This window comes from Paroedura picta, chromosome 4 (assembly GCF_049243985.1).
Source record: "Paroedura picta isolate Pp20150507F chromosome 4, Ppicta_v3.0, whole genome shotgun sequence".
Classification (NCBI taxonomy): Eukaryota; Metazoa; Chordata; class Lepidosauria; order Squamata; family Gekkonidae; genus Paroedura; species Paroedura picta.
The window spans coordinates 52,562,833-52,634,921 of NC_135372.1; the positions used below are offsets into that span (position 1 = coordinate 52,562,833).

At 42.1% G+C, this 72,089-nt stretch overlaps 1 long non-coding RNA gene across 1 annotated transcript; it reads left to right on the forward strand.

Moving 5' to 3' along the window:
* Positions 1–12,995: 12,995 nt before the first annotated feature.
* Positions 12,996–28,660, forward strand: LOC143836784 (uncharacterized). Its single transcript, XR_013230732.1, has 3 exons — positions 12,996–13,102; positions 22,715–22,851; positions 27,882–28,660. It is a non-coding gene; the product is annotated as an uncharacterized LOC143836784 (long non-coding RNA).
* Positions 28,661–72,089: the final 43,429 nt, after the last annotated feature.

The window sequence follows — 72,089 nt, forward strand, 5'->3', positions numbered from 1 at the left end:
AAGAGAATTCCTGTTCACAATGCTACTTTCAAGTTGGAATAAAAACCAGTTGGAAATGGAGGTGTTCTCCCACGGTAAACCTTTTTGCAGTCTAGTTCAGAGAGAAGAGCTGCAACTAAGAATGTCCATGTTTGCTAGGATGATAATTTTACATGTCTGTGCTACGTTTTGAGTAAAAACAACCACCACCCAGTGTGATGTACTGGTCTGAGTGGCAGACCAGGAGCTGAAAGATTAGGTCCAAATCTCCATTCAGCTGTGAAGCTCATTGGATGACATGAATCCAGTAATCTCTTCTCAGCTTAATTACCTCACACAGTTGCTGTGGAAGTAATTTGGAAGAAGGGAGAACCATGTATGCTACCTAAGCTCCATGGATGATAAAAATTAGACAGAAAAATGGGTGCAAAGACAGACAGACAGACAGACAGACAGACCAATGGATACAAAAAGAGCTTCAGAACTGCTATGTATCTCTTTCTAGTAATTGCATTTTGATATTGATGCCCTTTCTGTCCATATCCACCATCCTAATGCCTATAAAATAAAAATGACAAAATAAATAAAAATGACCTAGTGGTAGAGGGGAGGGAGCATGAGACACAGCAGATGAAGAAAATACACAGCAAGAAAGTTTGTTTTAGAGTAAACTATTTTTACTTCTGTGCACAACCTGCATCAGAATACATTTCTTGCACCCAATAAGGTCAACAGAGGATGGGAAACTAGCTCCCCTGTCATACTGATGTTGAATTGCCAGTGCTTCATGCATGAAAATGTATATATAAGAACATCATTTCTACCCAACTGCATACCTTTGGGAATTCACTAACAAAGAAATGAGTGGTGTTATACTGATGGGGAAATGCCATTTCTTTCTCCGGAAGGATTAAAGAATAGCATAAACAGAGATTTTAAAATGCCAATTAGGAATATATTTCACATTTACTAGAGAGAGTGGTTTGGTAAATCAAATGCTGGTCATGAGTCTTACATCTAAATTGTATAATGTTGCCCTGACAATTATATTAACATTTCTTGTGCTATTAGCAGAATTGAATAGAAACTCTCAAGGGTCTAGTCAGACAGTGGTTTCTGAGTTTCTGTAGGGAAATGGGTCTTTCACTTTGGGGAAGATCCCCCCCCCCCCCCCGCTAGACCTTGCTAGCTAAGAATCAATGCTTGTTTAGGCACATTTAAAATCAGCTTGGGAACTAGGAAAGGAATAAATGGATTGTGTATCTACCTACTGCTTATTCGGTTGAGCTGTATCCCCCAAATGTTTTTAATCCATTCTTTTCCTTGCTCTTCAGTAAAAGTGTTGGTTAAGAAATGGCTCAAGTTTTCAAGGAATAAATGTCCTGTAGTCAGATAAAAATGTCTGAGCAACATTGATTTTCAGGAAATTGAACTCTGACATCTCCTGGTCGAGTTGTTTGCCCTTTACTTGTTGAAACAATGTAAGTAGGGGGCCTGCTGCGGAGCGGAGGAGGAAATAAAACCTAAGAGCTTTTACTGCGGCTTCCATAGTGTGTTCAGTCTCCCGATGGTGTTAAGTCGTCTTGTTTTTATAAAATAAACACGTTTCTTATCCCTGTTTCTGCATCTCAATTAGGCATCATGTGCTGGGAGGGGGGGAAATGGGGGGACAGGAGTATAAGCACCTGTAGTGGTTTCACATATCCAAATGACCAGGTTTTACCTCTTCTAGCTCTTTTCTCAGCCAACACACTGTGCATTAAATGAAGTCCTGCAAGGAGTCAGTACATGTTAAAAGGAGTTTTCACAGCCCCTTATGGGTCGCTGCTCATGGATTCCGCTGGCTTGGTGGATCTCAAATCGAGTAAGGATGGGGGATAATTCTCAGAGTTGTGAAATGTCCCTAAATGTCCCCTATACAGAGAGTGTTGATAACCACACATTTTGACCACTGACAGATTTAGAGGGGCATATTTGCCTGACTTATCTCTGCTTTATATTCATCAAAATATTGATCTGATTCAAATGGGTAGTTGTGTTGGTCTGAAGTAGCACAAGAAAATCAAAGTCCAGTAGCACCTTTAAAACCAATAAAGATTTATTCAGGGTGTGATCAATTCAGGGTACTGTGATATTCAGGGTACTGTTCAACTTGAACTCATTGGCCCTCATTGTCAGAGTACAATTTGATTTGATTGGCTCTCACTGGCAGAGTGCTCCTATTGGTGGTATACCCCCCCAGGGAGGGCCAATCAGGTAGTGGGTGAGTAGTTAGTTTGGATTTTATATCATACACACACACACAAGACATATACTTGCACATTTTTCCTCTACAAAAGCAGCACCCAGATTGCCCACAATGCTTCCCTTGCATTAGATTGAACCCTGTTGAATAAATCTTTGTTGGTCTTAAAGGTGCTACTGGACTCTGATTTTATTAAACTATTGATCTGTTTGGCTTAACACTGTTGACTATGATTATCAGTGTTGAAATATGAACTGATGAAACTCCCTCAAATGGCCCTATTCTGACTGATAATGACTTCCTGGGACTCAGCCAAAGAAGGATGCCTGGAGTCCCTTTTAACTGGAGATCGTAGGGACATATGGCCTTACTCCACATAAAGCATGTGCTCTGCACTAAAATACATTTCTCAGCTATCGAGTTAAGTGTAGGGCTGGATCAAGCTATCTTACTGTCCCAGGCAGTATCACCACCACTAGTCCTGGATCTGACCCAAAGCAATGTGTTTGGGGCGGTGATACATCCACCATTGGGGAGTTCAGGTTTGTTTTAACCCATTGTGTGGAGAAATCCAAATTATCCACAATGCCAGAGAATTCTCTGTAAATTACCATTTTAATGTATGAAATCCAGCATCCACACACCGGGGGCAGATTTTTATACAGATCAAATAATGTACTCCAATTAGGTCATTACCTAATTAACCACTCTGATAAAATTGTCCAAACAGCTCAGGGGTCTGTGCTTATCGCTTTAGTCTTTTCCATATTCAGGCACCTGGTCTTCCTTCCTTATCTGGGCCAGCTTCCAGGGACTTCCTCCTGCATCAGGCAACCTGCCAAGGCAACTTGAAGATATCTTAGTCTGTACAAAATTCATTCCCTATTCCCTAAAATCAGGATGCTTTACAAGAGGGGAAACCAGTATGACCAGAGGCAAAGGCATGTATAGGCCAAGGCCTTTACCTTGTCCTGAACTACTACCAGAAGGGAGGAAATTGAGCTCTGGCAACATATCCGTGCTAGGGTTGCACGCTCTGGCATGCTTCAGCTGCTTTGCTGAACACCAAAGCTAGAGGCGGCCAGGGCCACAGTGCAGAGAGGTGGGGCAATGGCAGAGTGCCATCCTGCGCCTGCACTCAGGTGCAGAGCTCTGCACCCCCGTGCAGGTGCTGGCTGGGGCACCGCTGCCACCCCTCCCTCTGTGCCGCGGTGCTGGCCTCCTTGGGCTTTGGTGCTCACCAAAGTGGTCGGAGCATGCCAGAGCGCAACCCTAATTAATGCCTTCCTAATTGTGCTACCCAAAGTGGCTTTTGGGTCATTCATCAGACTGGAATGCAGTTCTAGCTTCAGAAATGCAAACTTCTCTTATTCTTCCCTTTTAATACATGGCTCTCCCTCCCTCCCTCCCTCAGTTCAACTGGTCTCAAATAACTTCCTTCTTTTCACATCTGTGGAGGCATGCCATTAATGCCATTCCCTAGGCCCATCTCAACCGCGTACTGCTCTACTATTGACCCTAGAACTGAATGCATAACCTAATTCCTACAGCTTTGTGGGAATTATCAACTGTCTCTCAAAAGATAACTCTAAGTCTTTGCCTCTTCCTAAGCTTTTAGCATGCATTAGTCAAGGATATGTCGAGCATCTTCTGTGACACACCATATTTAGTGCATCCAGTGGTGATGATACTCGTGTTCTCTTTAAACTGTATTTCAGACATGTTTTCTATTCATTATAATGCTCCTGTAGTGGAAGATATTCTTTGAGCTTTCAATTCTGGATGACCTTTAATTTTTGTGAGCAGGAGCGCCTGAGTAATGACAGTTCCAATAACCCTTTCTCTCCTGGAGATCATGATATATTTCTAGTGTTATCTCCCAGGGCTCATTGATACACATTAAATGTATTTTAAAAAATAAGGCTGGATTACAAAAAATGGAAGAAAAGGGGGAAAAAAGAATGAATAAACATTTCAGCCTAATGTCAATAAACCAGACACCTTGAGAATGGCTAGGCAAAAGACATGCATCTTTTCAAGTTACCTCTGTTTTTTTATACTAAAGGCTAAATAGAATGGTGCTGACATATTTTAAACATTATTAAAAATATTGCATGATGAAGCTATTGAGATTGCCATACTATTAAATGTCAATCAGCTATTATTTAACAACTTTTCTTAACACCACAGCTTTACAGCTAAACCTACATAGAGCTAGAATCTTTTTGAGGGATTCTGTTCAAATTTCAGAACCTTTTCAAATGGCTGCAGATGATCTTAAAACTTTGAAAAAATCTTGCTTTTTATCATGTGCTTAAAACAAATTTTTATTACAAACTAGAGGCAAAGCTCATTGTATCCAGGAATACAACGTGCACTAGGATGCATCTCTGCTCTGTGACCTTCCTGTGGGCTGGGTAAAAGCTCCTGCCCACCCTTGGACTCTTGAGGCCCTGCCTCCAAACCTCAAGGAAAATTCCTTACCCAGGGGTCACCAACCTCCAGCTGTGGCCTGGAAATCTCCTGGAATTGGACTATGGAGATCAGCTCCCCAGGTAAAAATGGCTGTTTTGGAGGAGGCACTCTACAACAACAAGTCATCTCCAGACTCTTGGAGATTAAAGGGCTTGCTTGGGAGGGGGGAACTCAGTGGCAGTGAGGTTGCAGGATGGGAGAGGCTGGGAAATGGAGATTTTCTGAAATAGCAGGTCATTTCCGGGCTTTGGATCCCATAGATGTGCAGGGATGCTAGGCTCCAGATTGGAAACAAAGAGAAATGCTGGGTGGCAGTAACTGCTAATAACAGTAAACAATAATAAACTTATTAATAAATAATAAACTTTTCATAGTTTCTTCCTCCAATGAAAATAATTAATTGATACCAACATTTGCTAGAGGAACTGAAAACCTATCAGTCAGTACATTCTTCAGTTGAGTTCAATATCAGAGTAAATCAAAAATAGTTGTATGCTACAACTACGAAAGCATTGGTTGGTAAAAAACTTACAGAGGGTTACTCAATAACTGCCTCTTATGTCAGCTTTTCTCAGCTTTTGTGCCATTGAGAAACCCCAGAAATATTCTTCAGGCCTTGAGAAACCCCAGAAATGGGATCTCCAGGTTCTAGCTGGAGGCTAGCATCCCCACCACTGGCCAAGGTGGGATCTGGAGAAACCCCAGATTGAACACTCCTCTCCAGACTGCAGATATCAGATCCCCTGGAGGAAAAGGGTGCTTGGAATGGGAACAGAGGTCTGTATTGCACTTCCCCCGATACACACACACACACAGAACACAAAAGACAAAAGAATTCCTCCCATCTCAAATTGCAAACAGTAACCACAGAATCACCTCTCCATGTAGGAAAACCTGAGTTTCTTCCTCTCTGGGTTGCTCTGAGAAGCTATTGGCCAGAAGTTCCATATTTAAAGGGAAAGAATCCCCGAACAGTCAATGAGCAAGTAAAAAAAAACTTGCACCACCCTCCTGCAACAGCTTCTTCTTCCTGTGCTCTAGTTACATCTCATTAAGCCATCTTTTTTATAGTCCACTTTATTCACTGAGTGGATTACAAATATAATAGGACCATTCTCTAGTGGGGTAGTTTGGAGATCCTCTGTCCCCGGTGTGGTGCAGTGGTTAGAGCAGTAGCTTCTACTCTGGTGAGCCGGGTTTGAATCCTCACTCCTCTACCTGCAGCCAGCTGGGTGATCTTGGGATTGTGCCAGCCCTTATAGTGTTATTCTGACTCAGCAGTCCTGGCAGAGCTCTCTCAGCCTCACCTGACTCATTGTGTTTCTATTGTGAGGAAAGGAAGAGAAGGAGATTATAAGCCACTTTGAGACTCCTTCAGGAAGTGAAAAGTGGGAACAAAACAAGTCTTCTTCTCCTGTTGTCAGCTGCCCCTCTAAGCATCAGCCAGAGAGAGAGAAAAAACAAAACACAGTGTTGGCTGTAGTGCCATGTCATTTGGGTTAAATACATGGAAGTATTATGGAGTAGCTCTAGGAATTCCCATAAAACCATAGAGTTTTCAGTGCATTGAAAGTGCATTATTCTGTGAGTGTGAAAACAGCTAATGTGTGAATTGAGGCCAATCCATCTGTGTGCAAAAAATATTTTTAAAAAATCTGGATGAAGGGGAAATGCCAATACATCTTAAACTGAAATGAAGTAGAGAATAAGGCTTATCATACTCATAGTACAAAAACAAACCTCTGTGTTTACTCATTTTTCTTATTTTTAAAGAACACAAAGAAAAAGCCAATGCTATCAGAAACCTTCCATTAACATGAGGACTGTGAGGGCATCAAAGTGACTGCAAGAGAGTCACTGTTGCAATTTATTTCTCCCCTTTGCTTTCTCAAGGAAAAAAAAGTCTATTTTCAATCAGTAGATTGGCTGGTCCTAAAGTACTCTGCAAAGTACCTTTGATGTAAAAGACACTCCTTCCTGTTTCTCTTGCTGTTACTGCTATTATATGTTTTCTATTTCAAAACCAAGGTGACAGATACCTCAGAAATCCCTTAGAGAAAGAGGAAAACTAATGAAGTGCTCTTATTTATTGTCTCTGACAGTTCTGATTCTGACGTAAAGGAAAAAAACCAAAGAGTGTCTAAAAGCATCTGAGGAGGTGTGGTGAGAGGTTTTAATGTATGCACAAAGTTGTTAGAGCTACAAACTTTAATTAATTAAAACTTGCATTGATTAATTGGTAAGGGCCAGTTTTAATTTATGAGTCTGTGACTGAAGGGCACATATATTAGTTTCTTGAAGCTATTTGTTTCATGTTTGTTACTGCAGTAAGGAACAACAACAAAAATTAAAGGTGTTCTTCCCATCTGACAGGAAGTAGAACTTCTATATTAATTCAAGTGGGTATCTGTGTTGGTCTGAACAAAATTTGAGTCCAGTGGCACCTTTAAGGCCAACATAGATTTATTCAAGGCATGAGTTTTCCTGTCTGAGGAAGTGTGTATGCACATGAAAGCTTATACCTTGAATAAATCTCTGTTGGTTTTAAAGGTGCCATTGGACTCAAATTTTGTTGTTTTTATATTAATTATAAGCCAACTGACCAAGGCAAATCCAAGGGATTTTGGTGGGCTTAGGTGAATCAGAATTTTGCCCCTCTTCTTTTGTATTATTGTATATTAAACAACATTATCATTGGAGTCAATGTCTGCATTTAGAATACAGGTTTAAAATGCCTTAGCCTGACATGAGGCAAGACTAGTTGGACGCTATTAAGTTTAGGCCTTACAGCTGAGTTTGCCCCTACTACAAATACTCTCTCTATGTCCTTGTTGATGTAGAACACATCATCTGGTGCAACCCCTGGGATGGAAACGGGTAAGGACATGAAATCCATAATTCCACCCCAGGGAGCATGCCAGAAGACACAGGAGGTGGCCAATGGAGGAAGCCAAGGGCATGGTCATGGTGCTGTTGGAGGCCAAGGTAGCACCCATGAAGCCACTGGGAGCTGGACCGCAACCCACATGACTGCTGTGGACCAAGGCATTGCTCCTGAAGCTGCTGGGGGCTGATCCACCACCTGTGTGACCACTGCAGGTTGAGGCACTGTTTCTGAAGCTCCAAGAGGCCAGCCTGCCACCCACACAGCCACCATGGGCACCAGGGCCCTCCTACCACAAACAGTAAGGGGGGGGGGGCAAAGGTGCCTGTGCACATGAGTGTGTGTATTTGTCTGTATGTCAGTCTGAAAGGGAGGGGGAGGGACCAGGGTGGAGGTCAGGGAAATTAGAGGGAAGGAGGGAGAAGGGAGGTGGAGGTGGAGGTGGGCGGGAAGGAGTCTGCTTGTGTGTGTGTGTGTGGAGCAGCCCTGGAGCAGGTATGTGTTCCACATACCTATGAAAGGCAGACTTTCACTACTTTTATTCTGCCGTCCTTCTATCCTCTTATTGTTTCCCTTCCTTCTCTCCAATCTGCCTGGTTGGGCGCAGTGGTAGCATCTCTCTCCCTGTCTCTTGCTCTCTCCATTGGTTGAATTCAAACACTGCAACAATAGATTCAGGATCACTGAGGGATAACGCTTCCTGGACTTCTTTTCTTGGGAGTCTGCTTGCTGCAGTGGCCTAATTGTACCTGGTGGAGAAAGGGAAGTAAAAGACACGCACAGAAAAGTATCTTGTTCTCATGATCCTGCAAATTTGGTCTTTTTCAGGTATTTCCTTGGCACATATAAGAGTGTACTCTAGACAGAATGCCCTTGATATGCATGATTGTGATATCATGTGAATAGGCCAATGCACAGGTTTTCTATCCACATATAGCTATACTCCAAGCAAATAGGAACCCAGGGTTGTTCTTCAGTTAGACCAATGCTACACACACATGAAAATCCATGCATTACCTTATGCACACGAAATAGTGACTGCCCATACTTATGGCTCTATAAGCAGCACATGTTCCTCTTGGTGGAGTCCTGGTGTGCCTGGATATGAAGGGTGATGTGGTGGTATTCTACACTTGAGTCAAGCACTGAAGTACTGAAAGTCTTAGTTGTTGAAGGTTGTTGCTACAGAGGCCCCTTTAAGAATCAGAGTTGCTTCTCCAGGCTAATATAATGCTCACTCTGCTGTGTCACTGCTGGAATTATTCCGCAGTTGCTTTCACATATTTCACTCCCTGCTCTTTGATCAGAGAAGTCCAGAGAGGGCAATTATGATTGCTCATTAAGAACTCCATTGCTCTAGCCCCTCTTAATGTTAAGCACGGCCTGGCATGGCTGAGGCAGACTAGCAGGCTTCTACTAAAGCACAAGAGCAGACTAGGCAGCCTTAGGGTCATACAGCACCGATAAAGAGCAAGCAGGTCATGAACAAATTTTTTAAAAATATTCAAACTTTTAGACTGGCTGGTTAAACCGCTTGGTTATCACCACCACTGTTTCAACAACTACCATTCACATCAATACTACTATTATTATTACCTGAAATCTTGAAAAGAGGATTTTTTTCAACTTCTCCTTTCTCTCTCTCTTTCTGATGGGATCTTTACAATAATGCCGATCCCATTTCTATCTTCCATCTTTGGCTATAAATTGAAGGTGGTCATGTCTGATTTTTCCACAGCTCTCATATCGCTCATTGAGGTCCATGAGAACTGAAGGCTCCAACACCTTTGAATGCCAGGCCTGTGGTGGCTAGCACCACCTATATGGCTTCCTTTCAATCGTGCCTCATTCACTTGAGAAATGAGTCTGCTTGGTGTAGTGATTAAGAGTGGCAGCCTCTAATCTGGTGAGCCTGGTTTGATTCCCCGTTCCTCCACATGAAGCCAGATGGGTGACCTTGGGCTCATCACAGTCTTGTTAGAGCTGTTCTCACTGAGCAGTCCTGACAGAACTCTCTCAGCCCCACAGGGTGTCTGTTGTGAGGAGAGGAAGGGAAGGTGGTTGGAAACTGCTTTGGGACACCTTTAGTAGTGAAAAGCAGAGTATATAAGACTGCTTTTCTTTGTCTTCATCTTTGTCTTCTTCTGGAGGGATGAAGCACAGGATGTTGCCTCTCTGGCAGTATTCCATTATTGGTGGCCACTGTGGCTCTGTGCAAAAGCGACCTTCATTGCTTGCACTTCTGGTATTTTGAGCACAACGGCGTTGTTACAGTAATCATTAATTTCATCCTCTGGAGTGCACTTCACGTGAAGGATTTCCAAGTGAATGTAGGCAGGCTGTGTTTCTGTAATGACTTTGAAGATGCATCACAAAAATAGACACACGAGGAAGAAAACAAGAAGCTTCTCTCTGCGGCTTGCAAAACACAGCTCAAAGCTGCTTTGTGCCCTTAGTCCTTGGTACTTTGGAATGCCGCAGACAGGGGTGGGACCTCAGATGGTTGCCTGTGGAGGAAAATAAATCTTTCAGTGGCTGGAATCGTATGAGAAGAGATTAATGACAAGTAAATGTACAGCTGATTTGAAGCACATGGGCAAAGTCATTGGAATAAAGTGGCAGGAATAACTTCAAGAATTCATCTTGGGGAATTTTGTGTGCAAGCTCACTGAGGTGGGGGAAATTCTAGGGGCAGCCACTACATGAGCCCAGTGAACATGACATAATTATACATAGACAATATGTACAGAGGGTGGTGTAGAATGCTGTCATTCTACACCTGTGCATTCCTTCTCTGTGCATTCCAAACAGATGTCAGCATAGAACCTGTGGATGTATGAGCTGTACACATGTACGCTATCGCCACACAGTTAGAAACCCTAAAAGAAGAGTTTGGGTCCATTTCTTTATGAAAACAGTGGGTTTAGAGGTGTATCAAGGGTGTGGCAGCTGGGGCACAAGCTCTAGTCACCTCATGGAGGGACACTGGAGGGAGAAGCACATGCCTTGCCAACCACTTGTCGGGGCCTGGCCTGCTGCATGCAGGAACCCCCCCCCCCAACCTTCATCACTGAAACAGTCTCCTGTGGCCACCTGTAACGGAGGCTGTCTCTAAAAGTCTCAACTGGATGAGCACATTCTCTACAGCCAGGTGATGCTGCATGAATGGCAACCGACTGACCAGGGCAGGCAGGCAGCTTAAACCCACTCAGTTGCTGCATCCACAGTGCCAGTCCACTGGTTCCATTGTAAGGTGCCAAAGCCAGGTGTCTTTATCTCCCACCCTGACTGCTGTCTCTCCCAGTGCAGGGACTGTGCTTCCAATGTCCCCCACCTACCTGGCTCATCTCTTGGGGGTTCTGGGCCACGCCAGGTGCTTCTACCAGTATATAGGAGAAGGGCTGCAGGGTTTGGCACCTTGCCTCCCTGATCTCTGTCTCCTGCCAAGTCCTCTCTGATCACCCTGGGGCCCCTACAGTCCACCCCCCCCCTTCCCAAGGCATGCTGGACCATCAGGGACTCTACTCACATAGAGTGCTATGCCCACCAACACCAGGCCCAGGCCCTCCAAGCCTCCTTAGCCTCTGGAGCCTTCTGTGAGGAAGCACTCATTAGGGCCAATGTGCCCACCATGGGTCACTTGATGGCTCTGTCTCTGACCAGCATCTGTATGAGGGTATCCCATGGCCAGGGCTGCCAGGCTAGGCTGCTCTGACTCCAAGGCAGTCATCTGGCCCCTAAACTGATGCCCAATGAAAAGTTGGTAGGATGTCAGCCGATGGGGTGGGCCGGGGCACAGGTAGGCTAACTGGGATGCCAAAAGTACCTAAGTGGGCTGAAGCCTATATTTTGTCCTATGCATGCAAACAATGATTCTGTTTGTGTGACACTTCCACTGAAGGTTCCATCCAACTATAGGGTTGCCCCATGCTGTTAGTGTTCACTAATCCCCTGAAGCAGGATTTCAGCAAGTGCAGCATGCTGCAGCAGGAAAGGGAAGTTACAGAATCATAGAATGAGAAGGGGTCTTATATAGATTATCTAGTCCAAATCTCTGTTCAGTGCAGGCAAAATCTAAAGCTACACATTGGTTGATTTTTCTCATCATAATTAAAGATCCTTGTCAGCCAACAAGAATGTCCTCATCCAGCAGAGGCAGGGTTAAAAACTAGTTTTCTTCAGTCTAAATACTTGATGACTGTGGATATTAACAGCACATGTCCCCATGCTGAAAGCACTGCAGAAAACTTAGCAATCATGGAGTATGAATCAAGTGAAACAGAGAGGTAGCAAAGTTTACAAATGATAAATTATTTAAAGGATACAAAACCTTAAGCTGAATGCAGAGTGCTTTCCTGTAGCTATTCACTGCTGTGAGATGTCACCTGAATCTTCTAATTTGCTGCCATGGTTACACATTGGCTAATCATTCCTTTACTTAGCAGATAAAGGAACATTAGCCAGTAAAGGTGCATTAAGAAAAAAAAAGTGTGTGCAAAAAAAAATGTATTTTTTAGTTTTCATCTTATTGGACCTAGAAAATATTGATACTTCCTGTATTCCTGTTTACTAAATACTAGGACATTTCCACACCCATTGAATGTAGTGAAATGCTTACCTTACATAGTCATTATATTCTAGCCCCTCCATATGACATTGCCAGCATCCAGCATCTGGGCAGTAACTGGCCGGCTACATGCTCCTTTTTAAAGCGCTAGTTGGGGAATCGCATAAAATGAATTCCCCAACCTATTTAGCTCCGGCAACAAGCAGAGGGAAGTTTTGGATGCTAAAATGCGCTAAAGGAACCTGCCTTGTCCCGCACCCTCCCTCTCTCTTGTTCCAGGGACAGGAACATTTTTTTAAAGGTCTAACATCCTGGAGCAATGAATATGAAGATAAGTGTACAGGCAATGCCAGAAATAATTTCTTCCCCCCCCCCAAAGTTGTAACACAAAGCATGCCTCTCTAAAGTCCCCCCAAAATCAGATTAATTTTTAAAAGTTAAATGCATAGGTGTTTAAACGGAGAACTATGAATTCAGATTGAGCCTCTTGTGGCGCAGAGTGGTAAGGCAGCCGCCTGAAAGCTTTGCCCATGAGGTTGGGAGTTCGATCCCAGCAGCCGGCTCAAGGTTGACTCAGCCTTCGATCCTTCCGAGGTCGGTAAAATGAGTACCCAGCTTGCTGCTGGGGGGTAAACGGTAATGACTGGGGAAGGCACTGGCAAACCACCCCGTATTGAGTCTGCCATGAAAACGCTGGAGGGCGTCACCCCAAGGGTCAGACATGACTCGGTGCTTGCACAGGGGATACCTTTACCTTTATCTTTACCTATGAATTCAGAAAAATAGTGGGCATTGTGGGACCTTTAAAAGATGGAGAAAGGCTGCCTGGATTGATTGACAGGTGGAAGAGAGTCACATGTAAAGTGTGTTGCTTGCTTCCGCCATTTCCAGCAGCACTTGTGGAGGGCGAGAAACACGAAAAGGCAGCAGATGACAGTAAGACAGCAAAAAGGTGAGGAGGGACTGGGAAGCAGGATAATATTTAGTGCTATGCCATTCAGCTGGCGTAACGCTGTTTTTTCTGATGTATGGAAATGCCCTCAGTATGGAATCCAGGGCCCATTCCGCACACATAGGATAATGCACTTTCAATGTACTTTGGCAACTGGATTTTCCTGTGCGGAACAGGAAAAACTTATTCTAAAGTGCATTGAAAGTGCATTATCTATTGTGTGCAGACTAGGCCCTGATTTGGGTTTTCTCTCTCCAAATTTTGGGGTCCATTATTCCCTATGGGGCGACTTTCTGTGTGGCTGGTAGGAAAGTTTGTTAAAGATACAGGCACCAGAATTGTAGCAGAGCTGCTGGAACCCCAAAATTTCAAGTAGATTAGACAAAGGGTGCAGTTCTATGAACCCCTGAAAGGCCCCCAGCCTTCCTCCATTATTTCCTATGTGTGTGTGTGGGATCCAGCCTCATACAAACCTCATCCTGAATTCAAAGACATTGAAGAACGCATTAAATGCATTTACAATTGCATGCTCCCTTGGGTTGCTATACAGTTGCAGAAAAATGCTAAATTTGTCACTTGAAAGGATGATACAGAAAATGGACTTCTGAGGTACAAATTACCCTAGGTGAATGCATAAGAATCCTTCTCTTGGCAAACAGGCATCACTAGGGTTATGCACGGTGAGGCATTGGCTGCGGCACCCTGGAGCGGCCGATTTGGACACCGCCGCGCACAATCCTAATCATCAACTTACTAGAATTTCCTTCAGCAAGAGCCAGCTTGGTGTAGTGGTTAGGAGCACTGGTCTCTAGTCTGGGGAGCTGCTCCCCCACATGTAGCCAGTTGGGTGACCTTGGGCTTGTCACAGCACTGATAAAGCTGCTCTGACCAAACATTAATATCAGGGCTCTCTCAGCCTCACCTGCCTCACAGCATGGCTGTTGTGGGTAGAGGAAAGGGAAGGCAATTGTAAGTCGCTTTGAGACTCCTGGTAGAAAAAAGTGGCATATAAGAACCAGTTCCTCCTCCTCCTCCTCCTCCTCCTCCTCCTTTGCTTTAGATTGCCTTGCAGGTGTATGAGAGTCACTTTTGTATCAGCAGCTCCATCATGGCTGTGAGAATATATCAATGATTTTACCATGTGAGGAAGGCCTGATCACATTTTTTTTTCTGATAAAAAGATACCTTCCAGCACATTTCCACACCTATCAGCAGATGTGGTGCAGCAATTTGAACATTATGCCAACCATGTTGGTGCTGCTTACGGGGAAGTGGTCCCTACTCAGTCTAGAGAATGTCTAAAGGACATTCCATTTAGTACTCATTGTAAGTTTATTCCGCTCTTAACCATTTCAATATTAAGAGCTTTCAAAATATATTGAGAACATTTTAATGCAAATGGTAAAGTGCCATTACTTAAGAAACGTTAATGCAAATACCCAGCTCACTTATCTTCATGAGCCTTCCTGCTGCACTCAATGAATGAGGCTGCTGTTAACACTTCAACAATATCCTGGTGTTTAAAAAAAAAAACCTCATCTCTTTAATTCAACAGGATTTATTTGAAGGAAATATTACTATACTCTTAGGTTTTTAATTACACAAGTCGCCCGCATTATAAAGAAATTTTAAAGGTAACTCACACACTGATTCCGCATAGAGATGTAAAACTCACACCACCTCGTGCTTGCAAATGCTTGGTTGGATTTCCTGCATCTTCCTGCCACCTTGTCATGGCTTTTTGCCTCCTGATCAGGCGGCAAGGGAAAACAATGCAAACTTCTACCCCAGCTCCTCAGCTTGTCAATCACTACAAGCCACCAATCCCTGCACAGTGGTTGTATTGGGGACTCAAACTTCCTTCCCCCCCTGAGCCCAGAAATTAATTTCTTTTAAAAAGTGCACTTCTGCTTTGCTATGTAGAAATGCCACAACAAAGAAACATTCCCTCCTCATTTTGGGATTCTTTATGTAATGGTCTCTATTTATGTTTGGGTAGATTTGTGATAGGCTGGCCATGGTAACTGGAACCCAATGAATGATTGTGTGTTCACAGTAATGTTTAAAACCAAAGAGCACGGACACCTAGCTGATTGGGAGAGGGCTGCTTCATTACACACACAAACCTTCTTTCCTTGTTCATATCCCACCACCAGAAAATGCAAATGGGAATGTGTTTTGGCTGCCTGATCCCAAAATGATGGTGCACAGTGAAGAGAACATTTTATTTTTACATGGGGAATGTAGTTTTGTGGTCTTGCAGCAACGTGGACCATGCCATTTTTAAAAAATCACAATCAAGAAATGGAGAGCAGAGGACGGGTGCAAAGTCAGGCAAAATGGTCCCAAGACTGTCCTGCATTTCTCCTCTACACAGGCTTGTCCCTGTTTGCTCCCCGGATCGCTGCGTGGCAAGAAGTGGCAAATCGAGTTTTGGCGATTTCCCTCATCACGGAGCAAACTTATGCCAGCCTCTTGAGAGGCCTGGGTTGCTGCCAACATCATGTGGAAGCATGACTAAAACCCAAGAGCAATGAAAGGCTGTCCTGGAGCCAAATTCCGCATGCAGAATCGATCACAGACATTTCTTTTATTCAACTTTCTGGTGGTACTGCCACAAATGAAAATTGTCCACATGGGTGGCAAAATGCAGTCTTTTTGCTCAAAAACATTCATCTTAAACATGTATATGTTATATATCTTATATATATAATTTTCAGGTGTAGAGCTTTGAAAGAGATGGAGGCATTGGTTTGACTTATCAAAGGGGAATCTACTCAACTTTAGAGAGGCGTTACTCTTCGCCCAAAACATGATTTCTAGGATTTTTCATTCTGTTCGTTTCCCTTGGATTTCCTGATCGCTTTGGACAGAGCAGCACGTCTAAATTGGCATTGTATTCTAGCGTTAGCTTTAGCTTTTGCAACAGGCCATACAGGTCCAAACAGGCCATACTGGGCCATCCAGGTCCAAAAATCCAAGGGATTTCCTACATTTTAAACTTCTCAAAGTTGCAGAACCCACAAATGACTACTATCATAACAGACATGGCTGGACCAAGGATTTGGGGAGCCCTAGGCTAGGACAACAAAGCCCATTTGGACCATAGGGAAGTGCTGCCATCCCTACCACCTTCCCCTGGTTGCACTATGGGGAGGCAGGAAGATTACATCCACACTCCTAACCCCAAGCTGTGCTGAAAAGCCTTCTCGCTCCCCAACAATGTGTCATGGTTTCACCTGACCTCTTTGTCCAATGTGTTGCAGCAGGAAGCCATTGTCCACCTCTTCATCCTGCCCTGTGGTCAGGCAAGGTGGAACAGGACTGGCAGGAGCAACTCCCCATCCCTGCCTGGCCTCAATAGAGGGTATGAAGGAGAGGGCAGGCTCTCCACTGGTCACCCACTGGGACAGGGACACCTCCCAATGGAGATCTCTATGCCATGGTCATCAAGTGGAGAGCAACCATGCTGGTTGGTGCTTCTTTGTCTCTGGTGACACTAGGTGATTGCCTAGGGCTGCCTAGTGAATGAGGTGGCCCTGCATTAGCATGGAAACATCTTGTGAGGTTTGTGCATCTAGTCCTGAGTACCAGAAAATCTGTCTGCATGAAGGAAAGAATGAATGTGTAAATCAATTTCTTGTAACTCCTACACTAAGCTGCTGATACCAGGTATGTCCTTCATACTTCTGTATATAAGATCATCTGTAACATGAGCTCTGAAGGTCCTATTCTTCTCTGCACAGCACACAGTTTCCACATTAGGGAAAGGCTCACTGAAGATGCCTTTCCCCAGATTCTTGGAATTGTTACATGATATAATTGTCCCGCACCACAACCTATTGGCCTCCAGAGAACTTCAACATGGATGTAGCTTAGTCCAATGGGGTCCTGTTCTTTTTTGGCTCAGCAATCCCCTATGTACACATGAAGGAGTTGTTTAGATGCTGGCCTATGATAATAAAACCAACAGTGAGCCAGCCCCTAAGAGAATAACACAAGCAATCCCAGAATGGTCTTGATTCTAAAAATAAAGCATTCATTTCCTGTTTGCTGGATTTATGGTGTAGAGGAGTAACGAAACTATAAATGTCAAGTGTGATCAGTTTCCAGCCCTTTCCCCCAGAGGTACATTGACATGTTTTATTTTTCCAGATTATCATACAATTATTAGCTGTTTGAACTATTTCTGTTTTGAGTGCGGTTACCTCTTGGCCTCTGCTGGCTAACAATCTGTCTTCTTGCTTTCCAGGAGAATTTCCCCCAACATCTAACGTATTTAGTATTTATCAGCAGCTTTCCTCTGCAAATATATAATATGAAATATGACAGGACACCATGATCTATACAAATCATTTGCCCAACTCTTTTAGCTAACACAAGGTTATGATAAAATGTTAATCATAGTGTTGTATCATAAAAACCAACATATACTGTGAGGGGATGATATCTCTGTATTCATCTGGAGCATAAAATGCAGTTCTGATTGATGAAAACCAGTCTGGGACTGTGGTTAGAGAATTGAACTAGGAATGAAATGACCAGAGCCCTGATTAGGGATGGTCATGAACCGAACCACAATCCAAAATTCATCATTAATTTTGCCTGTTCTTGGTTCGCAAAGAGAAATTTGCGACAGTTTTACTGTCACTATCTTCCATGAAAGCACTTCATGGTGGTTTCTGGAGATTCCTGACTAGAGCAGAAAGCAGGAGTTTAAAGGGACCCAGAATTACTTTAAAACCCTGCTTTCTGTTCCCCATGGAAACTTAAAAAACAGCTGAGTAGTGGGGAGGCATTTTAAAGTTTAAAATGATTTCACAAGATAGCTTAAAACAGCTGAGCAGTGGAGAGAAAGCTGCTTATTACCTCAGCTTTTTTTTTTTTTTGGCTTTCTGTGAATCCTGTTTAAAGGGTGTGGTTTTGCAAGACCTGTTTAAAGAGATCAATTGGGCCAGCTCATGAACCAACCTCCTGTTTCAGTTCATGGTTCGGTTCATAGTCTGGCATAAACCAGAGACCAACACAAACCGCAGAACAACATGGGACTACTTTTAGGCATTCAGCCCCCCATATTTCAGCATGCTCTTGTGAAGGCATATGCAGTTATATAAAATCTAAAACATGAGGTTTTTTGCACCAGGAACAATAGGAGTTCACAAAACAGCCTCTCTACTTTTCCTCTGTAGCTTCTGTGCTTTTGAAAAAATTATTCACCCACAGAAACAGGGGCTTGGTCTCATGCTGGCGTTCCACAGGTGACTTTTTTCTCACAACTGCCAAAACACCCCAAACTGGGTTTGAGTTCTCCCTCATAAACAAGATTAGGGGTGTTGGTGGCTACCATGGGAGGTGAAAGAAAACTGGTCTGTGAGTGAAAATAACTATGGTGATGTCTGTGTGGATTCAAGCCAATGTCCCCAAGCCAATGGGAAATGCAGCTGGAGAGAAATCCTTTTGCATTTTCTCATGGAGGCAAATTAGACAGGAATCACTTTGCATGACTGCATAGACTCTTCCATGAGTTCTTCTTTTATCAAGGTAGTATTCACATACCAATGGGGAGGATTTCTGCCACTTTTCATGATTTGCCTCAAGAAGGATGTCATACCCACATAACCTGTACCCCCAGCTTCAGCACCAGAGGGCCCTAACCCAGATGCGTTGACTGACCCAGATATGCTCCTGGAGTTGCCGGGAGATACAGCCATTGATCCCCAGAGCCAGGCTGATACCCACCCTTACTATTTCAACCCCCAGGACAAAATACTCATCAGTCTGGAAGACTTGCTGGAGGAACAGCACCAGTGGCCACAGTCCAAGGCCCTAGAAAGCCCTGAGCGGCAGCATCAGAGGAGTTGATCTACCATGACAGCTGTCAGTCAATCAGCATGCTTGCTAGCTCACTGTCAGAGTAGTTGGGACCCAGCAGTACCGGCTTCCTCTAACAAGGATTAGCTCCAGCTGCAGGGGTTAGGGCTTCTCTACCTGGTTCTGGCTATTTCAGAAGAACCTTGAGGGAAGGTCCTTTGTGGGGGAAACAAGTGCATTACCCTACTCATCTTCCCATACGACTCCTGTTTGAGTTCTGCTCCTTGCATCCCCAGTTCCAGACTCTCAGCTCAGCTGTGACTACGTTCCCCTCGGCTCAACTCTGACTACGTTCCTGGTTCGAGACCCTCAGCTTGGCTTTGACTACACTCCGAGTTCCAGACTCTTGGCTCAGCTTCAACTATGCCCCAGCTCCTGACCTTTGGCTTGGCTACTGATTCAGCTCCTGAATCTGTTTTGGTTTTTGATTCTATTCTTGGCCTAGCTCGGCTTGACTCCCTTACCCTCCCCACTTGCTGTGAAAGAGTTCCCTTGACTCCTGACCTCTCAGACTGGACTCTGGTCTCTGGCTAGCCCACTGTCTTGGCACAACCACCTGGCCAAGTAGGTGCAGCCCAGCAGGGTAGCTCAAAGAGTTTCTCCTTTAAATACAAACCACATCCTCGCAAGTCTTATGAAATAGCCCTCACTTCTGTCAACATTTCTACTGAGCTTTTTAATTCCAATACCAACTTCATCAAAGGAAAAGTTTCTCCAGTTACTCCTTGTATTTTAAAACTTGAACATATTAATTGCAACTCTATGTATATAAATGTATGTTTTTTGTGTATTGCTCTTCAATGAAAGATAGCCCCTTAACCAAATATAGCAAATGTCAAAAATGTACTACAAATCTAAAATTAAAAACTTGCTCTTTCAAAAAGCAAAACTAAGCTAAACACAAACAGATTGTACAGCTCACTTAACAGGACAATCCTGAAAGAACCCAAGAAATGAGGCATTTTCAAGTGGTTCTGCAAGGTATAGAGTGAGAAGAATAAACAAGCCTGTAGAGTCTTGTTCTGCAACATGGGAGGGGGCAGCTGCAAGTCCCTGTAGAGTGTAAAATAAGGTATATATTGTGTTGGACCCAGTACAATTACTAGAAAGGGGGTCTAACTAAAGAAGAAGACATGACTTCTGGATATAGAGGTGCAAAATGAGACCTCTAAATTTCCAGCTTAAAATCATAGCCAAATATCGCTATTGCTGCTTTCTCAATTAATATCAACAATTTCAAATATACAGGGGTGGAGAAACATGGCTTCTTGAGCAGTTCACTATTATGTGAACTCTGGAACCAGACAGGGGTCTATTTGCAGCTGCAATCGGCAGAAAGGGGCGAGGTGCGCAAACCTCCCCAATTTTCTACTCAAGAAGTTCTTGGGAACTCGTGGGGCTAATACTGATCCTTAGGGAGATTTATCTCCCTGGATAACAAGCTCTGTGTGTTCAGAGCCATGAAGAAGCCATTCACCATCTTTGAACTTTTCTGTCTTTTCATATTTTTTTTTTAAGACTATTTTTGTTCTATTACTCCCTGAGCTGCTTGGAAGAGTCTTCAGAATTCTCATGGAGCTTAATCTCTGGCTACAAACACCTAGAAGAAGAAGAAGAAGAAGAAGAAGAAGAAGAAGAAGAAGAAGAAGAGTTGGTTCTTATATGCCGCTTTTCCCTACCCGAAGGAGGCTCAAAGCGGCTTACAGTCGCCTTCCCTTTCCTCTCCCCACAACAGACACCCTGTGGGGTGGGTGAGGCTGAGAGAGCCCTGATATCACTGCCCGGACAGAACAGTTTTATCAGTGCCGTGGCGAGCCCAAGGTCACCCAGCTGGCTGCATGTGGGGGAGCGCAGAATCGAACCTGGCATGCCAGATTAGAAGTCTGCACTCCTAACCACTAAACCAAACTGGCTCTCATTACTCACCTACTAAGAGGGAGTAATTCTCCAGTGACTTTAAATTGTTTTTGCACACCTCCCCCTGCTCTGTGATCAAGAAGTTACCTCCTACAAAGCCTTTCCGGCCAGTTCTTCTTTTCCTCTTTTAACTTCCGGGAGAATGTGGGATATACTAATAACACTGAAAACCAAGAAAGCGTTTAACAAGCCTGTTTATTATTTCACGGTGATTGTTTCCTTGATAAGGTATGTGTGCGACACCTTTCCTGAAGTTCCGTGACTTTCTAAGCAACGTTATCAAAACCCTTTGAGGGAGGACCTCTCCTGGCTATTTGCAATATTGTCTGAGCTTGGCTGGTGACTTATAAGCCTAAAATATGTCTATGTTAAAAAAAATGGTCCATCTATTAGAGAAACAAAGCCAAGACAGAGCCCCTCAAAAAAATATGACTCCCCAGATAAGGGCACCCTTTTGAAATGGCATACAGTTATTTCAAAGCAACAGTACACAAGAATCAACCAAAAGATACATGGATCTGTTTTGAAAGTAATCAATTTAAAGGAGCTTCTCAGGAAAAAAATCGTACTGATACATTTTGCATTGGAGATCAGGAGGTGCAACTCCCTCAAGATTTATCGGTGAATACTCTGTGGAAAAGAGTACAACTGCACTTTCTACACCAAAGTCTAATTGGACAGAATATAAGTCTATGGGAACAACAAGGTGCAGTAAGCCTAGATATGAGACCCCCCCTTAAGAAGATTGGGAAAGGGAAAGGAGAAGCAAAGGAAAGGGGGAACAAGGTGTTTGAAATCTTTTCTTTATTTTTTTTCTGTACACTTTTACATAAATGATATATAACATCTAAGGTAATCAAAAAGATTTTAAGGAAATATAATTGTAAGTTCTGGAAATGTCATGATAAAGTGGATTTTCCCCCTCTCTTTTTTATTAGTGTATAGTTACGGGGCCAAAGTGCATATTGTTCTAAAAGAAATGTTCAATGTTAAGTATCTAATTCAAACATAGAAATATGGTGTTGAAGGCTCTTTGATTGTGTTAAAAACCTAATTTTCTATGCAATCACTGCAGCAAGGTTACATCTATAGTCAACAGAAAATTAGTTGAAGAATCTCAAGAACTGTGGAATTCTTATGTTAGAAAATTTATAAATTTTGGGCTAAGGTCAAGACATCATCTTGATGCTTTGGTTTAAGTTTAATGGTAATATTTGTATTATCCAGGGTTGATTGTAAGTGTTGGAAATGTTATGTTAAAGTGGGGGGTTTTTTGTTGCTTTGTTTTTATATTAAATATTTGGCAATATGAAACTTCAAGCAAATGGGGACTTTGGGGAGTAGAGGGAGTGATATTGTAATCAAATATATTATTGTTCTATATATATATATATATATATATATATATATATATATATATATATATATATATATATATATATATATCTCCAGGGCAAGGATGGGCAGCAGTTTTGTATGGGAGGTATCACTATCAGACTTTTCATCTGAGATATTGCTTCTGTGCAGATGTAATGAAAACAACCTCCCATATTTTGTTCCATTATGCGTCATACAAAGTGGAAAGCAATGAGCTGATACTGCCTGCCCTTTCCAGCTTTAAGCCCCTGGATAACTACCTGAATTATGCAGAGGGGTGCCTGGTAAAATTCCTTTTGGATAACAGGTCAAAGGTGATTTCAATTGCAGTTGCAAATTTTTGCTACTTAGCATTTAGAGAACGAAAACCTTTACTTAAGCAAAATAGGTAATTTCATTGTTGCTGTATTTTATACTTTATCATCAATATATCCATTTTTATTTGAGATATGCTACTTCTGCTGGAGGAGAAAGAAAATTCTTCAAAATCTCCTGTGGTACAGGATTGACTGTTACTATCCAAGGCAGAGCTCCTCCTACCACATACCCTATGTGCTCCCAATAGGTCAAACTATTGATGGCAGGTAAGTTGTTTGAGAAGTAACCTGGGTTTAATTATGTATGGTATTGATGGTTGTGTTGCTGTTTTTGCCATTCAAGCCATGCAAAGTGGAGAAAGGCAGCTAAAATGCGCAAATAGTGTTTAAAACAGTACAATGACAAAGGCCTAATTAGCAGACCTTAATATTAGGGGGGAGTAATATGGGGAAAGGTAGATATATGCACTCAGTTAGAAAACATCCAAACAGAGGTGACATCCTGGTTGCTTTTATGTTTGATTGGCTTTCAGTTCACACTGGCAGTAATGGTCCAACAAGATCACCCCCTTTCACATAAAAAATGCAACAACCAGCCTTCTCAAAGGCTAAGGCACATCCTTTTCAGAACCAAGAGTGAAATGCCACACTCTCAGCGAACCATGCAACCTAATAACCATCTAAAAAAGAAAACAGGTACAATCACAGTCATTGCCAGATTTCTCATTTCTTATTTATTCCCCTTTAATAAAAACCGTGCTAAGTGTTGAGCCGGACTTAATTGTCCCTGTAAAGGACATTGAGAATTATTCAGAGCTGGCAGCAGAATGAATTGGGAATTAGAAGGTAGAAATAGAATTCGCTACACAAATTGCAGTTGGGGATCATATTTGAAATGTTCCCCCTGCAAAGAAGCAAGGGAGAACAGAAAGAACAAAGCTAGAATTTCTTCCAATAATGTGTTATCTTTTTTCCCTTTTACTTACAAGGAGTTTTTCTCCCATAAAGGAGCCTTCAGTAATAATATCACTTGTAAACCTTGAGGATATAACCCAATCACTACCGCATTCTACCACCAGCTGCTGAACCGACCAATCCTAAAGAACAAGGAACAGATGTACATTTTAAAAATGTGCAAGTATCTTTGTACAGTATCAATAATATTTCCAAGTAGAACTATTCCTTTGCACATGGATTCAGTTCAAACTGAATGTAAGCCAGCTCCATTCCATCCTTTTCCCCATGTTGACCATTTATGTGCTGGGAACTTCACTGCCCCAGCTCCCATGCAGGAGCAAAAATCGAAGGTGGATGAGGTACACGGGGCAAAATGCTCCACCATGGGGGTGCAGGAAGAGGCGGGGCAACCTGCCACGACTAAAACTCCAGCCTACAGCATGGCATGAAACCTCCAGTGCATAAATGGTAATTAAAAAGCATCTCATGCCATTTAAGACCCCTGACAATGGCTTCTGAACTAGCTGTTTGATGTGCTTTTTCTGGCCTTTGGCAGCTGAACATTCCTCCCCTGTCATTGAAACTGGCCACAGCAAGCATTGAGGAAGCATGTAAAGGAGCTAAAAACAACTCCCATTGACACTGAAGTATAACATTGCAATTATATTTTCAGGCTTCCTGGACCTCTTAGCTAGTTCTGCATTCACTAGTTACCTATCGCTTTAATGTCATAGCCAGCCATATCCAAGCTCTGGAGGATAACTATCCCAGAAAAGTTACTGTTCAAAGTACCACATAAGCAAAATGCCTTATCAGATTTAAGCAATATGACAGACCCCCTACGCCTTTCCTCACTCAGATGTATATGTTTCCCTCCAAAATAAAATGTTGTTCCCCCAACTGCCTTTCCATGATAGTTTCTATGTTATAAAATTTAGCTGACTGTCCCACCATGGCACTGAGAGATCTTTTGGCTTTAAATCACCCCCGAAAGCTTACTGGAAGGTATGAGAGCCCTCTTTTTTAAAACCTTTTAAAAATTGCATTGAAAATTTTGTTATCAACCCCAAATCAAAATATTTTATCTTACAAAGATGAAAGGGTAGCTGTAGAGCAGAAAATGAAGGTATTCTTAAGGGTGTAATCACCTTGTAAACATTGGCAAATGATCCATTTCACTATGTTATCACCACTCACTAAACAAATCCCCCAAAGCTGAATATCCACATGCCAGATGACACGTGTGTAAGTGCATTTCTGTTAACACTGTGTTTATTGAAAACATCTATTTTTGTTTGATCTTTTGCCCATTCAGTTTGACTGTGCTCTCCTGGTCTCCTAGAAAGCAGCTACCATTCTGATAGCATCCGCAGTTTCCCTTCTTTGAAATACGTGTTTTGTTAAAATCTGTGGGTTCAGGAACACACAGACACTGGAATTATTGCAGCTCTTTTTATTGGTGGAGACACATGATACAAGTAGCACCAAGACTTCACTAGGATACCCCACAAAATCCCCACCAATATATATACAAATTAAACAATAGATCGACCCGCTTCTGTGGGTGATTGGTTACATGCTGGTTGAAACTGACTGGATTCCTGGAGAATCCTGCCGTGAGCCAGCCAGTCAAGCTGTGGCTAGGCCATTTGAATTTACTGGCTCCCGTAGGAAGGCCAGTCGGCTCTGAGCCAATCAGAGGCTGAGAATTTCAATCCTTCCTTGGACCTCAAGCTTGGTTCTTGGCAGGCCTTCATACACAACATATTTCCCTCTCACTTCTGGGTAGCCTGAAACATTATTTATCTCACACAACTCTAAGGAAATTCCCACACCTGATTTTCCCTTTTTAACTGGTCATGAAACCTCCTTTTGTTCATAGAAGAATTCTCCCTAGTCCTTTGGTCTGAAATTGGGAGTACCATCTCACTGCCAAAATATTCTCCACTTTTCTCTGACTAAAATTCTTCTCCAGTGAGTAGAGGCTCAGCTAAGTGATAGGCAGGTTCTGTCATCCAAACCAGAATGAACTCCCTTCAGAACACAGCAACAGTATCTATTCCCTCTCAGTTGTTGTCAGCCAATGAGAGTGTGTGGAGCTGTCTATTGCTCAAACTCAAATGTCTTGAAAAGTGCTGCTGAATGCCACACATGGACTTGGATAAGAAGCCCTGATTAAATCTTGAATGCTGATACTTAGTTAGATTACAGATAGGTTCACCATTCTACTTATGTTTAACTTCTGGATAATTGAGCTCTATTTTTTACTCATATAAAGTGCCTTGCAACATTTTTCTCTCCTCCTATATTTTATCATTACTGCAACAGCCCTTTGAGTCCAGGAGTTCTGGAGGAGATCTGCAGCATTTCCCCTCCTGCCTTTATGAACTTGGCCACACGCTACAGAACTGGCCGCTTCCATTGCTCCCCTCTCTCCCTCCCAAGAGTAAGTGCTCTTGTGATTTCTGTGCCTGGGAGGGGGTGGAGCCTGCATGTCTACTCCTGCTTTAAAGTGCCTCCCACCTCTCCCTTCCCCACATCCTCCTCAAGCCTGCCTGTTAATGTGGGTGGAAGTGACATCACTTTGAGGTGCGTGGCAGGGAGGCATGGCCAGGTGACATCATTTCTGGGGCACCTCGCAGCTTAAAAAATTATTTCAGGGGCTCTTCCACAGAAAAAAGGTTGATAAATGCTGCTCTACAGTATGAAGGACACAGTATGTATCCTCTACATTATGTAGAAGATAAGAGTAATGGCAATAATATTTAGAAGATAATATTAAGAAGATGAGCTCCCACGTATGACTTATTTAGATTCTCACTGAGTTATCTTCTTCATTATACATTACCCATACTTCCACCTTGCCGAAATGCTGAAAATAAGGATCAGAGATAATATATTGTCACACCAACAGTCGCACCTTGTAGCAAATCTGTGACTTTAAGAATTCATTGTTACCAGGCTTTTAACATATTTTAGCCATAAAATCCCAAATATAAATATTGCAACTACCTTACATAGAAGATTGTCTCAGTAAGGTGGATCTGCAGTAGAAGAGCTTGATTCAAGTCTAGTAGCACCTTGGAAACCAATGATATTTTCAGGGTATAACCTTTCAAGAGTCTAAGCTGACAAAGTGTGTTACAAAGGGAACTTTGACTCTCAAAAGCTTGTACTCTGAAATTTTGTTGGTTTCCAAGGGGCTAGTGGACTTGAAACTAGCTTCCATACAGAACACCATTTAATCTAAGCAAATTATTGTTGCCACAGTCAGACATATGACAAGTGTAACTCCTCCATTATCATGTCTGTTTTTTAAACTTAAAGTTAGTATTCCATAGTTACAATAATAAAATATGCTAAAACATATGCATATGTAATCAAAGATAACAACCTGTCCAGATCAATCCTCCCTAGATAAATTTTCTTCTGAACACTCTGGTTGCCATGAGAATGCAAGCAACACAGTCATCAGATAACAGATTCTAATTTCAGCTGTTCACTTTGGTACTTTGAGCATTTGAAAAGATGTGGGGTGAGGCGAAAGGGCTCCGTGACATGGTCCCAGTCAGGATTGTGCCATTGTGGCATTTCCAAAAGGTGAAAGTGAACTTATGGTGGCTTCAAGTTCTCCATCCCATTTTGCTTGGCTCAGAGAAGGAGGACAGTACATAAAGGACCCACCATGTGGAGTGATCCAGTATGTTAGTGTGCAGTGGTCAGTTCTCAGGTAAGTAAATGGTAGCACACATTGCAGTAGAAATATTATCCATGGTGCCCTCAGCTGCCTTCCCTGAGAAGAAACTCTCCAGCATAATGACTCCAAGAGCATGGCGGGGGTGGGATGGGGAGTGGAATCTCTCTATAAAACACAAGTTTGGAGAGTTACATTTCAATATTCTTTTGTACTGTTTTATGTTCCCATCGCCAGTCACTGCATTACAGGCTAATTAATGATTTATGAAGGACTTGGAAGCACTTTAGAGGACTTTGCTTCAATAGAAAGATTTTTAAATATTACTAAAGATCCTGGTAGTTATGTCTGAAACAGTATAGAAGCCACTGCATCCAACTGTTTTTACATCTCCTTGGAGGGGATAGTGAAAGAATATACTGCAGCAGAAGGGCTTTTAAAAGGAAATGTTTCCAAGGGGAACATGTAAATAAGCAAGATATTGCAATTTTTATGGTATGTGAATGTGTATTTGCATGAGTGCTGGTGTATATATGCAGTCGCACCACAAAAGGCAAGTCCACTTGAATCAAAATGGAAGACCATTTGGTATCATCATTTTGGGCTAAATGACAGATATATGAGCTGGGTTTTTATTTTGCCACAGGAGGACAAGTCTATCTGCAAAGAGCAGAAAATAAAAGATGATCTAATATACAGACTGAAGAACCAACTCGAAATGGAGTAGGGCTTCCTACATAGCCATGATTTGTAGTAGTCCTCGGAGAACATTAGTAACAACCTTTCAGAACTACTGATTACAGAAGTGAGATGCTCTGCATATTAACAATGCAACTTCACCCAAGAGGATCCGCGAACAGTCTGACAGCAACAAAAAGAAGAAGAAAAGGAAAGGAATGAATAAAGCATTGGTGGGGGGAAGTAAATCCGCTGGATGGATTGAATGATAAAAATGAAATTGAAATAAAGTGAGTCAAGCAGGTGGCACTGGAAGAGAGATAAACAAGAAGGGAACCAATTATAATAAGCACACTAAAGGCATGGCTTTTAGGCCTCTGATTCCCAAATGGTGGGTTAAAATCTACAAGTGGGATACTTCAGTTGGGTGATGGTTATCAAGAGACATAGCAAGAGACTATGCAAGCTTTGCGACTGGCTCAAGCAATAGCTAGAACAAAAAAAAATGATTGCAAGAAGACAGCTTCATGGAAATGTCTCTAAGACATTGCTATTCTATGCAGGACAGAATCATAGACTTGAAAGGGATCTCCAGGGTCATCCAGTCATCCACCCCAATTCAGAAACTCACAGCTACCTTCTACCCATAGTGACCCCAGTTTCATGCCCAAGTGATCCTCCTACAAACACCAAAAATCTCCGGAATTCAGCCTGGCCTGGAGAGAATTCACCTACCATCTCACAGTGGTGATCAGCAATTCCCTGCAGGTGGCTCCAGGTTGACTCAGCCTTCCATCCAGGTTGACTCAGCCTTCCAGGTCAAAAAATGAGTACCCAGCTTGCTGGAGGGGTAAATGATAATGACTGGGGAAGTCACTGGCAAACCACTCCGTATTGAGTCTGCCATGAAAACGCTAGAGGGCGTCACCCCAAGGGTCAGACATGACTCGGTGCTTGCACAGGAGATACCTTTAACTTTTACCTTTACCTAAACAATAGCCATGATCTGGAGCGAAGCCATGATCTTATGGCGTTAATTGTAGGCAGTGCTCCTCATGGGCATGAGGAGCACTTTGTCTGTCTTTCTACATGGGCATGAGGCTTTTTCTTTGTCCCTCTTTGTCCATTTGTCTTAAGAAATACCTTGTAATTTCAGAAAAAATGCACCATAGCCCATAACAGGAAAATTCCATGTACATCTGATGGATGAAGATTTCATAACACAGTAAATTAAATGCAAAAATTAATTTATAGATGAAGAACAGCACAAGCACTCAGGGAACCCAGTGAAAGAATGATGAAAATGAAGTCAACATACTCATCTAGAAGACTGCTTTGGAAAAATACATAGCTATCTTTTTGCAGTTATTCCCAGAGGTGTGTTTTGCTGTAAGAAACATCATAATGCTTGTGCATCAAGACACAGGTTGTTGAAGTGGTATGGTTTGGAATAAAACATAAGACTTCCTTAATGAAAATGAATTTATCACTATTCCTCAGAACACAAAATAATTAAGAACCCTTCATCCTAAAATACTGTTTGAGAAAGCGTGGCATTAAATTACAGATCTGGAACAATTTAAATAGGTCATTTGGTTAGGCATAGAGTTGATTTATAAATCTTGGCTGCTGTAGGAAGTTGCTGAATATTAATTGGTATGAGTAGTTGTGGTTTTGTTTTGTTTTGTTTTGTTTGCAAAAAGGAAATAAGCATGTTTTTAAAATGATTTTCTTTTTTCAGGTTTTTCATTTTAGATAAATTACACATCAAAGTATGGTATAATAAAACAAGTGTATAAATAAAACTACTAATAATGATAGTATATCAATCATATTTTAAAAGAAGATAAAACATGATATCAGGTAATTAAATCGCTAAATCTTAAGTTCATTTTGGGGACAGCGCTAATCGCCCTGACGGACGACCTCCGTCGCCAGTTGGATCGAGGCGGGTCGGCACTGCTGATATTATTAGACCTCTCAGCAGCGTTCGACACAGTCGATCACGAGCTTCTAGCTCGCCGCCTCATCGATGCTGGAATACAAGGGACAGCCCTTCAATGGCTGATCTCCTTCCTCCAGGATCGTGGACAGAGGGTTGCAATAGGAGAGAAAACATCAGGCCGCCGGCAACTTACTTGTGGAGTCCCACAAGGAGCGGTCCTCTCTCCTATCCTATTCAACATCTTCATGCGCCCTCTCGCACAGCTGGTACGGATGTTTGGGCTGGGTTGCCATCAATATGCAGATGACACCCAGCTCTTCCTCCTGATGGATGGCCGCCCTGACTCTCCCCCAGAAGCATTAGCCAGCTGCCTGGAAGCAGTGACGAGATGGCTCAAGCAGAGTCGTCTGAAGCTCAATCCTTCAAAGACGGAGGTCCTGTGGCTAGGTAGGAAGGGCCCATGCGAGGAAGCGCGCCTGCCTACCCTGGATGGCGTGCAGCTCTCTACGGCTCACTCTGCCAGGAACCTAGGCGTGATTCTGGACGCCTCCCTGACAATGGAGGCCCAGATCACAAAGGTAGCGCGGCTGGCATTCTACCATCTCCGCCAAGCCAAACTACTAGCGCCCTACCTGGCCCCGGAACACCTAGCCACAGTGATCCATGCGACGGTCACCTCTAGACTGGACTTTTGTAACTCGCTCTACGCAGGCCTGCCCTTAGCCCTGACCCGGAAACTACAACTAGTTCAAAATGCAGCAGCCAGGATCCTCACGGCAACACCATGGAGGTCCCATATCCGGCCTATTCTCCATCAGCTGCAATGGTTACCAGTTGAATTCCGGATCAGACTAAAGGTTCTGGTAATTACCTTCAAGGCCATACGTGGTCAGGGCCCAGTGTACCTGAGGGACTGCCTCCCCGCCTATGCCCCCAAAAGAGCTCTACGCTCTACTGCCTCCAATCAGCTAAGGATCCCTGGCCCTAAAGAAGTCCGTCTGGTCTCGACCAGGGCCAGAGCATTCTCTGTTCTGGCCCCTACCTGGTGGAACGAGCTCCCAGAGGAGATCAGGGCCCTGACGGAGCTTAAACAGTTCCGCAGGGCCTGCAAAAAGGAGCTCATCCACCAGGCATTTGGCCGAGACCAGATGTAATCTACAGCGACCAAGGGCCCCTGCTCCCCCCCACCCTCCCTCAGAATTCAATCAATAAGCCACCCCCCTCAGAATCCCATCAACAAGCCCTGGACCTGTTTGTGTTATGATTGTTTATTGTTATACTGTGTTGTGTTTGGTTGCAATTGTTGGTTATTGGTGTACATGTTCTACAGACTGTTTTATGTATGGTTCTCTGTTATAATGTAAACCGCCCTGAGCCTCTGGGGAGGGCGGTATAAAAGTATGATAAATAAATAAATAAATAAATAAATAAGGGAGGAGGCAGTCCCACAGGTATGAAGGTCCTAGATTGTTTAGGGCTTTAAAGGTGGTAACCAGAACCTTGGATATGATCCTGTCTTCAATTTGGAGCTAGTGTAGCTGGAAGAGTGTCTCTCCTAGGTCCCAGTAAGCACCCTCAGCTTCAGCTGACTTTGTTTGCATGCTGTGGGCACCCTGGGCAACTGGAGAACCACCACCAACATGAAGTGGGCACCCTGAACAACTGGAGGACCACCAAGCTAAACATTAGCTGGCCAGGCTAGCATTATAACCTATCAGGAGCTTGGCAATCCTCTTTTTACATATTCCCAAACTGGCAGCAAGACAATGATCAACAAGAGGTTATTCAAAGCTCCTCTTAGGCCCTTGGCTAGGTTTCTTTTTAAGGTTTACAAGTTGTGCAGATCTCCCCTACTGCATTTGCATAAGAAGGCCTTCTAGGTAGCTGTTGCCTGTTTCTTTCTTGGAATCGTCTTTTTCACCCTAAGCAATGCTGTAGACACTTGGGGTGTTTTCTAGTTGATTGGTTCCTCCATTTGGTTTATTGCCCGATCCCCAATACTGCATATATCACCCGTTCTTCAGCTGGGTAGATATCTCTGTGCTGGGACTTTGCTGCAATAGAAGTAATTAAGCAAGTTTGTCTCCATTGTTGTTATGATCACCCAATGATCAGTCAGTGCTAACTTAATTTACCAGCATGGGGGAAAAAAATCTCAACAGGGACAGCTGTGAAGATTTTTGAATGATTGTTTCCAAGACATATTAATTATTCTGAAGAGCATTTAACATCACTTCACAAGACAGGGGTTTGACCATAAATGTCATTTACATTTGTTTCTGTTGTTCGGGAACTATTGCAGTTGACTGCTTAATGGTCTGTATCATGCAGGTATATTATTAACCTTCACCTGCACATTTTATGTTGTTGTCATTAAGGCAGCAAAACACCTCTCCTTTCATTTTCACATGGAAGTCCAGATAGAGAACAAGAGCCATGACAGCCTTAGCAGACAATTGCATTGGCTGTATTTTGCCACTCATGAATCAATGGATTTTTTCATCTCAGGCTGATTCCTGCTCTGTATATCTCAGGACCACAACACTAGCTCATTTACCAGCTCTTTTAATGAGCTAAAAGGCACACACTATTAAATTGTCACAGTGTGGGCTTGTTTGTAGCAGTCTGTTGCAGGATGCATGTCTGACGTTTATGCAAGTAGGCTTGCAAACATAAATTAACAGGAAAACAAAGAGAGCAGGAAAACTGTGGTCTGGATCCTATGACATAATTGCCAGGTCCCCTGTGGGACCGGAGGAACCCCTGCTTTGGCACCTCCTCCACTTTAAAAAGTGGGGGAATTCTCCAGTTCCCCTCCCCAGATTTGAGGTGTTGGCATTTGCAGCTCTGCCCACCACCATCATGTGCATGTGCCAGGTCACCCTTCATCTGAAACCCACAGAGTCAAAAACTGCTGCCATCATATGCACCTGCTCCACCACCTGCAAGTCACAGAGCTGGCATTTGCAGCTCCTCCTGCCATCATCATGTGTGCCAGCTTCATCCCTCATGTGAAACTTGTAGAGCTGGACATGTACAATGGGAGTGGACATATATAAGGGGTGCGGGCACTGTCTGCAGTAGAGCCACAAATGCTGGCTTTGAAAATTTTGGGTGGGGGAAATGAACAGGAGGCATAGCTCCCACTTTGGGCAATGTGCTGGATATTGCTGGACATTGGAGAGGGGGGGGCTCCCAATCATGCCCTCAAACCTACCTCCATCAGCCCGCTTCTACATGGCAACACTACTTGCAGAAGAGCCAAGGGCTAAAAAATATCAGGCACCTGCAGGCAGATGTTACAACAAAGTGGAGCTTCTGTTTAACCTCCAGGAGCAAAGGGAAAGGAAAGTGATGAACTGAGAGCAAGAAAAGGCATTTCCTTCATGCCCCCAAAAGTATTAATTGCTACTAGCATAAACAGAAAACAATCAAATCATACTTTTGTTCCCATAGCACTCTCTAAGACCCAACTGATTGATATATTTGGGGAAAATACCTGCTCTGTAATGAATTGTGCCAGCAAATCACAGCTTGATGTCACAGCTAGGGGGAAGGCTTAGTGAAACATTCTCTGCTTGGCATGCAGAAGGTCCCAGGTCTAATCCTCAGAATTTCCAGTTAAAAGGGACCAGGCAGTAGGTGGTGTAAGAAACCTACACCTGAGACCCTGGAGAGTGGCTGCTAGTCATAATATTGACCCTCATTGATTGATGCTCTCTTTCTGTATAAGGCAGTTTCATGTGCCAAGCTGATGTATGATGGCCTCATAGGATTTTCAAGGTAAGAGACAAGAGAAGTAGTTTGCCTCTGCCTCTACATGAACTTCTTTGAAGATCTTTCATGTGAGCTTCTGAGACTTGCAGAGATCCAGTGAGCATGGACCATCCAGGTCAAGGCACCTGCTGTAGTGACCCAAAATAATATATTGTCATTTGTAACTATTTTATTTATTATAATTTTATTCCACCCTTCCTCTGAGGTGCTCCGTGTGGCATTTAAGCTCCCCCTCATTATATCTACACAATAACACAGCAAGGTATACAAGACTGAGAGTTAGATGCTTAGATATTTATTATATGGTCAAAGACCAGCAAGTCATAAGACCCAGCAATCAAATTACAGTTTCAGAGGAATATGACAAACTCTGTTTAATATAAAAACCATAAAATCATTGGGTTAGTAGAGACCAACCTAAGGTCAAAAAGTAAACTCCACAGTAAAGTGAAAAATTGATCCCAGTTCTCCACAAGGCTTATTTGGAGATTTTTTAACCACTTAAAGTATCATGCCAGTAACTTTTTGGTGATGAGGGAAGGTGACATGGTAGAGTCTGATCTCATCAAGTCTCAGAAGCTAAGTAGGGTTGGTACTTGGAAGTGAAACTACCAAGGAAGGCAAAAGCCATGGCAAACCACCCCTGCTTCTCACTTGCCTTCAAAGTCCTTTGTTAGGTGGCCATATGTTGATTGTGACTTGACAGCACTTTATACAAACACAAGCTCTTGGTGACCAATGTAAAACAAGTTCCAAATTATAAAGATAATGCAGAAAGAAATATTGTACTTTCCCTTCTTGGAGTTAATTTCAAAGTTTATGCATTTCAAAGTTTTACTCTGCTTGCATGTAAGCTATTTAGTGATCTAAAGTTCCTAATGGCAATTGCTTTGTACTACAAAAAAGATTCTGCTCTGTACCCATTCATCTATGGATGGAAGGCACATGGGGTCATCCCCCCCTCCCCATTTCTCTTCATTTCTGTAGCTCCTTCTGAGCCATTCTTCAGGTTATGGGTTCTGTGCATAGGAATGTCTGTTTGGGTCAGAGGTCGTATGAGTCAGGGAGCAGGGAGAAATAAAGGGATGAAATGGACCCTTTTCTCAGTAGAGCAGTGCTTGTGGGCAAAGAAGAATCATGGCTTTAACTCCCTTGATTTCCTCACTCCATCCTCACTCCAGCCCACATGGTATGAGTATCATAACATATCAGTTCATAGTCTTTCTGGGGGTTGGAAGGCGCTGTAGGAATATAGGAGCTGTAGAAAAGTACAAAATGTAAGGACAGTAGGAATGGATGAAAACCTTATGTCCTGTGCACAGAGTGATAGGATGATAGAAGCCAATCACAACATAATCACTATATATAGAAATGTTCATTCAAATGGGCTCAGAGGGTATCAGAATATATGCAATCCTGAGCCTACTAGTTCAAATCTTCAGTAGCATGTAAAAGGCTTTAGTGATAATCAGAGGTAGGAAATTCCATGAAAAAAGATTCTGAAGAAATCCTAGAAAGATAAGGGGACCTAGAATGTACTGCCCTTGGGAGGAATGAGCAGCAAAGTTTAGTGTCTGTCTGCAGTCATTGGAGGAAATATTAATTAAATGAGTAGAGGAGAGACTTAGCATAAATAATGTTTCTGGGATTGCGTTCAATTAAAATTCATAAACTTTGAATTCCCAGGAGAAGGGAAAGACAGCATACCCCCAATGGAATGGAACAATGGCAAAGTCCACAAGCAGCTCTCTTCTTTTAAGAATGGAAACAAACAATGATAAAACCTTATAAACACAAACATGCTCTAATGCAATGCACAGAGTGATGCACATTTACCAGTACTTAAGTTCAACATTTTTCCAATATGACTCTTACTGAGGACTATATTTATTACACATCCCATTTTAATGAAAAGAGAAAAGTAGAGAGGGTGATGCTTTTTATTTATTTTTATTTATGATTAAACTTTTATACCGCCGTTCCCTTAGGCTCACGGTGGTTTATAAGATAAAAATTACAATAAAACCCATAGTTAAAACCATTAAAACCAATCCACACTATCAACGTTAGGCAACAGGCGAGCACTAACTAACCCCACTAACCCCCCCCCCCTTAACTGCCCCATGTTAGCTGAGGGACATCAGGTTGCTAATATGAAACTAGGTTTTTGAAACTAGGTTTTTCATGTCCAGCTTCAGCATGCAGCCCACAGAACTCAAACCAAGTTACATTCACTCATTCATTCATTCATTCATTCATTCATTCATTCATTCATTCATATTTCTATACCATCCATTTCTTTGCAGCTCTGGGCAGTTTACACTAAACATTATATAACTTACATGGAACATTATACAGACTGTAACATCAAAACAACTTTCAATAAAGCATCAAAAGATTACAAAACCACATTTATAATATAAATAACAATTAACTGTAACATTGGGAGAGTCATGGGCAGGCGTCTGGGGGGACCAGCAGGTGTTCTGAGTCGGTCGGCCTCAAGCAAATGCCTGGTGGAAGAGCTCCCCCTTGCAGGCCCTGCGGAACTGTGGAAGAATTCAGTCAAGGAAGAAAGAATTCAGTCAAATTCTTCCCACTGTTTTCATGTTGAAATACTGTTTGTAGACTAATATACTAATATACTAACTAATTAACTTTATAAACCACTGAACATGGAAGCCCTGAATGTTCAATCTGTCCTTCCTACTGTGCTGCAGAATACTTTGTATGAATGGGGTGGCTGCACTATCATGTGAATGTACCATATCAGTGTCATGGATTGTATGGCTCAGGCATACCTGTTGTTACGCATGGCAGGATCCCTGCCTTATGCCTTGGCACACTGTCTTCTATAACCAATGGCACCCCACAATAGTCGAGGCTTAAGCTAAAGCCATGACACTGCTAGGGTCAGCCAAGCCAGGCCAGACTCCATCTTAGAAATCTTGCTCTCTGCCATAGGTTTGGAATGACAGCCTTTGCCTGACCCAGAGGCGCCTCTGGACTCAAGCTTGCACCAGCTCACCCCCCCCCATTGTATTTCTAAGTGAGTGGACTGGCTTCCTCCTGTTTGCCTAAGGGCTCCTAGGCAAATCCTTTGTCTTGCAACATTTTTCACACTTGGCCCCTCTGCCAGGGGATATCTCCTCCCATCCTGCCAGCTAGACCTGATGGCTCTCTTCCTCAGAGCCATTAATACCTTTATCCAAATCCATTTACGGCCATCACCCCCCACTTGGCCAGGTATTGTCCTAATCTCTGGGGACCCTGGAAACTTCCAGCACATGCTTACCTGAGCCTTGTCACATAGCCCCCTCCCCAAAATCCTATAAAAACTGTGGCTTCACACAGCCACTCTGAGTGTCTTCCAACCCGGGACCTCCCACGCTGGTTCGTGCTCCTTCCTCTGACCCACCACTCCTCGGACAGGTAACTATCAAGCCTTCCACTCTTCCTCCCCCTTCTCTATATGACTGCTTGTATGTGTGTGTTAGCTATTTGTGTGTACTTTTGTTATTTTCCTTTCAATAAAAGCTTATATTAACATTTTACCATTTAAATCTGTGTTTGCCTTGAGTTCCTACAGGTGGAATAACCCTCGTATACAAAGGTAACGATCCGATAACGCTAAGTTACCCCCCTCTCGCAGCATTTGAGCTAATATTCCCCACAAGCTCAAAGATACGTGTTTTAGGACACGTGTCCAGCAATTTGGGTAACAGATTATGGTGGATCTCGCGGGCAATTGCCCCAGGCTTACTCGGGAGTAAAGTGGACGCACGGCACTCTCCAGTATCCCGGACGTAAGGGGGAAAGCCCGTTTGAACTCTTGGCATAAGTGTGTGAATGTGCTCTTGGAAGTGTGCTTTCTAAAAGGGTTGGCCTCTCTCTCTCTTTTCTACCCTTTTTCTATTGTTTTGCTCCTGCTGGAGATTAGTTTCCTTTAAGGCTAGGAACACCAAGGCAAGGTTTTCTTAGGCTTAGACGGGCGGGTGGACGAAACGCACCCAACAACAGTTTTCTTAAGGCTAGGAACACCGAGGCAAGGTTTTCCTAGGCTTAGATGGGCGGGTGGACGACACGCACCCAACAACTAGGGATTAGCCAAGCGTAGGAAGGCGTTAGGCAAAATTCCTCTTAGCGGTAGGAAGGACCAGGAAAATCCCCCTACTGCTAAAATCTGTGCAAGCAGAGTCGCTCTCTGTAGCACAAAACTGCCCTGCGGCCGCAGGAGTTGGAGTTTCGAGTGTCGGGAGTGGCACGAGAACTCAAGCGGGCTTTGCGAAGCTCAGATGATCCAGGTTTTGGTAATTTTCCCCGTGTTCAGGAAAGCCAGGGCGATCCTAACCGAATAAATTAGCCGGTACCCTCAGGTTTTCTTGGTAGTTTTGTCCCTGAATCGAGAGAGCCCCGGCCATCTCGGTATAAAATAAGAAAACTAGCCAAACCCCGTAAGGACGTGCCTTGACGGGAGCCCTTCCCCCTTTTCCCCTTGCCGCTTTGAAGGATATAGAAGCCGCAAGAAAATCCCCCAGTGATCTCTTCCCTAAAAATACCTTCAGGTTTTCGGTGGTTTTCCCGAGGATCAAGTGCGCTCCGGCAACCTTGATTGGAAAAATCAGCCATCTGCTTGGTTTTTCGGTAGTTTTTGCCCTGAACTGAGAAGAGCCCCGGCCATTCTCAGCCAAAAACAAACTAGCCACACCCCTAAGAGGTTAAACTCCACGGGATCCTTTTCCCTCTCTCCCCTGCTGTTCAAGAGACGAGCAGCGGCTGCCCCTAAACTCATCCCCTCTGTGCTTGCTTGCCCAGCGACAAGAAGCCAGAAAACCAAGCCCCGTCCCCTTTAAGATCTTGGAAATTAATAGGAAGAAATGGCATCCAGATTCAATTTGACTAGCCTGATTGCCCGTAAGGAACCGGCAGACAGATTGACACTCTGGGTGACCAAGAAGGGCGGCCGGAACCCCTGGCGCCCGGGAGCTTTTAAAAGCTCTAACCCCCTGGAAACCCTTACCGAGGCTTTCCAAGAATGGTGTAACACCAGGAAGCTCGGGGGTGGCAGTAAGGACTCCTATGCCACTTGGGGTATGTTTGTTGCCCTTCAGGACAGTGTAGCCCAGACTGCTGAGCTGCAACATGCCCTAGAAGAAAAGGATGCCCTACTGAAGGAGCAGGTAGCTCAGCTGACTGACCGTCTCGAACAACGGGAGGCCCAGTTAGCTGATCTCCTGGAACAGCGTGAGGCTCATATCATCCACCTCTCTGAGATGGAGGACATGAGAACTGAGAGCTTGAGTGCACGGGTGGAGAAGGCTCATCACCTTCAGACCATCCAGGAACTAGAAAGTCAGCTCCAAGCCACAAGGCAAAGATCTGAGATAGCAGAGGCTCGCATTATCGAGCTAGAAACAGAGCAAGTTAAGATCAAGGGAGCTGCACAGTTCCTAGTGGAGAACAATGTGGCCAAGCATGCTCAAGTAAACCATGAGGCATGCCATAGAAAAATGCAGCAACTTGAAAAGCAGTTAGAGCTCCAAAGGGCTCTAGTTGCCACAATTCATACAGAGACTCTTCCCCTTCTACCTTCTGAGCCTCTGCCAGAAGAAATAACCCCCAAGATGTTCATAGAACCCCAAGGGGAAAATTCAGCTCCCTTCCACCCAGTTCTAGTTACAACCCCTGCAGATAGAACTGAGAGGCAGGAAATCCAGAAACAGCTGCCCATTGCAGGCCAGCTTAGAGAATCAGGTACTCTTGAATTTCCCACTAACCAGGACTCCACAAAGTTAAACATTCAGGCAAACAGTGGTCTCCACTCTCAGTACAGGATCAAGAGGGAGAACCGCTTTAATCAGAATCACCCCAATTCTAATAGGAATAGAGACAATCGCTCCCTGCAGCCATCTAATGGCTGGAGCAAACAAAAGTCAGGAGAAAGGAGTAAGCCACTAAATGGTTTCCCTTCAAATAATTTTCCCCCAAATACTCTCAAACCTAAATACTTCCAGAATAGAAATTCTGCCCATCAGCAGCGCAATAAAAGAATCAGTAACAGGACTTTTCTATGGCGGGAACTTAGAAATACTGGAGCAGACATGTCCCAGTATCATGACCAACCAACATCTGTACTCATGTTTGGTTTTGTAAAGGCCATTAGAGAGAAAAGGAACAGAGACAGATGTGAGCTACAGAAAACTAGCCCCATAGAAATTTCTTCTCAATCCCCTAAGGATTGGCAGAAGGAAATAGAGAAATTTAAAACTCTTACCCAGAAACAAGATTTAGAAATTAAGGATCTTAATGAGAAAAACAAGGAATTCCAGGGTGAACTTTTAAATGTAAAAACCCATTTGCAAAATGTACTGGATTTCCAAAGCCACACAGATAATAAATTGAAAAGAAAATACAGTAGACCCAGTAACCCAGCTTCACCTCTCGTCTTTAAAGAAAAGGAAATATTCTCAGTTCCCCCATCTCAGAGTCAGGAAGTAAATCTTGCCTCTGAACCTGTACAGAGTTCCAAAATCCAAGTTCCCAATAATGGTTCAACATGTGTGCTTCCATTTTTACTTTTAAACCTCCAAATTTTAAATTTGGCTGCAATTAGTAGAGCCTCCAGCTATAGTTGCAGTCACACTGAAACAGCCACTATTTTGCAATCTTAAAACAGACTCTCTTTGTCTAACTGCCTTCCTAGGCACTCAGCCCCATGACTCATGCCTTGCTTTCCCCCATCCAGGCAACTAATCCACATAACAAAGGACTGAAAGTATTCTTTCTTCCCAAATCAGGAAGGGAAGAAGTTTTGTTCCTTTAAAGACTGACCCCTACCTCAGAGAGAATCTAAGGGGGGGGGAGAGTACAGTAAAATAGTTCTGTTCTAAAATATGTTTTGTTTTAGTTTTTATTTTAAGACAATTTTGGCTGCTTTTAGTATTTGCAATATTTTCTCTTTGAGAAAGGGCATTCCCTCCATAGCTTTTCCTTCCCTCTGACATTTTTTACTTCCTATTTCAAATTTTAATTGGCAGTTAACATTTTTTTCTGTTTTCATAAGACCATTTTGTTTAAAAATCTGTTTCTGCAATTTTGTTTTGAATATGTTTAGAAAGCTTCAGACCTTTCATTTGGGCACTCAGGCTTCCACTCAGCCTGACTCCTATGAAAAGGCACTCTGTGAATGTACAGAGGAACAGTCTTTCCTCCTTAAAAACACAATTCTTTTGACACACTATTGTGTAATGGGACTCTGACTTCATCTTCATGTTCCTCTCATTCATTCTTTCCCACTCATATTCTCAGCAGTACTCCAATGTAACTTTTAAAAGAAGCAATTGACATCTAATCAGCCTGGCCTACCAGCAGGCAGATCTCAATCTGAAAAACAAGTTTCTATACCTCAACCCTTGAATTTTCTTTAAGGTTATTTGTTTTATTCATTTTTATAAGAAAACTTTGCTTTTAGATTTGTGCTTATGTGCTCTAACTTTTTAGATTTATGTCAATCCACAATATTTTGCAAATTCTTTTGCCATGTTTTTGAGTCCTCTTTTAATTAGGAGTCCTCTCTTCTGCTCTTTATAGCAAGGAAGAGATCACAATCCAAGTTTCTTTTTGTGTTCTGATTTATCTTATGTTCCTTATAGAGAAAAATCTGTAGTATGTTTTCTGCTTATGCTTTTAACCTATTGCATAACAGAGCTTCTATTTCTTGTTGTGCTTATTAACTGGGAAGCAATTGACCAGATTCTATCTAGCAATTCTTCTTTTTTCCCCCTCATATATATATGTGTATTTGAGCTGCTAATCTATTCATTCACAGACCATGTGCTACATGTTTGCAGGAACTTTTCTGAATGCTTCTTTTTACACAACAGTGCAGCGGGCATGCACATGTCCAGTAGACCTAGCCTCCAAAAACTATCTTCTTCTTCCAGGACTTGCAGGACTTTCTCTCCTCTTGTGTATTTCTACAAAGCATCTTGCTTCAGTCACCCATAGTAATCTATCAGTTTTCTCTCAAATTCCCAAACTCACCAGGAGTTTGGCATCCTCCTTCCCTTGTCTTATGGGGGCACACCTCTGCTCCAATCCTTCATTTGAGTTCATTGTCTTCAAAGCTCTAAATTTTGAGTATTTTTCCTAATCTGTATATCCATCAGGCTGTGTGCCTACTTGAGCCCAGCCTCAGCAGACGTTGCAGCATCACTCTTTGCAGCTGCACACACTTCTCCACTGAACTTTTGTCAATCTTTGTCCCTCTCTCAATTGGGTGTCTCCCCTTTGAGCTCTTCAGCTCCACTGTGCTGTTGACGCTCTGGGTCGCTCAAATATTCTTGCAACCCACGTCTGCCAAGTCTGCCCTAGGGAGGCTCCAGGCTTGTGCATCACAACCAATTTCTGATGGTCCTGCCTGCATGCTGTTCCTGCTCGCCAACCTCCAGACCTGACCTGGTCAAAGATGGCAGCGATCCTCTGCCTGCGTTTGCTATGGATGTGTCCTGTGACCTGCTGTTCTGCACTTTCTGCCCCAGCCCACCTGCTGGTGAACTACTGATGCTTGCTGTTTACCCCAGCTCCTGCTCTATGAAGCCTCGCTGCCCAGCCTGCCTGCTGCTTCTTCTATGTGCAATCTCTGACCCTGCATACCCTCTGACGCCCTGGATTAGTGCCTTCACCGCCTCTTCCCCTGCCATTTCAGTCACAAGGGGGGGAAGAAAGATCAACTGGTATGCTTGCACACATCTCCAGCTATTTGCTTGTTGCCACAACCTCTTGCCAGTGGCTCTCTCATAAAATGGATCCTCGCCAAAGTTGCTTTTTACCCCCATCGAGGAACCTCCTTTACCATTCTATGTGTTTGCAAACATCATCCAGCAATATCTTACAACAACAACAATATATATATATGCATATATATATCAACATCTTCATCTGCTGGACCAGTTGTTCGTCTTCATCAATCCTCATGTTCAACTACTCAAGGAATCTCCAGCTTCACTCCCACCTTTACCAATGGGACAAGGGGGGGAGGAAGTTTTTCAAACTGTATTGTCTGTATTCCAAATTGTATTGTGCCCTGTATTTCAACTCACTGTCTATTGCATTGTGCCTGTACCAGTTTTAAATAGTTTGCTAGTTTATGTATATAAGTTCTGCTAAATTGCTTAGCTTTACTTTGTTCTTATTGCATTGCTTATTAGAAGCCATTGCTTAGTTAATTGTTTAACTTTTTAGTTTCTACCACTTTCTGCTTGCTTCATAGTAATTGCTTGATATTCATTGCCAGCATTTTTAGGATTGCCTAGTGCTCGCATTCTAAAATATTGCTCAGGTACTGCCCACAGTTTCCTGCCTGCATAGAATTTGGTTTTCACTGCATTTGCTTTTTGTCTATTGTTTGCTAGATTGACTTACTCAACATATTAGTTTGCATTGGTTCATTGCTTTATTCATATGGTGGAGACCTCACGCTTAGCTAGTTCATAGTTCATGTATGTTACATTTAGTTTTGAGTGGTTGTGGTAAAGAGGAACGGCAACTTCACAGCTTTCCTTAAGTCACCCAAACCCCTCCTAAATGTGTTTTGTTTTTAATTTGGCTTAAGTTTTTGTAGTTTTTGTAGTGGCAGAAGATGGCCCCACTTTTCTCTCTGAATTTCTAGTCTGAATTTCAATCTTTGCCGCCACTAACGCATTATACATTGGTCTGTAGTGAATAAATTGGACATATAATTCACTACAGAAGGGGGGGAATGTTACGCATGGCAGGATCCCTGCCTTATGCCTTGGCACACTGTCTTCTATAACCAATGGCACCCCACAATAGTCTAGGCTTAAGCTAAAGCCATGACACTGCTAGGGTCAGCCAAGCCAGGCCAGACTCCATCTTAGAAATCTTGCTCTCTGCCATAGGTTTGGAATGACAGCCTTTGCCTGACCCAGAGGCGCCTCTGGACTCAAGCTTGCACCAGCTCACCCCCCCCCCATTGTATTTCTAAGTGAGTGGACTGGCTTCCTCCTGTTTGCCTAAGGGCTCCTAGGCAAATCCTTTGTCTTGCAACATTTTTCACACTTGGCCCCTCTGCCAGGGGATATCTCCTCCCATCCTGCCAGCTAGACCTGATGGCTCTCTTCCTCAGAGCCATTAATACCTTTATCCAAATCCATTTACGGCCATCACCCCCCACTTGGCCAGGTATTGTCCTAATCTCTGGGGACCCTGGAAACTTCCAGCACATGCTTACCTGAGCCTTGTCACATAGCCCCCTCCCCAAAATCCTATAAAAACTGTGGCTTCACACAGCCACTCTGAGTGTCTTCCAACCCGGGACCTCCCACGCTGGTTCGTGCTCCTTCCTCTGACCCACCACTCCTCGGACAGGTAACTATCAAGCCTTCCACTCTTCCTCCCCCTTCTCTATATGACTGCTTGTATGTGTGTGTTAGCTATTTGTGTGTACTTTTGTTATTTTCCTTTCAATAAAAGCTTATATTAACATTTTACCATTTAAATCTGTGTTTGCCTTGAGTTCCTACAGGTGGAATAACCCTCGTATACAAAGGTAACGATCCGATAACGCTAAGTTACCCCCCTCTCGCAGCATTTGAGCTAATATTCCCCACAAGCTCAAAGATACGTGTTTTAGGACACGTGTCCAGCAATTTGGGTAACACTGTGAATGAATTTACATGACTCACCGGTTCACATAAACTGTTCTGTTAATTTATATTGTACCACTGAGATATATGGTGCTTTTTCAGAATGATACAAACAAGTAATTAGAAAGGCAGATCCCTGCTGTGAGGAACTTACAAGTAAGTTAAAACAAGAGGAAGAGAAGGAAAAAGACAGGAGAGGTTAATAAAAAATTTTGATATCTCATGGCACCTGAAGAGTTTTCATCTACTCAGAATAGCATGTAGAGTACGCATTCTGAGGGACTGTATGTTCCATCTTGAATTGCTGTGAGCTTCAGAGAAAACATGTTCAGAAAGTTAATGTACCATTCTGAACACCTGCAATCACTTGTGAGCTGAATTTCAGATCCCTTCACCCTGCTGCCATTCTACTCAAGCAACTGCCAAATAGTTTTAAAACTCCACAGAAGTGGTGGTAGTGGAATTTCATTTCCATCTGCACAGTAGGTGAAATTGATTCTCTTTCAGAATCATGGATGGCTGGGTTAGATAATTATATAATACATGGGGGCTATGGCTCCCAGGAGGCTGTGCAAAAACATACATATGTGAAATGATATCAGTTACATGGATGGAGCGGTACACCAGTGGTAAGATATTAAAAAAAAAACACATTTAGTGACAAATGACCACTGATTCATTTGTTCACTGTTCATTTAAACAACTGGCTACACAGCTGTATGGAGTATTTATAAATATGTTCAACATATTTATAAATGATTTGGATGAAGGAATAGAGGGGGTCTTTATTAAATTTGCAGATGACACTAAACTGGGAGGGGCAGCAAATACACTAGAAGACAGAATCAGAATACAGGATGATCTTGACAGGCTAGAAAACTGGGCTAAAAGGAATTTCAGTAGAGATATATGTAAAGTTTTTCATTTAGGTAGGAAAAATCATATGCATCACTATCTAATGGGCGAGACTTCTTTTGGCAGTAGTACATGTGAAAAGGTTCTCGGGGGTTGACACTGAACATGAGTCAGCAGTGTGACTTGGTAGCTAAAAAGGCAAATGAGATTATAGGCTGTTTTAAAAGAATTATAGCGTCCAGATAACATAAGGTGACTTTACTCCACTCTAGTAAGACCTCACTTGCAATACTGTGTTCAGTTTTGGGCACTACAACTGAAGAAAGATGTAGAGAAACTGGATCATGTCCAGAGGAGGGCTACAAAGATGGTTAGGGGTTTGGAGACCAAGTCATTTGAGGGAGCTTGGCCTGTTTAGCCTGGAGAGAAGATGACTAAGAGGTGATATGATAACAATCTTCAAATACTTGAAGGGCTGTCATATAGAACAGTGATCCGCAACCTTTTTTAGGCTGTGGACCGGTGGGTGTGGGAGGGGGATCCGGCGGCTGCTCACGCGCGTCCTCACATGTGCAAACATGCATGCTCAGCCAGGCTGCGTATGCACATTTGCGCCATGGGTGGCCGTGCACACAACAGTTTTGTGCATGCACATTTGCACCGTGCATGGCTGCAAATGTGCATATGCGCACGTGCAAAAACACCATGCATGTGTGCACGCAGCAGTGCATGGCGCAAACGCACATGTGCAGCCTGGCTTTGCATTCACATTTGCGCATGCGGCCACATTTCCCTCTCCCCCCTCCTCTTGCGAAAAGAAGCTTGCGGCCTGGGGGGGCGGGGAGAGGGAGCTGCAGCCCGGTGCCGGGGGACCACCAATATAGAAGATGGAGCAGAGTTGCTTTCTTTGCCCTAGAGGGTTGGACCAGAACCAATGGGTTGAAATTAATCTAAAAGAATTTTCAGCTAAACATCTGGAAGAAGTTCCTGACAGAGCGGTCCACTTCTTTTGTATTCAAATATTTATTTTTGTACTCATTTGATATTTTAATTCCGCATTTGAACTTTGGTCTGAATGTCCTTAAATAAAATTTCTTCTTGTTGTTGTCATAATAGACCCATCACAGACTTTGATTCCAAAAACATGAATAGCGCAAAATGTATCACACATTTGTTTTGGTTTGTGCCCATCTATAGCCAAGACTACCATCCAGCTCTGCAAAAATACACTTGTATGAAATGCTGACAATTGCACTGTATAGTACTGACTGAATATACAGAATTTAAATGGGCCAGGCTCAAGCTACTCACAACCAGCTGAATTGCCTGGTTTTGATTTAACAAAAAGCCTTAATGCTTTCATATAAGTTTGCACAGTACCACCCAGGGCCAATATCACCCCAAGTCTTTTTGCCACCTGAAGAAGATTAGACTGAAAGCCCTCGTGATACGGAAGCAGTTTGAACATGACTTTGCTGGGACTCCAGTATGAATCAGTTGCATACAATGGTATGTGTGAAGTTAGATTCAGGTAGGTAGCAGGAGGGGGTTGGATTTTCAGTACCTGGGACAGTTCTCAAAATGCTCCCATGGATGCATTTCCTTTTCAGTGTTTCTCTGACCCTAACACTTGTACTCAAATTCCTCTAAGGAAAATAACCTCTCATCTCAGTGATGTCTGTTGTTGTTGTTGTTGTTATGTGCGAAGTCGTGTCCGACCCATCGCGACCCCATGGACAATGATCCTCCAGGCCTTCCTGTCCTCTACCATTCCCTGGAGTCCTTTTAAGTTTGCACCTACTGCTTCAGTGACTCCATCCAGCCACCTCATTCTCTGTCGTCCCCTTCTTCTTTTGCCCTCGATCACTCCCAGCATTAGGCTCTTCTCCAGGGAGTCCTTCCTTCTCATGAGGTGGCCAAAGTATTTGAGTTTCATCTTCAGGACAGTGATGTCTGGGGCCCTCCAAACTTCTGGGAAAGGCCATGTAACCCCTGGGGAGCTTTTGTGTTATTCCAGGTTTTCCTGGAACTCTGGTTGGGAATTCCTGAGCTAGATAGATGGCCAGATATCCACAAAGAGTCTGATCTTAAATGAGCACCTTAGAAGCAAAGCAATCCTTCTGAGTACCCAAAGTTAATGGATATTTAGTAAGGCAAAGTACTGACTTGTAACCCTGTTCTCTGGCATCACATAGTCATAGCCTGTTCTGGCCTCTGTCTTCTTAGCCAACAGAAGAGTGAGAGGCTTTGCACCCGTAGAAGTGGTTCAGATTCTAGTTCCTATAAAACCCTGCAGCCTGAGCTGCTAATTGTTTTGACTCTGTGTCGCACTTCTCAGAACAGACCTCTGACAGTAGGCCTGGCATGCACTTGTTTTGCTTAGTACCATCTTGGAAGAACACCCAACTCAAGCTGTCTCTCTAACAATCATGGAAATTAAGGCATGGGAACACCTTATTTTGCACAAGAATTCTCCTTCCACATAGTCAGATCAACTTTGTTCATTTGTCATCCATTGTGCCCCCCCCTCCAAGAGCTTAATGGACTCCTCATTGATGTGGTCCTGTCCGGTTCATGATTTATGTCCTAGAGAATGTTTGATGTGCTGATCTATACCATACCATACCATAATGGCACATTGCTTTATGAGTGTTCTTGGGATAGAGTTGGAAAATAAGATTCAGAAATTTAAGGAAGGTGGAAAGCACAGGCAATTTTAAATACCACCCCCAATATCCCCAACTTATAGCTTGCAATCTGAGAGAGTAAAATCCTAACTTCCCCTGCATCAGTCAGTCGTAAATGCCAAGAGACTAAAAAGCCTTTTGCAAAGATGTTAAGCTAAAATATAAAACCATCCTTAAAATAATAGAAAGGAAGCCGTGGATCAGATCGTTTATCACTTTAAACTCTTCTATTGGCCCAGAGCAGGAAATCTATTTCTTTCCATTTTGAAAAATATTCCCTTTATATCTGTCAGATGCCTTTGCTAAAGTCTCTCTGAAAAGCAGCTAAGAAATTGGATTGTCGGTTTTAGGCTCTCATTCCATGGGCCCTGTCAGAATGCAGCCATAAGAATTAATGCAACTAAAGGGACATTTGTTCTCTTACCATTCCATGTCATTGCTCAGATGCATTGGGGCAAACAGATAAGTGCTCAAGATGAAAATAGGAAATAGCTGTATCAATTTCACACTGACTTGTGGTTTGCATTTACCATGTGTGTGGTCTATTTTGAATAGTGTCATTGGATGATAATGCTCACAGTTATCACCAAGAATCACTCCTCTGTTTTTGTGTGCTAAAAAAAAAAGTAATCATGCTGCATATGGCATTTTTAAAAGCAGTTGGTTCACATGCATTATCTTGTTGCAGTCTCACAACACTCTTGCAAGATAGAACTGTATTATTATATTGATATCATAGAAGAGGGGGGCTAAAGCAAAAAGAGAATGGTTTCAAATTAGATTTGGTGCTTGGAACTCCACTTTCCCCATCACTGTGACCATGATTCAGTCATACACAAACCTACACAAAAAATATTTACAAATCTCATAAATGCATATCTAGTGGTATCTTGGGACAAAGTCCTACTGGGAGGAAGCCCTACTGAATATAATTGGATGCATTTTTGAGTATACCTAAGATTAAACTATACAAATGCAAGCATCCTAAGAATCCTATGGATGAAGCAAGATTCAAACCAGGACCTCCGACTTAGAACATAGTGTCTCCATTCCTACACAAGGCAGCCAGTATGGTGTAGATGTTAGAGCAGTCTTTCTTAACCAGGATTTCATGAAACCCTAGGATTTCTTGACAGTTGTGGAAGGGTATCCCAAATGGGTGGGAGTTAATTTTATATAGTTTTGTTTTTAATTCTTAAACATTTATCAGGTGATAGGACCATATACTCAACCAGGGTTTCATGAAACCTTGGGGTTTCTTGTGGGCCCTGGGAGGGTTTCCTGAATGGGTGGAAGTTAATTAATTTTTTAATATATTTTTTAATTTGTTAAGCATTTATTGGTTGAAATGGTCATGTTGGGCCACCAAATGGGCCTTGATTAGCCAGGAGGGGGTGGGAAGAGGAGGAACCATGATTAAGCATGTACACAGTTATGCTTCCCAACTATATTTTGCATGATTGAGCCATTTCTGTTTCAGGGGTTTCTCAATGGGAAAAAGCTTAAGAAAGGCTGCCATATATGGTCATGTTGACTCCTCCCAAAATGGTCAATGATTTTGCAATTTTCTACTCTGAAATGTTTTTTCTTGCTATCTGTTTTATCTGGCCGCAGTGCTGTATTAACATAAATTTGAATTTGAATGGTCAATAATGGGCCTGGAAGGGATGGGAAGGGGAGGGGCCTTGGGTGAGTGTGTACACAGCTATGCTTCCCAGCCATATTCTGCATGATGGCACCACTTCTGGGATTTCTCATAGCCTGAAGAATTATTCAGGGGTTTCTCAATGGTAAAAAAAAGCTGGGGTAGAGTGTTGGATTAAGAGCATGGGGACCACAGTTCAGAAATTCATTGAAACCTAATTAACAATATAGTTTGAGAACAATGCTGTGCCAAGCAGAGTTACATGCTTCCAAATCCAATTAATGCCATAGCTTGTTGCCCTTCCCCCTGCAGACCCCTCTCATTTCATTACTAAGGGCCCCTTAGCCCATGGGAATAGCATTTCTTTAGAGAGCCAGCTTTGTGTAGTGGTTAAGAACTGGGCTTGATTCTCCATTCTTCCATTTGCAACCAGCTGGGTGAACTTGGGCCAATCACAGTTCTCTCAAAGCTGTTCTGACTGAGCAGTAATATCAGGACTCTCTCAACCTCACAAACCTTGTAAGGCATCTGTTCTGGGGAGAGGAAGGGAAGGTGATTGTAAGCTGCTTTGAGACTTATCTGGGTAGTGAAAAACAGGGTATAAAAACCATTTCTTTTTCTTTTTCTTGAGATCAGTTGGCTTCAGTAGAAGGAGGGAAAGAGACAGTAAGTTCCATTCTGATGATGGGAAACTTAGTTCCAACCTAGTGGGCTTTATGCTGCATAGAACTGCACTGGCTTGATTAAGAATTTGAGGATATACAAGTAACCTTACAGGTATTTTTATTTTATAAGGGGAAAAAGCTATATTTGTAAACTCTGGTTTCCATGTAAGAAAGAATACTCTGCTTTATGCTAAGGGTGCAGCAAAATGTCAGCTGCCTTTTCTCAGGCCCACTGTTTCATGGCAGGCTAGCTCCACTGAGATGCAGATATGGTTCTGCTTTTCTTCCTGTTTGGCACAAAGTGATTTATTTCTAGAACTTCAGCAAAAGTGACTGGAAGTCATCTTTTCTTTGAGACTCAAACAGCTAGCCAAATTGTTCCGGTATGACACAAGAAAAGTACCTGGTGAGAGGCATAAGGTTATAACAAAATCCAGGGGAAAGGTCTAAGAATTCTGTGAGTATTAAAAGAATAACCTTTTAGATCCTACACACACAACTATATACACCCCAGCTAATCTAGCCATGTAATTATTATGTAAAGGTGTTTTGGCTGAACTGAAACCAAATGGTCCTTTTCAGTCCCCTCCTGTGTGGCCAAATATTTAATATCTAATATTTGACATGGGCATTTACCATCTAAAGTTATTTATGATTTAATATCTAATAATTCATAGCAGACAATCTCTGAGGGTGATCAATGGTATTTTATAACTGACTGCCAGTATTTCAAATATCATATGGCACAAGTATCATTTTCTGTATATTCGGTTTCTGGTCTTATTGGTTATTGTGAAAATGGATGCAGAATAGATATGAGAAAAGATAACAAATCTCTTTATAATGGGTCAGATGCTATGATTACATTCTACTAATGGTGGAGAGTTCCTAAAGTAGAATTGTGTAATTCAGAAACCAAATGCCTTACCCTAGAGAAAGGTGTCTCGTGCTGGAAGAAAACCCTGCTGTTAGCAGAAAGAAATCATAGGATTCAGGCTATTAGACAGAATAAACATCTGTTATCAATAGCATATTAGAGGGCTTGTCTCCCCCCCCAAAAAAATAAATACATAAATAAATGCATTTCCGTCCTTCCTACTTCTAGTGGAAATCCATCATCTGCTTCCTCTTTTTTTACTCAATCAAGAAAGGCACTCAAGTCATTAATTTGCACTCCATTCTGTTTCAGGAGCAACTTTGACTCACCCAGACATTTCTGCCCCTGTAGATCTGGCTCATTTCAACCTCATCAAAGTATATTGAGCATGTTGCCTCACCCAAGCTCTTTGTGCCCATTAACATTTGATTCAGAATAGCCTAATCATGGTATTTTCCTCACTTTCCCCACCAAAGTTGACAAAATATAACTTTAAACCAACCAGTGAGTGTCAGACTTTTTATCTTAGCCCAGTCCAACACCAGGATAGCCAAACCCCACCTAATCTGTTCATAAAAGAAGAACCCAATGGTCTAGCAAATCACTCCTCAGATTCCTAGTTCAGATCCTGGCTGCTCAGAACTCTGGTTTCCTGCTGCCTTTCACAAGCCTTTTCTCATTTAGCTGACTCCTTGCTCTGGACCTCAGCTGTGTTTGCCCCTGGACCTTTCCAGATCTGAAGCCCAGGATTTCAGGTCATATGTTTCTTTCCTAAAACTTCCCACTTTTCTCCCTTCTATCTTTTATAAGTACGCCCTCCTCTTGTAGTAGTAGTAGTTGTTGTTGTGTATGCTTTATTTTGTATGCAATAAAGCTATTAGTTTGTGTTCACACTCTCTCTTTCTTCATAATTCTGTTTTGGGGTATCTCCACCTAGATCTGCTCGGGTATAAACAGACTTACAATAGTCCTTTATGGAATCCTTACTGAAGCTACTCTGAGTCCAGTGTGGTTAGAGAGACACAAACAGGGGAGTAGCACCAGTGGGCCCTACTGGAACCCCTGGTCCTAGGGAAAACCCTCACTTTGGAATATGATGTCACCAGCCCTGTAAAGATCTAGAGATCATCCTAATGTGAGATCAACATACCCTGCAGCTGCTCTATGTAACTCCTTCTGTGTCCTTCAAGTGAATTCACTGCACTTGTTCTGTAGGTTTTATATTGCAGAAGGCACCTTAAAAATAATAAATAGTGATAATGAAAGAAAGGGGAGGAATGAGAAGATGAAGTGTGGAACATACTACGTGATGAAGCCAACCAGCATTGGCTGTTCCATCTTCTCTTTGCAGTCAGGCAAGCCACTTTTCTGAGGAAGAAAAGCAGGATAATTTAATTAGTAGTCATTTGGGAGGGGGGAACCCTCCACTGAGGAGATGCAGCATCTCTGTCCACCATGTTTTATCATTTTCTTTGAGATAAAGATCTAAATGCACATAAGTGCTTGTCGTTATTACTCTGTAATAATAGGGAGAATCAAAGCATCCTTCCCTAATGTGTGCTGTCGTTATATCAGATAACTATCGCAAAGATTAGGGATGATTTATTTTGTGCACAGTGATGCTGTGAACATCTTCTGCTTGTCAATGGCCCTTTTTAACACAGACAGGTCTGCCATTATGGCATTTTGTTTCTGTTTTTAATTCCCCTCTCAGCAAAATTATTGTATGAGATGTCCTAAAATACTGAGTATAAAACAGTCAGGCATTTGATTGCTGTTTTATTTCTTTTTCATCTTTTCCTAGAGGCTTGGTTAAGATCTACTAGCTGAAAAAGAAGAGGGTAGGAAAAACACCTGCACGTGTCCAGTATTTGTAGCAATACTTGCACCTGAGAAATCATTTAGCGAAGCTTTTCTTAGCATGGAAACAAGCATCTTCACCAATGATTTCTGCACAGCCGGTTTAGGTAGCCAAGCCTAGTATAAAAGCAGATAATCCTAGTGTAATTAGGATTAGGGGTTGGTTAAATTTCAGAATATAAATGAAAAAAAGCCTATTTATCGATGTGTTGTATGCATGTGTGAAAGAGACTGGGGTCTCTCAGATCTAATGCAAAGCCAGTGACATAACAAGGGGACAAGGAGTAGTCTGCCCTGGGGACAGTTTAAGGAAGACATTTGAAGGGGGCCCTAGAAGCTAGCCTCATCCTGCTGCCTCCAGCTGAATGCCTTCCTTTTGATTTTTATAATGCAATTCTCAATGCAGCCACTAGAAGGACAGGGGAAATGCCCTAGGATTGGCTAAGCTTTCCTTTACTCCAAAACTGAGGCAAAATTCCTTTAACTGGTCATGCTGATAGCTGCTACAGTAATTGCCACCCTTCAGGTCATTTTGTCTAATAGCCTAGTCTTTCTCTCCTTTTCTTGTACCCAGCTCAGTTAGAACTTGTAAAATGGTAGTTAGGGTGTTACAGCAAGATAAAGCAACCTTTCCCTCTCATACTTTATCTCCCTCTTTCCACACAATTCTCATTTGTTTCTGTCTCCCATTGCCTAATTTCTTGGGGTCCTTCCCTGACTTATTTTCATTTCTTGATCTCAAGACCTTCTCATCCCTATCCTGCTTAGTGGCAGAATGTATTTAAAAGTAGCATAGTGGCAAACCTTTGTTAATATTATGCTGAGTATTTTGTACATTGCATTGGTTCTCTAAGCTGCAAAAATGACCTCCCCTCCCCTCCCCTTCAGTTTCTATTGCAGAGATTCTTTGCTTTGACTTTAAGTCCTTTAGAAACAACAGAGGATGGGACACATTTTGGGGGGTAGTGCATGTCTTAGCATCCAGACTGGTGAAATTTGCTGTCACTGTTTTGTGATGCTTTGGCTAGAATTAGTTCATTAAAAGTGAGGGGAAAAGGCGGATTGTCAACTCTTAGGCTTCAAAATGAAGCCCTCCCAAGTGCCTGCTCAGAACACAAGTGATGTGATGGGGGTTTCCCCCCGTCAAGTCACAGCTGATTTTTGGTGACCCTTTAGGGTTTTTAAGGCAAGAGATGTCCGGAAGTTGTTTGTCATGGTTTGCCTCCAGGTTGGCCTGCTTAGCTCCTGAGATCGGATGAGATCAGGCTGTTCTGAGACTATCCAGGTCACAGCTAGGCTGAGAGTAATGTGATTGGCCCACGCTCCTGTGGCATGAGTGGGGATTCAGATCTGGATTTCCTAGATCCTAGTCCACTACTTTAACCACTAGACCATGCTGGCTCTCACAATGGAATAGTGTGTTGGAATTTGATTATTTGTTACTGCCGTGATGATATATATGAAGGTAAATACAAGATTTCTTTTCACTGTCTTGTTTTCTTTTCTGGCCCCTGAATGCAAAGCTTGGATACAGGGGCACTTTTAAGACCAATACCCACCTGGATCTATTTTCTGGGTGTTATTATTCATTTTATTTCATAATTATTAATAGAAAATATAATATAGAGATAATCGGATCTGAGAAGCTAAATGATGCCAACACAGAAGCAAGCAATGGCAAACCACCTCCTGATGTAACTTGCCTTGAAAACTCTATGGGATCACCTAAGTCATGATTTAATGGCCAAAAAACAAAATAGAGAGGGAGTGTCAAAAATGTCCCTGGGCATCAAATAGCCTAGGCACGTCACTATACAAAACCAAGCTTTAACAGAACTATGCTGAATATTATTGTCTGAACTTAAGCCATCCCACTAAGTAGAGGAGCAAAAGTAAATCCCATTTACTTTTAAGTAAATCCTGATTTGGGAATTGCAGCCTGGGCTCTGCTTGAGGCCCCCAAACTAGAATTTGAAACCATGGTTGGGACTTAGTTTATCAGTTAGGTTGAACTATGATTTGCAAACAACCGGGCTACGCACACTTGATCTTAGCCAAAAGGCCAAGAAACCAGGGCCTATTCTGCACACAATAGAATTAGATTTTCCTGTTCTGCACAGGAAAATCCAGCTGCCAAAGAACATTGAAAGTGTATTATCCTATGTGTGACGAATGGGCCCAGGTTTAATCTTGGCTTGTTCCTCATTCAGATAGTCCACTTTGAAACTGTTCTTTCTAGCTGTCTCTTTAGTATCAGTTTGTTGTGCAAGCAATTAGCAGCTAGTTATTTAAGATCATGCCATAAAATCTTTCTACTACCCAATTTCACATATCAAGCATCTAACACAGAGAAGAATATTCTCCAACCGCCCCCCTCACCACCACCATCCCTGTCCCTGGCCAGCTGGCTGCCTTTTTCCTAAAGTTGCTCTGATGCATTCCTTGATGACAGATATGCCTTAACAGAGCAACGACATTGAAACCAACATTTGGTGAGGCAAACAACAATTAGAGAGTAAGATAGTTAAGAGAATTGGTCTTTACGCAATTTCTACCTAAAATCCCACTTTCTTTGCTTTGACTTTAAGTCCTTTAGAAACAACAGAAGATGGGGCACAGTTTCATTCTTCCCTCTCCTTTTTTAAAAGAAAATTGGAGTCATTCAAATCACTTCAATTTTGATCAAAGAGAAATTCAAAGAGACGCTGGGCATAAACAGAGCTTCTGCAATGTAACCAAATTTTACTGCTCAGGGGCAGGCAATATCTTCCCAAACTGTGCTATCCTCCCATTAGAGCACTACCCTATGGTATGTAACATAAAACAACTGTAAGGGCTGAAATGACAAAAGGGTGCTTTGTTTTATCTTCCAAGAGAAATGAAAGAGAAATCTTTCTTTAAAAAGAGAGAGAGAGAATAAGAAGAACCAGTGGCTATATCTATGAATTGCCCTCCCCATAACAGTTTTATTAAAGAGAACCTTTGTAAGGAAAATTCTGGTTTCATAAACTAACTGGTTAAAAATAACCCATGGGTTTGTGTCACGTTTAACCTGAGTATACCAGTGCCAACCTGTGGAGACAAAGTTCACCTTGAATCTCAATAGTACAGCAAGAATAAAAGTGTGTTCTTGACAATGCTGCTCTGACTTAGATTTTTGAATTCACAAATGAAAAGAAAGAATGAAGGGGGAGGGGGCATGTGAGCAGCAAGGTTCATTTTCCTTAACTGGATTAAAAGGTCTCTCTTCCATATTGTGAGGATTAGGTTTCGCTTGAGAAAGTAAGTTCTTCGCTGACAGAAAAAGGGATTAATTTATGGGCCTCTGTCAGCTTGTTGACTAATAATGTATTGATTGTATCTTCTAAGATAAGCAGAGTGTCTGTCAGAGAAGGAGGCGCTGTGAAAAGGGAAATATGCCAGCATATCAGACATGATCAAAGCGAGATTAATATGAGGCAGGTGTGAGCAACTGCATGCCTCAGAAGCACAATGTTTTATGCTCCCCATCCCGGAGCAGGCATTGTAATGACTCATAATGCTCCCCCATGGGGTTGAGAGACCGATGTGTGTAGTTTCTGAGGGATTCCCCCTCCTCCTTTCTGTTTCCTGTTAATGTGTTCCTGCAGACATATTGAGCTACTGCAGTTTAATCCCAGTAGAGCCTGCAGGTGGTATTGTCCTTGCATTGAAGAGTTATTAAATTCTTAAGGTCACCATAAAAAAGAGGTTCCATTAAATTGAGTTAATAAAAACATTGGGCAAAGGTTTGCAAGGAGTGCAGGTGTCAAAGCCTGGGAAATTGGACTGTCTTCTATGACATCTAGCTAAAAGAATAATTTAAAACTTATCACAATATATAAGGGTGATAAAAATATACTGCATATGTGATTGAGCTGGGACAGTATAGGGATGCTGCTGTTTTGCTGGTGGACATGCTCTTTTCAACAAATAATTTCTTCTGGTCAGTAAGAAGCTTTGTAGTAATTTCTGTTGTTGTTTTTTTAAACAAAATTTCTCATGTTTTCATTGCTCCATTTTTGTGTTATAGGCAGTGAATATATGTACATGTACACAAATTAGTATCAATTGACCTGAAAGAAAGACCAGGTTTGTTCCCTCAAGGAGTGTCCTCAAGAAAAATAGAATATTGTCTTGAATTCAAATGCAAGTTACAAGTTGTTCTATATCTATATCTATATCTATATCTATATCTATATCTATATATATATCTATATCTATATCTATCTATATCTATCAGTCATCTATCATATGTGTGTATACACACACACATACACGTAGTGTATAACCCTTTTGGGAGGGGGGTGTCTTACATATAATTAATCTTTGGTATATTTTTATCCCAACCTTCTTTCCTGGGGCTCAGGTTAGCACACATCAGTCTTCTTTCCTCTATTTCACCTTCATGACAAGACACATTAAAATGCCTGCCTCAACATCCCCTAGAAAGTTTCATACCTGAGGGTCTCACTACAGGTGATGTGTGACATCAGTCGGGTCATGGAGGAACAGGTACTAGAGGCAGTAAAGCCTGACTACACAAAAGGCACCTCAAGCCCAGCAGCTGAATAGAATGAAATAATGCTCTCTGCTCTCCAAAGAAGCCCCATGTTGATGGCAGAGCCTGGGAGACTCCTTGCCAAATGCTTTCCGGAATCCTTTCCTAAGCCCGCATCTGACCTAGTTCTGACAAAAAAGCAACAATTACAGAGAAGAAACCCCATGCACACACACACACTTACACTATGGCCAGCGATGAGGTGGATACTTCACTTGGATTCTGAGGTGGATAGCTATGGAAGCTCACTTTGTCAGATAAGACTTAGATTAACTAGAGTAATCTATTGTTAGTGCCTTTTTGTTTCTATTTGTTTCTAATGGAGAAACTGATCCAAAACTAAGGTAAAGGTAAATGTATCCCCTGTGCAAGCACCAGGTCATGTCTGACCCTTGGGGTGACACCCTCCAGCGTTTTCTTGGCAGACTCAATATGGGGTGGTTTGCCAGTGCCCTCCGCAGTCATTACCATTTACTCCCCAGCAAGCTGGGTACTCATTTTACCTACCTCGGAAGGATGGAAGGCTGAGTCAGCCTTGAGCCGACTGCTGGGATTGAACTCCCAGCCTCATGGTCAGACAGCTTCAGACAGCATGTCTGCTGCCTTACCACTCTGTACCACAAGAGGCTCTTATATCCAAAACTAGTGGTAAGTATACTTCGGTTCCAGATATTGGTGAACTTGATGCTCAAAATCTGGATTTATTCTAAATTGTCTAAACAAGATCATTATAATAAAAGAATACTCTGAGATATGATGTGAACCCCTGAAATGATGGAACAAACTTTCCCCCAAAGAAGTGGAAATCATGGCCTTAATGCTAGGGATTGGTTTACCTGATTTTTCACCATTGGCCTTGGCCTTATTTTTTTAACTCCATAGAAGCTTCAACAGAAGAAGGGACACTTGGCCAAACAACCACCTTCCAAATGACCTGCAATCCAGCCATGTTTTGCTGAGAAAACTGAATTGATTGCATGGATTGATGCTTTGGACAGGGCAGCCAGACAACATCAAGTTTCCACAGGCCAGATGGCTGGCATGGCTCCAAAGTTTAAAAGCTCTGGAATCATGCAGCTAAACTTGCCTCGCAGTTAATTACAAGGATGACTATGATGGAGTCTGGTTTGCTGGTTGCATTGTTTGGTATAGCGAAAGAGCAGTGTTAGAATAATCTGGGTTTATGACTGAGTGGTCTCGGGTCATATTTAGAGTATTGAGTAGTGTTGCCATGTCACTGTTGTGTGCAAGGTTCAGCTGGCCGTACCCAAGAGTGTATCAAGCTGGTGAGTGTATCATGCCTACACATAGATGCAGGACACAGAATATGCTGAGAGGGGGGATGGCATAACAGAGAGGTGAATGGGTGGCTGGGCAATGGGGAGGGTATGGGAATTGCAGACCTTGGGGCCATTCTTATTGGCCTCTGTAGTAGCCATCTTCTTTTCCATAGCTATCTTACTCTGAAGAGTAAGATTATGATGCCTGGGGCAGGTTGTTCCAGGAGCTGATTCTGAACAATTTTTATCTGAGCATGCTGGCTTGTCAGGCTTTTTCTTGTGGTTCCACTACAAAATTTTAGGATTTCTCTGTTAGGAGTAGTTCCAAAGAAAGCCCCAGAAGAATACAGGATTATACATCATTGGTCTTTCCCAAGGGCAAATTGGTTAATGATGGGGTAAGGAATTCATTTAGTTTACTGAACCCAAAAAATGCTGGGATTACCTAACAGGTATTCTTCAGTATTTTCTAAACCTAGTATGGATCCGAGAATCTATTTCAGCTGCCGGTACAGCTGACCCGAATAAAAGTTGATTTTTTTCCAGTTTTTGTTTGAAGATATTCAGCAATACCAATCAGAGCACTTCTATGGCCCCAGCTGATCCTCCCTAGATCTGTGTGCAGTGATGAGAAATACCTCCCTGCCACAGGCAATTCCTGGGGAGTGAACTCCAAATGGCTTGCAGCGAGCCATTTAGCTGAACAGCTTGGCAGGTCCGCCCGTCAGCTATTAAGTTTAAATGGCTGGCAGCCATCTGTTTCAATCCTCCTACTTCCAAGTGAGATAAAGCAAAATGGATACTGGCAGTTGTGGGGCTGCCTGCAAGAGAGGTTGGGACTCATTCCCTTAGAATCAGAGCTGTGATTACTGCTGCTAGGTTGAGAATGCCAGGACAGGTGAGTCAGTGGATCAGTAGGTGACAATCATAGGCTTTGAAGACTTACAACAGATAAGTTTACACTGTTGGCTTTTGCAGGTGTGAGCATATCAAGGTTCCTTTTGGTGGGGCATACCATCACCTTCAGGGTGAGTGAGAGAGCAGCTGCCTGTGAGTTGGGCCTCTATCTCATAGCCACCATCAAGCAGCAAGGGTTTAGGGGGAGTGTTATGGAACCAGCTTCTGCCTTTCCTCCATCAGAAGGACAGGCATCCTGGTGTTCTCATCCAGCATCTGAACAAAAACAACCTGGTGTAGATGAAAGGGAAATCATTAATGTAGAACATGCTTAGAAATTTGAACCAGGTAAAAAGCTTGTCACCAACTATTGCTTGGTTCAATTTCCTATGAAGGAAGATTTGGAGGGGAACTATGAAACTATGAAAACCTCTCAGGCTGAATGTGTGTAGGGTAATTGTAGAGACTGGAGGTGTGTGTGTATGTGTGCACCACACAGCTCCATTAAATATGATTTGCTATACATATATAGGAAAGGCAGTGTGCATCTTTCTCCAGAAGGTTGTGATAGATCTGCCTCAGGACTTAAAGAACATTATAGAGCAGATGGGGTGAGGGTGTTCAGCTAGGCTAACCTCCTTGTGTGGCAGGGATTGGATTGTAGGGATGATCAGCAGTGATGGAAGGCGGGTTCAGAACAGCACATCACTGTCCATGAAGTGAGGGGGAGGTGGCTGGAAAGGAATGCCAGCAGTGCTGAGCAACAAGAGATCCACAGCATAGTGGGTTAAAAGCAGTGACTTCTAATCTGTAGAACCATGTCTGATTCCCTACTCCTCCTCATGCAGCCAGCTGGGGGACCGTGGGCTAATCACAGTTCTTTCAGAGCTGTTCTCACAGAGCAGTTCTCTTAGAGAACACTCGCAGGGGTCGGATTCAATCAAAACTTGCTGTTCTGTAATTTTGCCAGTGCTGTACTATTTTTAAACATACAGTACTGCCATCATCCTTTCTAATCTGGTTCTCAAACATCAGGAGCAATGTGATGAAAATTAGATTGATTAGGTTTGTCTGGAAGTGTCCCCCCCCCTTTTAAGGACTTGGCTAATGGAGTAAAAATGAATTGCTCTATCTTAATAACATTCATTGAGAACTAATCTCCCTGGGGTGGTAATTTTTAGTGACAAAATGTGTGATAAATTGCATATTTAATTACATAAAAGCCAAGTCAGTTTTATGTAGTAGTTTAGAAAGTAACTGAGAACCACTCTTGATACATTCCCATTATTTTCACTGATCCCTATGTTGACTTTGTATATTTAAGCTTCTTGAATTTTTGCAGTAAACATTATTCTTAAAAACTGCTCTAAATCTCTGTATGTTTATGCTAAACATTATTACAATTTAAGTAATGATGTCTCTAATGATTGGCTTATGCTGTGGAAGTCTTCCTGTTCTTGTAAGTCCAAAGTACATTTTAATTATTGAGTCTAATAAGCTAAATACCTGAACCTGTGTATTGTGGATAAGGTGGAGCAGTGCAGATATCTAATATTATTCCTTTAAATCGATTCAGATATTTTATTCAGATGCGGATATTAATCTCTTTATCTGTTAATCATTATCTGAGTTTTGGCTCTTTTGAATCCCCATTTTCAGATAGGGAATGGAGGAAAAGTCTGTGGCTTGGATCCTATTAATACGGAAGTCCCTCCCATTAATGGAAGCTTCATTTCATGACAAACCCCATAATAAATTGTGTGTGACTATTTGTGCCACTGTTATTACTACACTTAAAAAAAACCTGCACAGTATTGGCCTAGATTAATTATATTGTTGTCAGCAAACCACTCTGTTGTATTTGTGGTCCTGTTTAATGGTAGAGCTACTCTTGAAGGCCAAGGTTCAACTGAATGTAGCTGTTACTCTAACTATATTTCTTAGTCTATAGTTTTTCCTCATTCTTTATTTGCATCCGTTATGTGCCTGTACTACACCACTGTTTCGTTTTCTGCATGTGTAATACTGCCCCTACTGATTTCTGTGATCTTTCATAGCTTTTTTTCTGGAAGATATTTACGCATACTTTTAAAGTGATAGAATCATAGAGTTGGAAGGGGCCACACAGGCCATCTAGTCTGAACCCCTGCTCAATGCAGGATCAGCCTAAAGCATCCTGTAGTTTCTCAGGTCATCTCTCCTCCCTTTTTTGAGTTGAATTCAAAATTGCATTACAAAATGTTGCCTCTCTATACCTGCTTAAAGCAACTCTTAATAAGGCAAAAATAAAAGCCAGTCTTACCAGTGAAGCACAGCAATAAAACAATGCAAGTCAATAACATGAATAACTCAAACCAAGTCAGTAAAAACATTCAATACAAGCATAAAACACAGTAATCAGTTTACTGATATTGATGAGGATGATAATAATGTTGAATTGTTCTTATCAAAAATTGTATGGGCAAGTTTTTTTACATTCTTTCCACATACTCAGTCACAGCTATGCACTTTTTAAAAGTCTTTCTAAGTTAATCCTTCCCTTCACCCACAATTGAAAGCAACAACAACAAAAAATGCTGCTTTAAAAGGACCATATGGCAGGTGCCTTAATGCTCCAGGGTGATACTAAAGCATCTGATTCTAGCTCATATTTCCTGGGATGTTTTTAATTGCTTCTGTAATTAGTGTCCCCCAATTTGGAAAATATCATACAAATAATATGTAGTAAGTGTAGCCTTTGAAATATTGCATCAGGGGGAGAAAAGATATATTGTGAAATAGAATGGAAAAGTAATTGTGGGGGAAATCTTTGGATATCCATCCCCTTTAGAATTGTCTAAAAAGAAGTTGTCTCACTTCTATCTCTGCAGATACATTTTACATGCATACTTAGTTTAATGCTACTGAGTTGTGCACACACATGTAGTCAGTTGCATTTAATTTTAGTGTAGTAAGTAAATCCAATGAAGCCAATCACCTTGTTCAGCTATACACTGTGTACCTTGCATTGTGCATGGTTCTGCAGTGGGCAGAGCAAATTCATAGGCATCGCTGATGTCTCTTTTAGATGTCTAGGAAAGGTCTTATGCAAAGTAAAACTCCATGGGTGCATCAGTCTCTTCCCCCCAGCTGAAGTACAGATGATTGGTAATTTTTCATCCACACTTTTTGAAACCCAGATCCCTGTTGGGATTTTGCTTCTGTCATCTAGGAATCCATTCCTAATGTTGTCATGACCCATGGAATGCAGCTCATCTGTGGACCCTCTGAAGCAACATAGCAAAGTCCAAGGCAGGAAATCCACAACAGGAGTCAGCCTTTATTGAAGTAGCAAGCATCAATAGAAGGAACACAGAGAACTGGATAACATAGAAGTGGCAAAATTGGGTGCTCAGAAAGGACTGGGGTTTATATCTACATGGACCTACAACTCCAGAACAGTGTGGGAGAGTTGGTTCCCACAGCTGGAACCATTTGATCAACAAAGGCATGAATCTTGGAGATTAGTAGTCTGCTCCAGGCTCTTAGATCATCACAGCTGCCTTGATGTTTACAACCCAGGGCAAGGCACAAAGGGAACCAGTTCCAGCCCTGGAGAGCACCAGTAAAGATTGACATGGCACATGACAAAAGTCTGGACCAAACTTATTCATTTATTGTTTCAGTATCCCCACATAAGGAACAAGAAACTTGTATGTGGTAAAGGTAAAGGTATCTCCTGTGCAAGCACTGAGTCATGTCTGACTCTTGGGGTGACGCTCTCTAGCGTTTTCATGGCAGACTCAATACGGGGTGGTTTGCCAGTGCCTTCCCCAGTCATTACCGTTTACCCCCCAGCAAGCTGGGTACTCATTTTACCGACCTCGGAAGGATGGAAGGCTGAGTCAACCTTGAGCCGGCTGCTGGGATTGAACTCCCAGCCTCATGGGCAAAGCTTTCAGACGGCTGCCTTACCACTCTGCGCCACAAGAGGCTCATATATGTGTATGTGGTACTATTGTATTAATGGGCAGGTGAGCCAGCTCACCACAAAAGCCTGGCAGAGAGCAGGGCAGAAGACACTGGCTTTTATCTGTCTGTCTGTCTATTTATTACATTTATATACTGCCCTCCCCAGAGGCTCAGGGCGGTTGATATGGAACATAGGAACAGGAACAATACAGAGAAGTCATTAATCATTAATCGTAGAATAATGGAGAATAAATGGAAAACAGTAAGTACAATAAATTCATAACTAAAACATGTTGATGGGCCCATGAATGGTCGGTACAGGCATTAGTTTCAGTTTCCTGGGAAGGAGGCTCGGGGGCCCAGTGGAAGAAGTTGGAGCTAGTGGACCTCATCCGAATGCCTCGCGGAAGAGCTCCCTTTTGCAGGCCCTGCAGAATTGTTCTATATCCGTTTCCAATACCTCTCTGATTGGTTGCTCCACACCAGGAACAAATAGTTCATTCAGAGTGCTGTCATACATTATATAATATTGACAGTGGCACAAAGCAGTATCTCAGCCCTACAGGCTAGGAATGGAATTCTTCTTGCACCAACTTCCTATTAAACATGTATATTTTGTAACATTGTTTATACATTAATAAATCAGCCCATCGGCTGATTAATTTCTTGTTAATCTAAAATGAATAAATTGCATTGCCCAGAGTACTTGATTCTCCGTCCCTTTTGCAGATGAATTAATTAACAGTGGATTATGACGGTAGTTTTGAGAGTCCCCTTAAACATAGGTAGAAAGTGAACTCTTAGGATCAGGATCAGAATACCTTTATTGGCATAAAGTGAACTCTTATAACATTGAACAAGTAAAGAAGATTCTTTACTCTTGCTCAGGAGTGATAGATGGTCAAATCGCTGGGACACGTAATTCCAGAAGAACCTATAACAATAAGAAAGGCCTTTGCTGTGGGTCTTAGAGAAGAAACTATATCTGCAAGCCCTATGTAAGAGAGTGGGAGCATCTGATGCTCTGGAACCCGTTCTTCATTGTATTCTATTTATTCTTGGGTTTCACTGCATATTCTAAGTCAGTTAAAGTTACTTGGCTTATGTGAGTGTAACTCTGCTTATGATAACAGTGTAAATGTCCCATTCATATATCAGTTAGAAATATTGTTTCACACAGGTTTTTCTAGGAATAAAAAATTTCTGATCTGTAAAAGCTTGTTATTTATTAGCTAATAAGGAACAAAACATACAACTATATCAGAAAGTGTTTTTCCATATTCTTATTTTCCTCACTTGTGTGTTGCTTTTTTTGGGGGGGGGAGGACTGAGCCACGTGTGTTTTGCTCCCTCTAGTGGTTGATTCTATATTAGCTTGTTACATGCCTTCCCTGAAGATTTAAACTGCAGGCTGATGTAATATTGAATTGACCACAAGAGGGAGCAAAATGTGTGGAAGAGGGGGAAAAATCAAACGAAGCAATAGGAACATATAAGCAAGGACAATGAGAATGTGAAAAAGCCTATAGTATTGTTAAAACATGTTATCAGTGCAATCCTAAACAGAATCATACCCTTCTAAATCAATGGGTTTAGAAGGGTATAATTCTGCTTAATCCTGCACTTTAAGTTTGCTAAATCCTATACCATGAATTGTTTAATGATTATTATGAAATTTTCCATAGCATTGCTTCTATTGATGTATCTATGTTTCTTGTGGGTTCATTTCCCCGTTTTGGCCACTGGTTGCTGGAAATATATTGTTCACAATAAGGAAAATTCCCTCCCTTAACCATAGATAGAGACCTGTAATTATCTTCTGTGTTCAACTACGATCTGATTTCATAATGCAATGCTGTCAAAAAAAGCTCAGCACATATCCATTTCCCCCCTTTAGAATAGTAAATGAATCAATCATTTTTTGATGCCAAGGCTTTGGAGGATAGGGGAATTGCTTCGTGGACTATCATTGTAATGTCTCCTTGCAGGCCCTTGTTTCTACTGAGAGGTGCTGCATTGTTCCCTCCCCCTGAGGCTTTCAATGAGCTTTGAGGGTACATATGTAAAAATTAATTGGCCTGTGACTTTGGGACTAATTGAAATGTTTCTCTTGTTGATTATTTTGTTGAACGTTCTCTGCGGGTTTTTTTAGAAGCCATTTCTCGAGCTCATTTGGCATGCTTTGATGTATCCCCCCCCCCCCCCGGTTTAAGCAAACCCAAACTACAGGTGGAGTAGGCAAGAAATATCGGTAAATAGAGTTGTGTCATTTAGCTATATTATGCAACTGTGGTGTTGATTAAAACTTGAAACATTTCCAGTGTGAACAATGTTGTCCTCTAATGCAAATTACCAGCCTTCATTGCAGAGCATATTGTGGACCATATATTAAAAAGAATCATTTTGAAGCATCATCTATTAGTGAATGAGGACTTCAGTAGCCTTATTGAAACTTCTTGGCTCTAAATTTTTTTCAGGTGTTTCTCCTGCAGAGGAACTCCCAAATTCCCTTTGCATTTTGCTTTGGGTAATAATTCAGTAGCCATGTAGTGTAGTGGTCAGAGCACTGGACTAGGATCTGCAGGAACCTGGCTTGAATCTCCACTCTGCCATGGAAGATTGCTGGCTGATCTGGCACAGTCACGTACTCTCAGTGTAACTTACCTCACAGGATTAATGTGAGGATAACATGGAGGAGAGGAGAATTATGTAAACTACTTTGGGTCCCAATGGGAAGAAAGGTAAAATATTAATGAAGTAAATAAGTAACTCTAACTTTGATATAAATCCTTAGCTTTCATGTTACCGATTTTTAAGGATACAAAGTAGGGAGGCAAAGTCATAGAAATATAAACTAACGTGTTATCCGTAAGCTGCGCACATCTTTTAAAATGATTACTGACAACTTCACACTGCCCCAGAATTTAAAATGATTTGCACAGTACTAGATGTAAAGTGTTTCTGAAGATTATACAACAGAGGATAAACATTGTGGATCTATGTAACATTTAGAGTGGTTTCTCTCCTTAGGAGGTGGTGGGTTCTCCATTTTTGAAAATTTTTAAATAGAGTGTGGATAGCCATCTGATGGAGAGGCTGATTCTGTCAAGGTTCAAGGGAGTAAGATAAGATACATTTATTTGTATATAGCCATAGGCCTTTACAAAATATAAAATACAAATTTACAAACAGTAAAATAGAATAAAAGGAACTGTATAAAAATATAAAATTTAAGACCAAAAAACTGAAACAGCATACAAAGTGCAAGAGTGTTAAGAGGCTGCCTTAGTGGTTGTAACATTGGCCCTTATTTTCCTTGCAGCCAAGGCAAATAGGGCGGTTTTATATGTTACATCATCAACCTGGTCAGATAAAAGATAGATTATCTTTTCAGCAACGGAGTGGAGGTTAGAACCCCGTAAGGTCTCATTGAGGAATTTGGCTCTGGGTTGGGCATAAAGTAAGCAGTCAAAGATGTAGTGGGGTAAATCCTCCAGAGCTTGTGCACCACAAATACAGAAACGCTGGTTTTTTGGCGTACAGCTAAATCGACCCGCCAGTACCTCTGTAGGCATCGTTTCGAATCAAAGTGATGTAAAAGCTACTCTGAGATTATGGTTACTGATTTTCATTAGATAAGAGGATCTACGATGGTCATATTTAAACCGCTTAAACCATGTTGCTGTCTTAATTTCCAAAATTTGCATTCTGTCTAACTGGGCATCACTTTTGAAGATCCAGTCTCTAAGGTGAGAGTTATTAGCTGAAGGATTTAGGAGGTCATCGGGGATGGAGTAGCGTGCAATAAGGCTATTAATAAGGCAATGCCGTGCTGGATCCTTAGATAACATTATATTAAAGGACTGATGACTAAATTTGTTTATGTTGGCTAACCTGAGGTTTTTCCACTGTTTTAAAATTGCCAAATGTACTCGGGCACTAAGAGAAGGCAGACCTGTTTCTGCCCTCATCAAAACAGCCGGAGTTCCCCTAGGTAGGGCTAGAATTCGCCTTAAGAATATATTTTGAACAGATTCTAGCCTAGGTATGAAGTTTTCCTTCCATCCCCAGACCTCTACTCCATACAAAAGATGGGGGATAACCTTGCACTTGTATAATTTGAGGGCTGGATCGATGAGGAAGCCTCCTGTTGTATAATAAAACTTCAGAATAGTGCCCACTAGGCGTGTTGCAGAGGCTCTAATGGTGTCCAGATGAAGTTTCCAATTCAACCTCTCACTAAATGTGATAGGTTCAAGGGGGTGGCAGGTTACAGTGGATAAGTGATAGGGTTGTGAGTGTCCTGCATAGTGCAGGGGGTTGGACTAAATGATCCAGGAGGTACCTTCCAATTCTATGAGTCTATTTCCATGATTTTTTGGTGGGAGTAACTATGACTCTCTTAGTTGCTGAGGTAGAAACATAGCTTTGGATCACTGCCACCACATGGCAGTGCCAGTAACAAAGTTAATACTTGGATAAGTATGATTCTTGGTACCTCCTTTCTGAAATCTTGTTTTGGTGCTGGCAAGAAATTTACTGCAAGCACTTTTGTGCATATCTCTGCATATACCTCCTAGTATGGCTAGGCATGGTCTGACAATTCAATGTATGGTAGCAATTCACAATTTATCACATATGGCAGAGGTGGCCAAACTGTGATGTCCATGCCAGCATGCTGGTAGGGTCTTATGGAAATTATAGTCTATGGCCATCTGGAGAACAACAGTTTGACCACCCCTAACATATGTGGTTCCATACTCCCCATGGTATAGGGTCGAACTGACAGCTCAAGATAACTTATACTTGAATAATCTTTTAACAAAGAAGGGGTTGGTTGGAATTCAGACATTCATTGATAGTGCTTATGAGTCAGAAACACTGACCTATATGAAAGTGAAGTGATTCTGAACATAACAATATGATGGGGAAAGACTAGATGTGAAACTAATATTGATCAAGGAAACCTACTGAAAATGACATGGATTGAGATGGTAGGTTATTTATTGAAATGCAGGAGAGGGTAGGGATAGAGAAGATGAATTGAGAACAGATAAAGATATAGGAGATAAGGTTGAACTGTTGGATAGTCAAGAAGATGGTGTAGTGGTAAATGTACATGAGGATGGTGACTTTCATAATTTGGACAGGAATGAGGTTAGAAGTAATTTGGAACTTCAAGATGGAAATGCATTGGCTACAGATAGGATTTTGAGATCTGGTTCCAAGGATGAGATTAAGTGACATGAAAGAGATTGCACATAACAAGTGGAGGATGATGTGATAATAGATACATGCAGAATTAGTTTAATCTGTGACATTCAGAGGACATTATGGATTGAACAGGAAGGAATATCAAATGAAAGTCCTAACATCTTGAAGATAGTTCAGAGTGAGATGGAAGTTGGAAAAGAGGATAGATGGAGTACGGAAGGAATATATATTCCATCTCCACTGGACAAAAGAGAGTGTGACTTTGAAAGTCAAAAGTTAAAAGGCAGTGGAATTGCATAATTTCAGAATGAGCATATTATCAGTAGTTTGGTAATAGGGAGAAACAGGCTCTCAGAACAACACTATGCAACAGCTTGGAAAATCAGAAACAATGTATTACCTACAAGGGAATTCCTTGGTAGAAGGATTCAAGAAGCAAATTGGAAATGGAGAAAATATGAAGTTAGGACTGAATATTTCTCCACTATCTTGGGACAATTCCCAGCTTTTTAAGACATGGGAATCTGTAGGCATAACATATCTGTGCAATTTTAATGCTAGAAGCCAAGAAGAGAACATTCATTATGAACCACTCTTTATAACGGTAACTGGAGAATTATGGAAGCTTGAACTGATCTTTATCCTAGAAAATAAAGCTGTTGTGGTGAATGTTGCCATCAGGTACTGTGAAAGTATTGAATCCATGGCAACCATACCAGCCCTTTCATTTCCTTCCATTTGGGCGGGGGGAGGTGAAAGGGAGGGTTTAAATGACCACCAGCCATTTAAACTTAATAGCTGACCAGAAGACTGGTCAAGCTGTTAGGCTGAAATGGCCAGAAAAAACAACCATACATTTCAGAAAGGGCCATGCAAAATAGACTAACACGCTAAATAAAGTAACCATGTATTATCAATATTTATGGAATCACACCACTACAACAGACAGTAAATATATGTAGTTCTCCCGAGACCATTTAAAGTGAAAGTGACTACCAGATAACAATTTTGATGAAAATCAACAGGAGAGATACAACAAAGAGCACAGCATATTAACAACATATCTATAACATGACAATATGATAAAGCTTGATGAATATATTCCTTTTCTCTTCTAGGATGATAGCGCAGAAGACTTCTTTATGCCCCCAACATTAATTTCATCCCGCAAGGCTTCTTCAAGGGGCAGTACTCCCAAACAACACCTGATAAATATGTGAATGTTTAAATCAACATATCCCAAGGCAGTCTGCTGTCTCAGTGTAACCAGTGATAAGTTAATATATGGGTAAAATTACTAATGCAGTGGAGACATACCTGAATTTACAAAGACAACAATATACAGCAAAATCAGCCAGTTTTCTCAGATTTTTTTTACAGGGAACTTTGCCTTTCTATGGGAAAAGAACCTCAGTATGCCAAAAATCCTCCATTGCATGAATGAAGTTGACCTTGGTTGCCAGCAATACACTTAAGAATTTGTTCATGAGTGCTCTCCTGAGTCTCAATCTTCTTCTCATTTCTTGGTTGCAGTCTCCCTTTTGGTTGGTGAAGGAGCCAAGGAATAGAAAATCTTGAATAATTTCCAGATTGTTGAAGGTGATGGAGGAAAATGTGTTTATTCAGTGGTGAGGGAACATAGACTCAGAACTTTGCTTTTTTATATGAGGATTTAGCTCTAGCCTTAGCAATGGACTGAAAGGCTTTTGGGTGAAGTCCTGGGACAGGTAAAGGAGGGTTGCTGTATTTTATGATAATGCAAGAGTAATGGGAAAATATTGCTTTTAGACAAGAGCTGCTGGAAAGAAAAGGAATAGTTTGGAGTGGATTTTTGTTGGTGGAGGGGGAGAAGGACAACTCTAGCTGCAGTTTGCTGGCAATGGAGGGTAGGCCAGTACTTGCTTTCTGTGCTAGGACTTAAACTACAAGGGAGTTATGAACCAGTCTTCTTCCCCTATTTTTCTTCCCTTACATTTTCACTTCCTCTGTCAACTTCCCAACCTCAAATTTTAAAAACTTTTAATATGCTGCTAAGTGCCGTCCATGCTTATGGCAGAGCATAAATATTTATATGATATACACCATCCTTCCATAAACCCCATCTTGGTGTACTGGTTAAGAGCCACCTTGGTATAATGGTTAAGAGCAGCAGCTTCTAATCTATCAAGCTGGATTTGATTTCCTGCTCCTCCACAGGTAGCCAGCTGGTGACCTTGGGCTCATCACAGTCCTGATAGAACTGTTCTCACAGAGTCGTCCTGTCAGAGCTCTCTCAGCCTACCTCACAGGGTGTGGGGAGAGAAACGAGAAGATGTTTTTAAGCTGCTTTGAGACTCCTTCAGGTGTGATCTCTGGTCTGTCTAAATAGAAGGATTTGGGGGACTTGGTTATGTATTCCTGCCCTCTAGACCAGGGATAGTCAACCTGTTGTCCTCCAGATGTTCATGGACTACAATTCCTATGAGCACCTGCCAGCAAATGGCTCATGGGAATTGTAGTCCATGAACATCTGGAGGACAACAGGTTGACTACCCCTACGCTAGACTTTATAAGTCAGTGAAACTCAGATACCTATGTCTGTGTTTAAGCAGAAACTGAAAAGAAAGCCTATCCTCAAAGTTTTAAAAGATGTTTTTGAATAGCAAAGTCACTTAATTGTTGGTAAAAAATTATCTGGAGTCAGTGTGATTACAAAATTACCTCAGTTTCATTACTAGTTCCATTTGACTTTGATCCTCTAAAAGAGCTGACAGGTTGAGAACGGCAGTTTATATATTAAAAAATAAAATAAATAAAGATAAATAAAATATTTTGTTCATTTTGAACTTACAAAAGCCTTCATATGCCATTTCAGAAGCTGAGTATAAAAAGGTGATTTTGTCTATTCCCTCAGTTACTTGGGCTGGGTCGGCAACAAAACAAAGAATCTTTTGGGGTTTTGCCTGCTCATCAAAGGAAATCATGGCGATTCCAGCAAAGTTGATTTGGCCATTTAATTGGGAAATGATGATTCAGTCCACAATCAGCCAATTCGTGTTCAAATAGCTGATTCGGGCATTTTTTGGCAGGATTGAATCACACATGCCTACATATACGTTGATAATACACTTAATATTTCCCCATCCATTACTTGAGCATTTGGAGGTTTTTTATAACATTTCTGTACATAATATCAACTGAACCAATCAAAACAGTTTGGGTTCAATGCTTCTATTATAAACCATCTCTCCCAAATATCCTCCTTTTTAGGATATTCTCTATTAAGTACCTGGGGATA